We start from the raw sequence: 62,443 nt of genomic DNA on the forward strand, positions 1-62,443 counted from the left end.
AAACGGTGATCAGATGACCGTGGGACGCCACAACCACCATAAATACTTGCTGGTTGCCCAGCACCCAAATTTTGATCATGTGATCATGGAGATGCTATGACAGTCGTAAGTGTGGGGACCACTCATTAAGTCACTTTTTTCAGTGCTGTTGTTACTTCAAACGGTTGCTAAAGAAACAGTTGTAGGTCAAGGACTCCTCTCTGCACGTGTGTGTGTGTGTGTGTGTGTGTGTGTGTGTGTGTGTGTGTTATAATAATTTAACTAGTTAATCCTCGATTTATGACCACAATTGAGCCCAAAATTTCTGTTGGTAAGTGAGACATTTGTTAAATGAATTTTGCCCCATTTTACGCCCTTTCTTGCCACAACTGTTAAATGAATCACTGCAGCTGTTACACTAGTAACACAATTGTTAAGTGACTCTGGCTTCCCCATTGATTTTGCTTGTCCGACGGTTACAAAAAGTGATCCCGGGACCCTGCAGCCGTCATAAACATGAACCAGTTGCCAAGCATCTAAGTTTTGATCATGTGACCATGGGGCTGCTGCAATGTTCATGTGAAAAATGGTCATAAGTCACTTTTTTCAGCCCCACTGTAACTTTAAATGGTCACTAAATGAACTGTTGTAAGTCAAGGACCACCTGTAAATGATAATAGGGGCTTATGTAGACACAGGCTAATTTAGAAGTTTTCAGCTTATTCAGTTATCTTTTTTCTGGTTTTTCTTTGATAGCCAGTTACATAAACTAATCTCCTCTTCAATTTATATACTTTTTATCCTGACAAACCATAACGTCTACCTCAGGTAATGTGATTTGAAAGAAGAGTTTGTCATTCAATCCCTTAAGAATTCATTTTTGCTCGAAGTATTCCATAAGGAATTCTGATCAAATCATGACTAGAAAAATAAAATGAGCTTTATCAGAATCCTAGTCAAGCCCTGGAATGCTCTTCCCAATCACGATGCTTTCCAAATGTATGTGGACTTCAATGTGCTGAATTCTTAGCAATGACTACACTGATTGGGAATTCCAAAAATTGAAATTAAATTTCCCATGGCTGGCTGGGGAATTCTGGGAGTTGAAGTCCAGAGATTCTAAAGTCACCCAAGGTTGAAAAACACTGTTCTAAACCAATGATCTTTGCTAACCATACTATTTATTTAGACTAGATTCTGCTCTTGTTTAAAAACAACTCCAGTGCTATTGCAGCATGCATTAAGGCACAGCTTGCCTTTCATTGATTTTGATCAGCTGTGATTTCTTGGGAATTCTGCCTCTGACTGCCCAGGTTCACACATTATGCTAAACCACAATATGATCAGATTCATTTTAATGTAAAATGAAGCATGAATTCATCACTGTATTTCATAAAGCTTAAGTTTATGGTTTAGGGGGAAAATATCCAAGCCTAAGCCTATCCTTTATTTCCCAGCATTTCTGCTTTTGGCGATTTGGGATGTAAGGTCCCAGTCCCTTAGTTAAACTTGAGATATCATATCAATCTAATCAGATAACCCAAGTGGAGACTTCTTGATCAAGCAGCACTTTATTTCATTAAATTAAGCAGCTGGGTGGCCAACAATCTGGAACGCTGGCAGAGTTACGTCCAAAGTGCCACACATTAGAAAGTTGGTAACATTGCTTTATAAACTTTGTTAGCCAATGAAGATCAGACAACAGAGCCATTACATCATAAAGAAGACATCAATCATTCCTGTTCATTCCCTTATTCCCTCCTTCAGTATATCCCATCCATGTACATGTTTCCCACACTTGCATAAAATTTCTCTGGTGCAAAAGCCGATTACAAAAAGCAAGAAGGCAACAGTTAGACCAGGGGTGTCAAACTGCCAGCCCATGGGCCAAATGCATCATCCAGAAGCCGCACCCACTCCATTGCCAGCAATGGCAAAACAATCCCTATATGTCGCGGGTTTGACATATCTAAGTTAGACTAAACAATTTCCCTTTGTTCCAGAACCCTTCAGGGGCAATGATATATGTCCTACATTATAGCATTCCAAACTTTCACAAAAGAAGGGTGCTCCTGAGCATGTTGTGAGCTCTGTTTTGTCTCAAGAATCCCAGTTTGTTTTTAGAGACTAAGGCTCTGTAATGTCTCCCTTTTTATTACATGTTTAATACCCTCCCATAATTAATCCTCAGGTTATGACTATCTTCATTCCTGAGCTCTGTAACTCAAACAGGTCATTTGTCAAATAGTGAGGCAAGTGATCTTCCTTTTTAATTGCACATGATTTTTCTTCCACCCTTATTCCTGCTGGCGCTGCATTAATATTTTAGGAAGTGGTCAGAAGAAATGAGGGTCTGCTTATTCCCCACTGCTTTTATTTTATTTTTTAAAGCCGAGTTGTAGTCCCGTGCAGATTCTCATAGGAGGGTCTATTGGCCTTATTTCTAATAAACTTTTATTGGGTCATCTTAAGTAGAGCATTCTTCAAAAAATGTTTTGGAAGAAACATTTCCAATGTCATGCAAGTGTAGCCCCATTCTGCTATTCGTTAAAGCGATCCAAGTTTTTTTTCCCCATCAGAAGCTTGAAAAAGGGGCCACTACTTTAAAAGAGTCTTTAAAGTTAATGAGTGGATTCCTTAAAGGAACTACCTCTGTCTATAGCAGATCTTTTTCAACAAGATCTGCAGATAGGTTCCTTTTAGAAAATAACAATTGCTCAGCATTCAAGAAAGCTGTTCCACCATCTGTCTTATTAGACAGATCATGTATAATTTTTAAACTAACTCTTTATTTGCATAGAAATGTTTTCCATTTAATTGTTTTATTAACATTTTTAAAGGGCACTATTTGTGAAATTAATTATTATTCTTATCGGATGATGCCTTGCTGTTACTCCAGTAAATGCACCTGCCCATTCAAAACTAATTACAGCAATTAAGGTTTAATGGTTCCACCAAATATGACTGCTCATTAACTTTAATTATTCCTGAAATGCAGCTGCTCGGATACATGTACATAGGCCCATATTTATTAATTCCTCCTTTTAAAAACACTCTTTGAGAACAGGACAGCATTGGATATTTTCCTCTTTAACATTATTATTTATTATTATTCCATGTTTCCTCACTCTTTTCCCCTATCCTCCAGCAAGCAGTGTTCAGATTTTTTGCTTTTAAAACACTCTTGAAGCATAGGAAAATGAAAGGATTTATTGTCTTCATGTTAAATGCATTAGACAATCCAAACTCCAAAATCAAATTAGCTCAGTTTTGATTGAAAAAATAACAATGATGAAATAGTCAGTTTGGTTGATTTTATCAGATATAAAACTAATCGATAATTAGGATAAAAATTATACCAATCCATATGTCATATGATTTTCCTGTCTGAAAAATAAAGGGTAATGCTGCTTTAGCCCTCTTGCTGTTTACGCCTATCTTTGGAAAGGCTGCTGGGTTATCTGATCTTGCCTTCTGCAGAATGCAACAGTCTGTCTGTTCGTCCATCCATCATCCATCTCACTCCCCATCTCAACAAGCGACTCTAGGCAAGTATGTCAAAAAACAATTAAAACAATACAAATAAATGTATATGATTGCCAAGTAAAAGTCTTCCCATGGATGTTAATATAGCCCAGAAATGGGGTCTTTAACACACTGGGAGTCCCAGGCCTAGACATATAGTAACGACTTCATGGCCTTACAAATGGTTAACATGGTCAGGATCATCCTAATCTCTGAAGGGAGAATGTTCCAGAGGCAGGACTACAGCACAGAAGGCAAATCTCCTAGTCCCCTTCAGCCAACATTTCTTGATTGATAGGACCCATAAATGCCCAACCTGCTGGACCAAATTGGATGGGGGAAGACATCACTGGGAGAAGACGGTTCCTCAGGTAATCTGATCCCAAGCTATGAAGGTCTTTAAAAGTGATAATTGTTTCATGTGGAATAACACCCATAACAATAACCAGCAGCGGTTGACAAAGAAACTACTTTAATGTTGAATTTATTAACTGCAGCAAGGTTATTAGTAGGCTCCTATTGGAAGAAGGACTCGCTGCCTACTTTAGAAGAATGGATATTTAAAGTTTCTAACTTTGCAGAAATGGCAAAAATTTCTGCTTATTTGAAGGATCATACACAAGAAAGATATATTATTGTATGGAGAAGATGGATAGATTATATTCAGAAAAAATATGGTACTATAAAGTTTCATTTATTTTATGAGTAAATTTTATAGTAATTGTTGTAGAGATTTGTTTATATGTCTTAATTTAAGGGGAGTTAAAGGTTAAGTATGATGTTTTTTTCTTTTTTCTTTCTTTTTTTTCCTTTTTTTATTATTGTTAACCTTCTTATTAATAACCCTGTATTCTGCTCTGGGAAGCGAGGGGGGGAGGGTTGAGGGTGGGTGGGTGGGTGAGTGGTGGGTAATGATAATATAGTCATGGTAAATGCTTGGGCATTTCCCCTATGCTGCGTTCATGTGTGTGAGAGGGATGAGAGGGGAGGAAGGAGTAGGGAGGAAGTAGGCTGGTTAGAGGAGATGGGGAGGGGAAGAGAGTAGGAGGGGAGGAGAGAAAGAGGAGGGAAGTAGGGAAGGTTTAGAGAGGGTGGATGCAGCCTGGGGAGAATGGGCAGGCGATACCAATGGTTAATTGTATTTTGTATGAATATTTATTTATTTATTTATGAGACTTATATACCGCTTTAAGTGCAAGCACACTCTAAGCAGTGTACACCAGTAAGCAATGTATATATATATATATATATATATATATATATATATATATATATATATATATTTACATTGCCCCCAACAATCTGGGTCCTCATTTTACCTACCTCGGAAGGATGGAAGGCTGAGTCAACCTTGAGCCGGTGAGAATGGAAAATAAAAACTTTTTTAATAATAAAAAATAAAAAATAACCAGCAGCGGGAATTTCACCCACTGGCAGCCATTGCAGTTCATGTAGCAATAATGTTACACGTGTTGAATAACCAGCACCATTTATTACCCGTGCAGCTGCATTCTGCATCAGTTGAAGTTTCTGAACATTCTTCAAGAGCAGCCCCATGTAGAGTCCACTGCAGTAATTCAGATTATTACTTTACACCAAGATTGCATTTCTTATAGATTCCCTGTTGTCTGTGCATTTTATGTATTACTTACTTTGGTTTTTAATATTCACTGTAAGCTGACCAAATATTTTTTATAAACCTTTGATTTTAAAATAATAGGTTTTCCACAGCAACAAAAAGAAAAATTCTATTCAAGTGAGTCTGCATCAGATTTCCACATATTATCTTTACTCCACATATATTATTAAGAATAGTCCATGCTAATTTTTCTACTAATTTGCATATGCATTTTATTGCCTTATCAGCTACAGATGTTTATATACTGCATAGCCTTTATATTATTCAGTATAACAACTTTTACTATCACTCTGTGAACAGCCCTATCACTAATTGAATATCCTACCAAAAATATGCAAGCGTTAATTTCAGTTCTTTATTAGCCATGTTTCACCTTAGCCTGTCAAAGCAGATGATTCAAATAAAATATAGAGCAATAAAAATAAAACAGAAATAGCAGATAATATGCCAGAATGACAAAGACTAATAGTGCAATCCTTCCTTTTCTATTCCAGTATTTAAAGATCTGATGAATAAAAAATAAGGCTGCTCTTCTATTTTCTTGAGCTATGGGTAAGTTATATAGAAGATTCCAATATGAACAATATCTGCCTGTATGAAGGGATTGAAAATAAGAGTACAGTGTGCTACATTTCTGCTATCTCACGTGCCTTGACCCTTGTAGAATCAGGTCCAAGGTGGCATGGGTAATAGGAAGGATAATAAATGACCACATTTGTTTGATGATCAGGAATCTAGTAACATCTTTTTCAATGTTTAATTGTGTGATGCCGTTACTGTACCAATGCTGTCACTTGGATACCTACATGAGATGCTCTGACATGAGTATGTACATCTGCATCATTTTGGCAACATCATGGTTTGCTGCAGATGCCACTGGTTATGAGAGCTTCATCCTTTCCTTGCATCGACCTGACTTGATTATGCATGATTATGGTCAGTCAGCAATTCTCCTCTACACCAAGATTTTTCTTAAAGCTGTAGGCTAGAAAGGGGAAATACCAGTCATCTCTTTCAAAAAAAGCATTATGAGATTTGCCTTTCCCCTACTATCTTTGTTCCTCCACTCAGACATAGTGGCCTCACCTAAGTTGTATGAGGAGTGAGGGTTTAATTAATCTTTCACCTTCCGGGCTCATTTCCTGTATTAGCTAGTCCTGCGGTCAAAAAATACATGTGAAAGCACGTTTTAGTTATGCATCTCTTATGCCCCCAGAGTTTTGAAGGCTGTGGTTTATGGCTTAGAAAAACTGCAAACTTGCTGCCCCCACCCGTTGTTCACTCCTGCAGGATCCTTTGAAATGCTCTTTTGTGTACCATGAAAGCATACAGAAACCCTATCCCCAATTCCATCCAGATCCACTCCCCTTTTGAAGTTGGGTCAGCAGGCATGTATCTAAATATTGCTATATTTAAGCCCTGGTACAATGAGAGCAAAAAAGAGTATTCAATAATCTGACTTTTGAATAGGTATGGCAAGGATGAGTTTGTTATGATGAGAATCTTTTTTTTGAGATTAGATATACAACAGGTCTCGTCACACAACTCAGTGAACTAACAACCACATTTATCTAGTGCAGGAGTCTTCAAACTTTGGCCCTTTTATGACTTGTGGACTTCAACTCTCAGAATTGCTCAGCCAGCATGCCTGGCTTAGGAATTCTGGGAGTTGAAATCCACAAGTCATAAAAGGGCCAAGTTTGAAGACCCCTGAACTAGTGTCTTGTGTGAACCCCAGCTGTATGCTAAATTCATGGTTGTGTCCTGCAAACTCAGAAAATGTAGTTAACTGAATACACCAGGTTAAGTTAACTATCAATAACTACATCATACAAATCTAGAAAATGTATTCTTATGAATATTGCTTGCTTTTATAATGCTTCTTAAAGGCAAAAATATTTTCTTTGGCATTATACAACAAGCTAGGCTAAAAAGGAAATAATTACTTACTTCAATTTCTTCAATATTTATTCCATGCGTAGCTGATCTTTCTTCTCTAAATCAGAATGCAAAGCCCTAGCAAAAATGAGTCCATGATATGCTGTGAATCTATCATCTCAAACAAGCAGCAGATTCTTTTGTAGAGCCTGACAGTAGAGAAGACAACACTACTTCCTGTAGGAACAATTCTCTCATACAAGAGACAACTATGAGATGTATGGGCTGGCTACCACAGATGGAATTAAACAGCGTTAACTGCTTTGATTTGTTCTTGGTTTTAATAAGAATAGTGCTGATGATCCTAAGCTGGACAAGGTGACAGTGTTACACAGCTGAAGGGCCATTGGTTTAAGAGGAGACCAAAGATGCTTTTTCACAAGGCAACTGGACTTTTTTTTTTTGAAGATGTTTCACTTCTCATCCAAGAAGCTTCTTCAGCTCTGACTGGATGGCCCTTCCATTCCTCCACCATCCAGTCATAGCTGATAGAAGCTTCTTGGATGAGAAGTGAAACATCTTCAAAGAAAAACAAGAAAGTCCAGTTGCCTTGTGAAAAAGCATCTTTGGGATAACTATGACCTGAATGACTGAGAATCTCCATAGACATTTAAGAAGAGCCTAAAGTCTACTGATGTGGACCTGGATCAGATCCAAAGGTGGATGCCAAGGAAAAATAGGAACCGATAAAGGAGAATATTTGTAGGTGAGGGTTGAAATGAGAGGTCCTTGGTGCTCTCTGAGCTTTTTTTCTTGAAGATGTTTCATCACTTAAACTAGGTAACAGCCTCAGTGCTAGTAAGGCGTGGGGTTTGCTCTCAATTTACATTCCAGTTTGCCCAACCAAACTCAGAGAGCACCAAGATCGCCTCAAAAAGAGGCACATTGTGGGCCTGTAGGGAATTAGGAAGCCTTTGTCAGTCCTTCACTTTTCTCTTAAAAGAAAACAAGGAGAGTATTGACAAACCATGGGGTGTACTGTACCTGGCCTGCTTGCTGTTTTATTCAACAGGAAAATCCACATCTTCAAAAAGTCTTGGCAGATCTTAAAAACCAGGGGGGATTCTAAGCAAGATGCCGTGGTTCCCTAGATAGGCACATCTTAAGGTTCATGTCAATACACTGAATTGCTCAGTGTTTTCAAGACACCCTCTGCCACATATGATAGTTTGCTCAACTCATTGGCTGAGTCCTCAAAACATATTAAAACCCACTTGCAGCTTGACGTGTGAAAGTCAAGTAGCTTTCCCAATAAAACAGGGGTTCTCAACCTTGGCAACTTTAAGACTTGTGGAATTCAACTCCTAGAATTCCTCAGCCAGCAAAGCTGGCTGAGGAATTCTGGGAGTTGAAGTCCACAAGTCCACTGGCTGAGGAATTCTGGGAGTTGAAGTCCACAAGTCCACTGGTTGAGGAATTCTGGGAGTTGAAGTCCACAAGTCTTAAAGTTGCCAAGGTTGAGAACCCCTGCAATAAAACTTCAGACCCAGCGGTGGTTTCCATGAGGTTTTCTTAGCCACTGTACGGAGGTTGCTTTTCTTTCCTGAGAGGTTTTTTTTTTCCAGCAATCTCAGTCTATAGCCTGGGATTTCCTAATGGCCCCCAACCCTGTTTAGGCTCCATGCCGTGCAAGCAAGGTCGCCTTAGGTGTGGGGCTTTGAACGCGGCTCACAAAAACGCACGCTGTGGGCAGAGACCGATTACCGAACAAGTCATTTCCCTTTTTCACCGCCAGAGAGCAGCACGAGGCGCCCCGAAGCGATACCGCAACAACGACGGGTTATCACCAGTTTAGAGCCTCACGGGCCTCCGTTGAACCACTTACGAGGCAGGTCACACGTTTATGTTGATTCTCCTTCCGTCTTTTCCCTATATATCCCAGAAGGCACTGCGAGCAAGGGTGGGGAGGCGGGGAAATAATTTTCCTGAGCGTCCTCGCAGCACGCATGCGCCGCAGCGCTTTCGACCGGCTCGCCCTTTCGCTCATGTTCCTTGGGTCCAGCAGGCGGCGCTGTCGGGGAGCTGCTGCCGCCACGGAATCCTGCGTATCCCAGCGTCCTGCGCAGCGAGCGTCCCGGCCCGAGCGAGTGCCACGTCTTTGGTGCGGCGGCAACGGCGGCTGGCTGGCGCGGGAGGGGCGGGTGCGCCGCGCGTCCGTTTGCGCGCCCCGGAGAAGCCGCTGCCACCGTCCGGCGCCCTGGTCGTCCGCCGCTGGGCCTGAGCCATGGGCTTGTCGCAGAGCGTGGAGATACCTGGCGGGGGCACCGAAGGCTACCACGTCTTGAGAGTAAGAGGAGAGGGCGACTCGGGGAAGGGGGGCGAGTGCACGTGGGAAGGCCGTGCACGGAGGAGGGAAAGGCATTCCGCGGCTGCGGTTGGGCCCCCGGCAAGCGAAGCGTGCAGGAATGCGCGAATGCCGGGACTGAGCTTTGCCTGGCGCCCCACGGCTACGTCCCACGGGTGACTTCCAAGATTGCTGGAGTATATGAGCCCTGCCGTGGGGGAGGGAGGGTGGGCGATGACTTGGAGGATTAATTCAGCCTTTCTCGGGTCGCCACTTGGGAAATACCTAGTCATGGGGATCTCTGCTCTTCCTTTTCCCTTTCCCCCCGCCAAAAAAAGATCCATGCCAGAAATTAGTTTTGCTACTTAGCGCTTCTCTTGAGCAGAGAAGGTAGAAAGCGAGAAGGAAGTGCCCGTTTTTGTTCGTTAAGAAGGAGATGGGATGGCCGAGGAGTCGCGTCCGCGTTCCCAATAATAACTCTGGGCTGAGTGACTTCGGAGAATGTTTCAGCCAGTAAATCTTGCTTAAAATCCAGTGGCAACTATCATCAGTTCGTGCACGATCTGTTTCACGAGCTTATTATCTCGTGATGCTCTTCCTGACCTTGGTTTTTGGAGTACGTCATTGATTTTATATGCTAGAACAAGCCATCCTGGGTGACAGTTATATTACTACTTTTCGATCAAGCTGCTCGTTAAAAAGCTGATAAGTCAAAAGATGTGCTGATGTAGAATATCTGAATCTCTTCTGGGGAGAATCGGGGATCTTGTCAGTTCTGCACTATGAAATCTAGCTCTGTCTTTCCCGTTTCTGGAGAAGTAATTGTTTAATTTAAAAACAAGATGAACTTTCAAAACATAATCAGCTAATAAACTAACCCCATAGAATGGTGAAATAAGCCATGTTGGCAGTTAAGATAAATGATATGTGTTAACCCATTAGGGTACTGAAGCGTGTTAGCAGATGCAAGTGGAGAATTGATCTCCACTGTCTTAATTTTACATACCCTAAATAAAACTTATAATTTCTGTGATCTTTCCTACACTCGGGTTCATATTATTTCTGTTATATGTTAGTGGAAGTATTTTTATTTTGAGTAATATACCTGATGTTTTTAAAAGCAAGTGTATGATGCAGTTTGAGCAATTTTGTTGCACTTTCTTCAAGAGAATTCCACAAAAATACAGTAAATGGCAGCTTGTCAGGATATCAAAACTTTTCACATTAGTGAGATTTGTTCATTTCTTTCATCATCATCTGATTCCAGAGTTATTACAACTTTAGTTGGTTCAAATTTTTTTTTCAATATAAATAGGCATCAAGAGACAAAGATTTTCAGTAATTTGCTATTTGAAGGATTTCTAGGCAAGAGATATGGAATACTTCGTTCAAGATCTGATAAATACCAGAAAGACTAATCATGTTGTCAATTGCAAGTTCGATTAATTCCAAACTAACAGTAGCCCTAGAGGAAATTTGTGTCAGCTTCATAATTGGAAATTGAATTTGTGTAGTAGTGCTTCCTTAACATTTTATTCTACATTTCTACATTGATATACAGCTCTCTCTCTCTCTTTTTTTCTTTCATTCAGTCATGTCCAATTCTTGGAGACTGCTGAACAGGTCCCTTCAGTTTTCTTGGCAGGGTTTTTCAGACGTGCCATTGCCTCCTTCCTAGGGCTAAGAGGAAATCAATGATGCAAAGTTGCCCAGCTGGCTTTGTGCCTAAAGTGGGACTCGATCTCACAGTCTCCCTTAATCACTACGCCAGATGACTCCAAGATAGAAAATAATTTATGCTCTTGGTATTTTAACTGTTGAAGAAGAAATAAAAGGTGACACAAATGAAAAGTAATTCCTCTGTGTCATAGAAACTGTATTCGTTGTATTTTTTTAGGCCATTTATATATCACCCTTTTTCTGATACCCTCAAAACATTAAGTATATAGAAAGTAATGAAAAAAATGCTAAACAGCATAGTAAAATACATTAAAACAACAAAGTATTGTATTTAATATATAGAATATTTATTTAGGTGGTGAAAAAGGTAAATTTTTTAGGTGGGATGGGGAGCATATACGGTAAATTGAATAATAAATTTTCAATATGGTCAAGCGTGAGTTTATCTTTTACATGCTGGTTTGAAAATTTATGTTTCTCAAAGCCTGTAATTTGTCAACTTTGTTCAACACTCCTAATTTTGAAAGCAGCTGTTTATTTCAGGGAGGACAAATTTTTGATGATCAAGGAATTTAACACTGAGGAGTTATGAAGAGTGCATGTACAGTATGTTGTATATCCATTGATTAGGAAGTTAGCTATTGATATAGACTCCTCAGGCAGATATAAGGCAGTTCTTACTGAATAAAGACATTAGATATGTATTAAGGTCTCTCATATATAAAGGCATTGGATTTATGGCAATTTGACTTGTCTTCTTCCCCCTCTTCCTCCTGTCTCTGTGATTTCTTTTCCTTAGTCATTCATTTTTCACCGAAATTGATAGTAATGGAAGATACTTTTCCTAGGTTTCTCCAGCATGAAATGTTGTAATACAGACATGTCAAACACAAGGCCATGTGGTTCCGTCTGGCCTGGGGACCTGCTCTGAAAACAGCGAAGGACCAGCCCACGGCACCTCGGCCTGGCCCAGGCCAACCAGGCACTGATATCCAACCTAGTGCCAGCCATCAAAGTCAGAACATGCTCAACCTTAGATCCATAGGGCAGCCCTGGAACCAGCAACAGGTTCTCCCGCCCCACCCCCTGGGTGCGTGCGCAAGAGGCAGTGAGCAGGTGGAATCCAGCATCCCTGCTGGCTGTCTTGCCCTGCAGGCTGACTTCACCTAGGATGCCGGCGCTGGTTATCTCCTATGCGTACACCCAGGGGGCGGGGCTGAGGCGGCAGGGCAACTCCTCACTGATTCCAGGGCTGCCCTGTGGATTTAAGGCTGAACGTGTTCTGGCTTTGATGGATGCAACCAGGTTGTAGATCAGTGCCGCCACCCCCCCACCAGCACTTCCATTGCCTGCTTGCTGACCTAACCTCGCAGCCACGAGGCTTCTCTTTCACCGTGATCGGCCCCACCCGTGTGGGAGGGAGGGAGGGAGATGGATTGTAATGAGATGGAGGAAGGGTCTGAGGGAAGACCTGCCTTAGCACTTGACCATGAGCAGCCCTGCTGCCCTTTCACCATCCCCCTGTCCCCTCCTCTTGACCTCTCCTGTGGTCTCCCATCCTATCACTGAGGATGCTTTGGTTACAAAACTGGGTCTCCTCGTAGGTTGAGAGAGTGGGCCTCCCTCTGACCCACACATTTTACCCTCCTATACACACCATGAGCAACTTGGCCAAGAAGAGCGAGCCAATCAGCAGCAGCCTTGAGGTAAGCGCAGCTGAGTGTCCCCTTGGGAAAGGCTGGACCGGGTGCTTGCCCTCCACTGCCCAGGGCTCCGGCATCCTGCATCATTGGGGGTCCTCTGCATGGCCTGAGAGGGACAGCAAGGCTCCTCTGGTGGACAAGAGTATAGTGCTCACCCTGGTCTCGCCTTCCTCAGCTGGAGAATGGATCCCCCCCCCCCAGAGTCACCCGGGCCACTATAGGCGTCCCCTGATATGAGTGACGTTGAGCTGGCCATGCCTGTCCTGGCCACGCCCACCCCCACTTTGCCCACCCCAGCCCCCCAAGGTCAGCTACAACCCTGATGTGACACCCCTGTTATATCATAATTAAAAGGTACTTTTCTACCAGGCAGTAAAATCTTACGATATAGTAAAAGAGCATTTATAATTTCTTTCTTGGTTAAATTGTTGTACTGCTGAGTGAGATAGTGGCTAAATGGGGTATGAGTTGCCATCAGTTTGCTGCATTCTCATTTATCGCATTTTTCTCCAACTTAGTTCAATAGCTTCAAGTCTTATACATTGACCCTCCTAGGGGAAACAGCAAATTGCTATTATAAATTGGAGACATAAATCTGACAGACATCACAGTTCTTCACATGAGGGCCAGAACCAAATAGAATTGGCCACGTCTTCCATCCAGTATAATCTTTCTTTCCCAATCTATTTAGGTCTTGCAAGGGAAGTTGTATTTATGCTTATTTGAAGGCAGGTTTAAAAGTGTTCATACAACCTGATTGCCATGGATAGAAGCCATCTGGTTCAGGTAAACTCAGATACAGTACAGCTTCCCTTTGGGCCTCTTGAGTCAGTCCAAGGAGATCGGGAAAAGCAAAGAGGAAGTACTGCATGCAGCCCCATCAAATATCCAGCTTAAGTGCTTTGCTTTCAAGCAAATGCCTGAATATGACTTACGACATTCTTGCTATCACTAAGAAGGCATGTGACAGAAGAAGCACCATCTGCACAGTTTACTTTGTATCAGAATATTAGGGAATTAAATATTTTTTAAAAATCAGGAAAAATTCTTACTGGCCAATGAAACAAAAGGGATAGTAGAATGAAGTTAATAACTAGTGGAATATGAAACATTTGACATTACTTATCCTAAATCTGACTCTGGATCTAGTGACTTCAGATCAGTGGAACTTGTAGCCAGGAAGGACCCATAAAAAGAGGAATGTCAGACTCATACATTCCTTATTTGACATATAGAAATGCAGATCTCCAGAATGTGACAGAAAAATTCAAAAAGCAGATACTTCAAAAATCTGAAATATCTGTCAGTGTTTCACCTATGTAGATTTATTGAGGAAAATATACATGAATAAATACATTGGATATAAGAATATACTACAATATGCTAGAGAAAACAGCATTATATCAGGTTTATACATAAAACAGTATTATCAGGTGTATATATAAGTATCTGTCGGAGAGGAGATATGAATTAAGTAAATGTTAGATTAAAAATATAAAAGGGAAAAATCATGCTAAAGATAATCAGCTAAATAAAATAAATGTAATTCCTTCCCACATATATTTTGAAAAAGTCTGCTAACTAATCTATGACCAAAATAAAAATGCGAGATTGGTTAAATCAGTGGTTCTCAACCTTTTTAATGCCGCGACCCCCAACCGGTCGTAAGTCGAGGACTACTCAACTGGTGCAGCACCGTTTGCAGAATGGGACTTTTGGCGGGCTCAGCAGGGCAGAGACAGCCTGGACAATTCCTATTGGCTTTTGAAAGCCAATAGAATTAGACTCTATTCAAGAGAGTCTATTCTATTGGCTTTCAAAAGCCAATAGAATAAAAGGGAGTAGCACAGCTAAGGAAAAGGGGGGGAAAATGGCGGACTGCGTTGTTTGGCGACCCCCGTGAAATGGTCGTTCGACCCCAAATGGGGTCCCGACCCACAGGTTGAAAACCACTGGGTTAAATAATTTACTTTACAAGCTTTTATATAGAATCTACTAGTTCTTTGCCTGTGTGCCTGTTAAACTAATTTTTGTTAACATTTTTGTCTGTTTTAATTTTTTCCAATATAACTTGCATATTAGTGTTTTTTAAAGATACTTTTTGCCTCAGGCAGTGATTTAGAATAAATTTTGTGTGTTTACCCCAAAGAGACACATAACCTCAGGGAAATTTGAGCTCTTTAGTATATCTAATAGTTATGTTAATGGGAAACTAAACCAGAGACATACATACAAGGGATTTAAAAAAAAAAATGTAAGCATTTGCTGTCCTTGTTAAGGTCCTTGGTAGCACATTCCATCTCCCTTGTTTCCTTCTGAACAAAGTGATGAAACTTACCTTTCTTCTCATGGATAACTAGAGGTTGTCTAAGGCATGAACTTGGATATTGCAAGGTGTTTTTATTGTGTAAAGTAAAAGCAGAAAACAGATGTATTTGCATTACTGTATGGCTTTATGTGACATTTAACTACAGAATAGACTAATTATACACATTTCTGCTAATATAATTGGAAAGCAAACTGAGATTGTCATGGTTCATGTAGTAATAATAATTATGCACTCTGTTTTGAATTTACCATATTACAGTAGGAAAGTATTGTTACCTAAAATTATGCATGTTAAGTAACTTTTTTAATATTGAATTTTGGCAGTAAGACCATCAAGATTATTGTTTTTTGCTTTCGTATGGCTTGTTTGGTTATAACTCTGGTAGAATGAGTGGTAGTGCAGTACCCTAAAACAATCAATTATATGTAGCTGTGAGACTCCTCAGTATAGGTGATTTATTTTCTTGTAACAGTTGGATCAATTTACTTAGAGCTTTTTCTCTGAAAAAGAAAGTTGTTTCTGAATAGTTCAATGGAATCTCGTGGTAGCCAATTAAAAAGAAAAGAAGCTCAGTCGATTTTAATGGAGGGAACTGAAGCATAGCCTTTAATGCAGACTATATGTTGAAATGTTTTATTACATTGTCTCTCTGCTGAACTACCAAAAAAATTCTGCCTTCAGCATTTTGTAGTTGATAAACTGGCTGCCACTTTTGCAGGCCTTTTTATCAAAAGCTCTTCTTAAATGTTTTGGATTGAAGATGATATCCACAATAGTTTTAAATGTTAGGTGCTTAGAGAATTTTAAAATTTCTAAAATAAGAAAATAATTTTAGAACTGACTTGCAAATAAATCAGACGAGTCTATTCGAATCAGTCTGTAAGTTATTAGTGGCATCTATGAAATTACATTTGTAAAACTTTCCTATCACTTCTTATAGATCCAAATCAGTTCTTGCATCACTATTCTGCCAACTAGAATTTATCAGATGAAGACTAAATATGTCCAGATTCCTGCCTCTCATGCATTCTTATAATTACAGACCCTCAGATGACATATTTGTGGTTGAAGTAATGCTAGAAATTGTATATTAAATCAAATTTTATTTAATACATGCTATACAAGACAGCAGTTTTAGAAGACGAGAAAGTTAACTTTTCTTCCAAAACTTTGAGTGGAGCAGGATGATAGTCCTGCTGTTCAGTACAGATAATCCTCAACCTATGTATAATTGACCCCAAGGTTTGCTCTGTGTACGACCTTTCTTGCCACAGTTGTTAAGTGAATCACTGCAGTTATTAAATTAGAAGCACCATTGTTAAATTTCCCCATGGAATTTGCTTGTCAGAGGGCTGCAACAGATGATCACATGATTCCAGGACACCGCAACCGTTATAAACATGAATTGGTTGCCAAGTGTCTGAATTTTGATTATGTGACCATAGGAATGCTGCAACAGTTTCACTTCTTTCAGTGCCATTGTAACTTTGAATGGCCACTAAACAAACTGTTGCAAGTTGAGGACCTCAAAAAAAATTATGAACAACAATAATAAATAAAAATATAATATTTTAAAACAAATTTAAAAATACATGGCCCTTCCCAGAGTTTAATAGATTGCATGGTGCTAGAATGCAGCTGAGCAGTCTTGTTTAATCCTTCCTTCCTTCCTTCCTTCCTTCCTTCCTTCCTTCCTTCCTTCCTTCCTTCCTTCCTTCCTTCCTTCCTTCCTTCCTTCCTTTTCCCTGAGAGATTCTTTCCACAAGACAGTTGGTGGTCAGACCAGTTTGTCGTCAGATAGAAAACAGAACATGAAGACTTTCCTTTGTTTCCAAATATATCTGTAAATTAGAACAGTCACTAATAAGGAATGTAGGAAATTTTCTGAATGCTAATACCACTTTTACCAAACTCTAAAATAGATGATTTGCACATGTTATTGTAAAGTATTATGCAGCATTTACATAGATAGACAGACAGACAGACAGACATTTACATAGACAGACAGACAGACAGACAGATTTTATATACAGATTTAATATAAAGGTAGTCTTCAGCTTACGACCACAATTGAGCCCAAAATTTCTGTTAAGTGAGACATTTCTTAAGTGAGTTTTGCCCCATTTTACGACCTTTTTGCCACAGTTGTTAAGTGAATTACTGCAGTTGATGAATTAGTAACCCGGTTGTTAAATGAATCTGGCTTCCCCATTGATTTTGCTTGCCAGAAGGTTGCAAAAGGTGATCGCATGACCTTGGGACACAGCAGTGGTCATATGCATGAACCAATTGCCAAGCTTCTGAATTTTGATCATGTGATCATGGGGATGCTACAAAGATGGTAACTGTGACAAATAGTCGTAAGTCATTTTTTCAGTATCATTGTAACTCTGAAAGATCACTAAATGAGCTGTTGTAAGTCAAGGACTACATGTATAATTTGTCTGTCTATCTATCCATCCATCCAGACCTAACAACATAGCCAGGTCTTGAGGGACTTGGAGAATGTTGAGAAGGATGGAACTAATTTCCCAGAAGGAGAAGATACCACAAGGTGGGTGATGTGGCAAAGAAGGCCCGCCTCTTGGGACTTCATCCACCAGATGAAGTTCCCTGGCAGACGGGACTTGCAGCACGGCCTCTTTGCCAGACCTGATAGGACAGGCAGATGTCATCTGGGAAAGGCAGTCTCTCAGATAAGCTGATTTCATGCCATGAAGGGCTTTAAAGATCAAAGCCAGCACCTGGAATTGGTCCCAGAAGCAGACCTGCAACCAATGCGGCTTGCAGAGTAGAGGTATACATTAGTCCTTGACTTATGGTGACAATTGAGCCCAAAATTTCCGTTGCTAAGCAAGACAGTGGTTAAGTGAGTTTTGCCCCATTTTCTGACCTTTCTTGCCACAGTTGTTAAGCAAATGACTTAAGTTGTTACGCTAGTAACACAATTGTTAAGTGAAACGGGCTTCCCCTACATACCAGTTATCAAATGTCCGAATTTTGATCATGTGACTATGGGGATACTGCAACAGTTGTATATGTGGGGAAAGAAATTCAGTACCATTGTAACATTGAACAGTCACTAAACCAATGACTGTAAATCAAGGACTACCTGTAATGTGTACAGGTAAAAGATCATAAAATGGGCTCTATTACTTAACAGCAACAGAAATTTTGGGGTCCATTATAGTCATAAGCCATTATACTGCTTGTAGTTCAATTGTGTTGGGTTCTATGGCTTTATGATTGTGATGAAATACTGTTCCAGCAAAATAACCACAAAAGAGACTAAATGATATCCCCAGTATCAGTAGACAGCTGTATGTAGATATTATTAATTAATAACCTAAAAACATTTTAGTTATCAGAGGTCTCAAGCTTTCCTGTGATTAGCCGAAAAGAAAGAAAGCAGTCATTTGTTTTTCTGAACAGTTTTTTTTAACTATAGTCTTCTGATGATTGTAGTGTAGCTATGCAAGGCAGTCATACAATCTTGATGCAAGATGGGACCAATTTAATGAGTCACAGAAAGATCCTCCCTTCTCATCTGTATGCTCTGGAACACATTTTTGCCTCAAATCCAAAAACTGCAGTCCTAATGTCTGTAAATTTGTTTTTGTTCTGTCAATCTTGGTTTGGTTTTAAACTGTTTAGCCAGCCTGTTAATAGAATTTCCTTTTGAGCTATTATTACTCTAATTGTGGTATTTAAAATATGATCTACATCTTTAACATTTATCTTTCTTTTTATTACATTTTACTATTTTATTAGGAACTCTAGCTTTCTGTACTATAATAGTTGTTTATTTCATAGCCAACTGTAATGCTTCTTACCATGTGTAATATAGCTGTGTTCAAAACAAATTCGTAGATGGGCAGAAATTGGTTTGTATAGTTTGAGAAAAGGCTCGCACAATCAGAAACTTTGGAAAGTTATTGAAATCTAATTTCAAAGGCTGCAGCCCTTAAATTGCAATTGCCTATGTGACAACTGGATTTCCTAAGATATGTCCATAGTTATTGTCCACAGTTGATAACAGGGCTTGTTATCTGTTATTTCCAAGAGGTGACATATATTTGTCTTTTTAAATTGGTTTGACTCCCTAAAAGTTCTTAGTGTACTGTTGGCTTTAATTAATGACAGCATTTATGTACTGTTGGCTTTAATTAATGACAGAATTTGTGTTTTTATTAAGGTTTTCCATGCTGGGAATCATATTGTTGCTGCTTTTGATTATTACCAAACCTATTACATCATCTCTATGATTTTCCATGTAATGTTTATGTTCTAGGTGCAAGAAAATTCACCAGGACATAGAGCTGGATTGGAGCCATTTTTTGATTTTATTGTTTCTATTAATGGTTCCAGGCTGGTAAGTGAATCCCCAAATTAAAAGTTATGGGTGGGTACCTGAAAACATAAATCCAGATTTATAACTTCACAATCCAATGTTATGGAGTTATGCCTGGAGAGGCGGGGGTAATAATCTTTTCCCAGTTGAAAAGAGCTTTTGACTCATAAAAAATAATTTGAGACCTGTTTGTACAAGTAAATCTGTTTCCTCTGGAAAGTTTAGTTGGCAAAAGGAAACAGACTGTTCCAGGCATAGATTCCTGAGATATAAAATTCCTGCTGATGGATTGTTAATGAAAGAAGAAATAGGCTGTTTCTTTAAGTTTGGTTTAGTTCCTACCTTGGTATCCGTTATATAGATTGAATATATGATGAATGAAGGCAAATATATGTGTCCCAGGAAAATGTTGCAGGCTCCAGTCTGGACCAGAGATTTAGTCTTCCAAGCTTTTGGACTCGTGCTGGAGCCCATCCTCAGGGAACGTCTCTCTCACTAGAACAGTGTTTCTCAACCTTGACAATTTTAAGGCATGTGGACTTCAACTCCCAGAATTCCACAGCCAGCAATGCTGGCTGTGGAATTCTGGGAGTTGAAGCCCACATGCCTTAAAATTGTCAAGGTTGAGAAACACTGCACTAGAATATGTGTCAGGTTCCCTGAGGATGGAAAGCTCAGAAGACTAAACCTCTGGTCTTGGTGACTGACCAGATTAGATCCTGCAACGTTATCCTGGTTATATGAGTCCAAAGGGGGCAAGATTATGATATATAGGTTTTTCATGTCTTTTGAAATACTGTATGAAATCCCTGGCTTCTCCATCTGTGAAATGTATATGGGTAGTTGAGGTACATATTAAATGTAACTGGCAAAAAAAACCCCACCCTGTTTTTTTCAGAAAGTTTAAAAAAACTGGCTGATTTTCTGGGTCTGGGGGTCAGGAGGTTAGTTGGGGTAATGTTAATTTATTGTTGATTGGTGCTGTCTAGTCAATATGCAAATGCTGAGGGAAAATTAGTACATGGTATATGGTTTGTTATGAGGAACAAATAATTGTTAGAAGAAGAGAGAATGATTAAAATTACAAGAGCATGCTTCTGCCTGTTTTGTTGTAAGAAAGTGAAAATTGGGCACATTAGGAAAGGCATAGGTTTAATGCTAGGAATGCCCAAAATGTCCTATCCAAAATGTTCTTCTATCGAGTATTTGGAAATACTGATACATTGCTATGGTGTGAGCATAACTGCAAATGAATTGAGTGAATTTCTATCTTTATACCTTTCTTAGAATAAAGACAATGACACGTTGAAGGATCTGTTGAAAGCCAACGTGGAAAAGCCTGTTAAGATGCTGGTCTATAGCAGCAAAACCCTGGAGCTCCGAGAGACATCCGTAACCCCCAGCAACATGTGGGGAGGGCAGGGTTTGCTGGGCGTGAGCATTCGGTTTTGCAGCTTTGATGGCGCCAATGAGAACGTGTGGCACGTGCTGGTAAGTAGAAGCTCCATTTTTTTTTTAAGAGAAGAAAATTATTCTGTGTGTAGAATCTTCTGGCTTTAACTGCCTTTTAGCTAGGAGTATGCTTATGCTTCCCATAGGAATTCACCACTTATTTTTACCAAGCGGCACAGAAAAAATTCAATTAGTTGCATATATTTCCTTTACTGCACTTTCTTCATTAAATTAAAATCTGTATCAATATAAACAATGTGATGGCTATTACAGAGTTTGTTGCATATCTAGAAATAAAGCTTTTCTATATGTTTGTGGTGGGTATTTTTTAAAAACAAGGAAGAGATAACATTTGCCAACACAGTAATGCGTTTAATGCATTATTACTTATCTGGGATTTTCCTCTTTCCCTCGAAAACAACAATCATTGTGCAAATATTTTTTGGTACATATCTGTATATACACAGTTTCAACAACTTCTCTATCTTGAAGTCAGTGTATTTTTTCCCCCTGAAGTTAAGGTGACTAACTTTTTTACAATGAGAAGGAGGACACAAATAAATTGAAGAAAAAAATATCGTAAATAAAACATTTTATTCATTGCGACAATACAGAATACACTATAATATGATAAATGCATAATAAAAAAACTTTTAACAATAACATTTTGTATTGTAATTATGCTTACATTACTATAAATTATTATTTAAATGAGTACAAAAGAAGGACTGTCCTCCCTAAAGGAGGACGATTGGTCACCTTACTGAAGTGCACATTTCGTTTGTTAAGGAAACTGAAGGGTGTTTTAGTGGTTATGTGGCAAAAGCATGGAGCAAATCTTAACCATATGGGCTCCTGGGATTTCATTTTCTCTCTTTTTCTCCTCACTCCCCCCCCCATTCCTTTTCTTCCCTCCCTTCAAATAAAAAAATAATAACAGAATAACAGTATTGGAAGGGACTTCTAGTCCAACCCCCTCTCAAATGGAGATCTGTACCATTTCAGACAAATGGCTGTCCAATCTCTTCTTACAGTTTGCATGTGGCCATGTAGTTATCAGTAGTTGAACTTGATTTGAGAGAGTTTTTAATTTTTTTATCTGTCTTTTGTACTTTTCTTGATCTGATTAAGATATTCACTTTTTAAAAAAACCTTATGTCTTGTAATTAGGAAGTTGAACCAAATTCTCCTGCTGCACTTGCAGGTCTTAGACCTCATAGTGACTACATCATTGGGGCAGATACTGTCATGAATGAGGTAAATATGTTATTTCATTTATTTGTTTAAAAAAATCAAGATGCTGACCATTTTAGACTCAAATCAGGTTGCTCACAATTATTTATAATTGGCTTTCTGAAAAGCCTTGTTGAATTTTATTTTTGAGTAGACATATATAACTTAGAAGTTAATATTTATTATTATTACCGTAAATGCTGGTGTATAAGGCGACTTCCGCGAGCGCTGAAATCGGCGCCAAAGACGGGGGTCGTCTTATACGCCGGAAATACTGGTAGTTTCCGGCGTATAAGACGACGTTCTAGGAATGCGGCCCGGCTATAAAGACTGGGGTCGTCTTATACGCCGGGTCGCCTTGTACGCCGGCATTTACGGTAATTGTATTAATAATTTAAAGGTGAGGAGAAAGAACAAGTGAAAACAGTAAAGAAAGGTTATTTTACACTTTGTGCGTATGCATATTTTTTATGTTTACTTATCGATAGAAATAAACTAATGAACGTTCTCATCTGCTAAAGTAAGAAATTCAGTTCATTCTGAATTTCAGAACATTAAAATAAAACAAATAAAATACAGTTGATTAAAATTAATTGAAGTGTCAACTCAATATGTTTTTTCCTTAGTCTGAAGATTTATTCTCTCTTATTGAAACACACGAAGGCAAGCCATTAAAACTTTATGTATACAACACTGATACCGATAATTGTCGAGAAGTCGTTATTACCCCAAATACCGCATGGGGTGGAGAGGGAAGGTAAGCTGTTTTTTGTTTAAAGGGATATGAAATGTGATTAACTCATCATTTTGATACTGTTTCTGGGTAGTTCCCCACAATTAGATTTGTACCAGACTGGGCAGATACAATGACAGTTAGATTAATAATAATAATAATAATAATAATAATAATAATAATAATAATAATAATAATAATAATAGTAAAGTTGGAAGGGACCTTGGAGGTCATCTAGTCCAACCCCCTGCTCGGGCAGGAAACCCTACACCATTTCGGACAAATGGCTGTCCAGTCTCTTCTTAAAAACTTCCAGTGTTGGAGCATTTACTGCTTCTGGAGGCAAGCTGTTCCACTGATTATTTGTTCTCACTGTCAGGAAGTTTCTCCTTAGTTCTAGGTTGCTTCTCTCCTTGATGAGTTTCCACCCGTTGCTTCTTGTCCTGCCTTCAGGTGCTTTGGAAAATAGCTTAATTCCCTCTTCTTTATGGCAGCCCCTGAGATATTGGAATACTGCTATCATGTCCCCCCTTGTCTTTCTCTTCGTTAAACTAGACATACCCAATTCTAGCAACAGTTCCTTATATGTTTTAGCCTCCAGTCCCCTAATCATCTTTGTTGCTCTTCTCTGTACTCTTTCTAGAGTCTCAACATCTTTTTTACATCGTGGTGACCAAAACTGGATGCAGTATTCCAAGTGTGGCCTTACCAAGGCATTGTAAAGTAGTATTAACACTTCACGTGATCTTGATTCTATCCCTCTGTTAATGCAGCCTAGCACTGTGTTGGCCTTTTTGGCAGCTGCAGCACACTGCTGGCTTATATTTAAGTGATTGTCTACTAGGACTCCGAGGTCCCTCTCACAGTTACTACTATTGAGCATGGTGCCACCTATGCTAAACTTGTGCATTTGGTTTTTCTTGCCTAAATGTAGAACCTTGCTTTTTTCACCATTGAATTTCATTTTGCTAGTTAGTGCCCAGTGTTCAAGTCTGTCCAGATCCTTCTGTATCTGAAGCCTGTCTTCTGGAGTGTTGGCTATTCCTGCCAGCTTGGTGTCGTCTGCAAATTTGATGAGTTCCCCATCTATCCCTTCATCCAAGTCATTGATGAAGATGTTTAAGAGTACTGGGCCCAGAACAGAGCCCTGGGGCACCCCACTACACACTTCCCTCCATATAGATGCAGTTCCATTGAGGACCACTCGCTGAGTACGGCCGGTCAGACAGCTACGGATCCATCTGGTGGTGGTTCTGTCTACCCCACATTTTTCTATCTTGTCAAGTAGTAGGTTGTGATCTACTTTATCAAATGCCTTACTGAAGTCCAAGTAAATTATGTCCACAGCATTCCTCTGATCCACTAATTTTGTCACTTGGTCAAAGAATGCAATAAGATTTGTCTGGCATTATCTATTTTTGACAAACCCATGTTGGCTTTTAGTAATGACTTTGTTTGCCTCTAGGTGTTCGTTGATTCGTTGTTTGATTATCTTTTCCAGGATCTTCCCAGGTATTGAGGTCAGGGAAGATCCTGGAAAAGATAATCAAACAACGAATCAACGAACACCTAGAGGCAAACAGATTAGATTAAATCTTTTTCATAGTATTTTAAGATATTGCTTAGCCATGAACTCCATTTGCATTTTGAACAGACAGAATATATGAGGAATAATTTGCTAGTGTTTCTGTTTTACAGTAAATCTTAGGGTAAAACTCACATCAAAATTCAATTCCTATACTGCAAAATTTTATTTGTTCCCTTTTACTGAACACAAGCACTTAAATTATGTAAAGTACTTTAAATTTTCAGTGTGTTGCGTAAATATTATAATTCTATATATCATGAATACTATAATTCAGGTAGGTTTCCATTAATTTAGAAAATAAATGTCCATTCTATATGGCTACAGGTTTCTTTTGGCTGTATAATTTTCTGTGTGACCTTGTAGGTTTTTAATTATGTTTTTAATGACCCCTCTTCAAGCTCATAATGTATTAATATACCCCTATATCATGAAAAATAAAGTTCTGCATTTTATTCCTTTTTAGCTGAACAGAGAGTAGTATACAGGTGATCCTTCACTTAGAAACCATGATGGACCCCAAAATACCGTATATTCTGGCATATAAGACGACTTTTGAGAGCGTCGAAATAGCCTCCGAACTCGGGGGTCGTCTTATACGCCGAGTCGTCTTATACACCGGAAATAAGGTAGTTTCTGGCATATAAGATGACTTTCTAGGCATGCGACTCGGCGTCGATCGTCTTATACGCCAGAAATAACGTAGTTTTCGGCGTATAAGACGACTTTCTAGGCATGCGACTCAGCGTCGATCGTCTTATACGCCAGAAATACCGGTAGTTTCTGGCGTATAAGACGACTTTCTAGGCATGCGACTCGGCGTCGATCGTCTTGCGACCCGGCGTCGAACTAGGGGATCGTCTTATACGCCGGGTCGCCCTATACGTCAGAATATACAGTAGTATTTATGATCTGGATTTGAAGTTTCAACAGCTTGCCCCCCCCCCCCCACACACACACCCATGGTCATGGGATCACATTTTGAGTGCTTGTCAGTCAATCTACATTTATGGCCATTTGAAGTGTCCCACAATCCCATGACTGATTTATTCCGTTTTACAATATTTACTTCTGGTTTCAGCAAACAATGGGTTCATTTAATGAATGAGGCATTTGTTTAACAAAAACACACTTAACAACTGGCACAACTTACACCTGTAATTCCAGACTCAATTACAGTAATAAGTCAAGGACTGTCTGTAAAGGCAAATTGAAAAATAAAAGCAGAAGGATCCCTCTATATTCCCATGATGCTTGGGATTTCTTTATAATTGTTAACCGTATCTGGTGTCCCTGAAAGGCTTTATTTGGAGGGAAGGAAGGCTATAGAGTTGTTCATTAGATACTTTAGGTCAGTGATGGCGAACCTTTTTGAGACTGCCCAAACTGCAACCCAAAACCCACTTAGGCATTGTCGAGTGCCAGGTGGGTGTGGCCCATTGGCTGGGTGTGGCCAATTGGGTGGGTGTGGCTGCAGTGGTAACGGAAGACTGGGTGAGACTAAAAAGTTCAATCAATCAATTCCAACTTTGCAAGATCTTTTTTTTCCCCACGAGAAGTTGAAATTCACTAATTGAACCTTTTTTTTTTTTTTTTTTTGCACATGGTGGAGGCCTAAAGCGAAAAGGTTTTATAAAACCCAGCTGAAGGCCTAGGACTGGGATGACAGTGCGCGTGCCCACAGAGAGGGCTCTGAGTGCCACTTCTGGCACCTGTGCTATAGGTTCGCCACCACTGCTTTAGGTCGTGGGATTTTATATGCTGAGCCTTTCAGACGTCTCTAGTTAATTTTTTACAGCCTTACTTTAATGCTGTCTTTATGGCGACGGTTTTGAATTGCTCTAAAGTTGTGTAATATCTTTGGAAAGAGGATAATCTTAAAAATCAATTAAAGTTGATTGCTATTTTCAATACTTTACACATGCTGCTATTACATTCATAAATGAAATATACCTGTTTAAGAATATTATTTAAATTCTGCCCATACAATTCCTCAAAGGCAATCCATTGGCATGGGGTAAGTGTGAACATATTTAGGAGTTAACTTCATTTCTTTCTTTCTTTATATTTAAAGCCTAGGTTGTGGCATTGGCTACGGATACCTGCATCGAATACCTACTCGTCCTTTCGAAGAGGGAAAGAAAATTTCTCTTCCCGGGCAATTGTCTAGTACACCTATTAGTCCACTCAAAGATGGCTTCACGGAAGTAAGTTGTCATCCTTTTGCAGCCTGCGCTGTGACTCTCCCAACCGCTTCTGGTGGAATAAGACTCCTTCTATTGTAACATATTATTCCCATATGTATGGTATTTCCTTGTAACATCTTACGAAGCAGCAGATCTTTGATAAAACAGTGTTCTTTTTAATTAGGTGCAGCTTTCTTCAGTTAATCCCCCTCCTTCATTGCCACCTGGAACTACAGGAGTAGAACAAGGCTTGGCTGGGCTTGCCATTAATACAACTCCTGCTGTCCCTAACATTCTCAGTACAGGTTTGTCTTTTGTGTAATCCTAATACCAGTGTTCTGCTTTCTAAATGTAATTATATCAGGGGTGAATGGCAGTCTATTTAAATTACATGCCATGTGATATATAGCTATAAAATGGAACATTACTGGAGAGCTGGGTGGAGAAAGGTTTGGTTCTTGAAGAAGAGGCCAGATGTTAAAATCTTAGTTTCTATAGAATTCTGCCAACTTGATTCTTTTTTTTTTTTTTTTTTTTGCTAGTCATGTGAACCTGCTGTAATTTTATTCTGAGGCTGGGATATATTCTAGAACTCCATGTAGTGCGGCATAAGGGTTTTCGTTAAGAATGAATGAGCAAATATTAAGAGTTCTCTAATGCATCCAAAACAGTATTATGCTTTGTTTCCCGTCCAATATTTCAAGGTAGACAGGTCAGGCTAGCTTAGAGATTTTTCTGGATATGTTCAAAATAGTATTTGAAAGATAACATGGCTTGATTTTTCATTAGGTGTTCCTACAGTACCATTATTGCCTCCCCAAGCAAATCAACCTCTTCCTCCAATTAACTCAGCAGCTCCGTTACCAGGTATGTGATATAAATGTGAATGAACTTTCATTAAAAGTTCACATTAAAAACAGTGTTTTTAAATACAGTGGATATAGAAAATCTACATCCTTCTGTAAAACATCAGGTTTTTGAGATGCAAAAATAAATAAATAAATAAATAAGACCAAGATAAATCACTTCACAACTTGTTCCACTTTAATATTCTGAAGTGATTTTTCTTGATTTGACTTTTTTTTTTTTTACATCTGGCATTTTAACGGGTGTGTGTATAGACTTTCTATATCCACTCTAAAAATACACTGTGAAATTTCTTTCTTCATTCAGATCACTACAAGTAGAAGTTTTCAAATATTTGAATTGTGTTGTATCACTGATTAATTTTAGATGTAGTCAATGTTTATTTGCTTATACCGAAGATAGGAGGTGCTGTAAGAATATCCTAAGAACTACTGTATTTTCCGGCGTATAAGACGACTTTCTAAACCATGAAAATCTTCTCAAAAGTCGGGGGTCGTCTTATACGCCAGAAAATACGGGTATTCTATTTTATTCCTTTACACATGTGGTTAGGCATACCGCCTCCTTCTCTCTTCTTCCCTCTCCTTCGCCATCCCAATCCCTTCCCACCCCTCCTGAACTGCGGATTGGTAGTGGCTGTCCCGTGATTAATTCATTTGAAGGAAGTAGAAAGGGATGGCCCGTGTAATGGGGAAGGGCGGAAAAGAGTTGTAGGGTGGTTTTTTTTATAATGAAAACAAACTTAAGCATCTGTGTCCATTCGAGGCACTTCTCAGCGCTTCTTCCACCATCATCTGGGGCTTTTTCGGCGTTGACCTCTCACCCACGGTGAGAGTAGCTTGGGGGAGGCAGAGCTTGAAAGGAGGCGTGGCAGTAGGAGATGCTCATGGGGGATGCAGGGGTGGCTCATACTGAGTGTGCGACCAGTGGCTGCAGGGGTGGGCAGGCAGGCGGCGCAAGGCGTTCTCTCTTTCCTCGCACCCCATACGATAGGGAGGAAGGAGGAGCAGGCTATTTATTTTATTTATTTATTTATTTATTTATTTATGAGACTTATATACCGCTTTAAGTGCAAGCACTCTCTAAGCGGTGTACACCAGTAAGCAATGTATATATATATTTACATTGCCCCCAAAAATCTGGGTCCTCATTTTACCTACCCCGGAAGGATGGAAGGCTGAGTCAACCTTGAGCCGGTGAGATTTGAACCGCTGACCTGCTGAACACAGTCAGCTAAAGTGGCCTGCAGTACTGCACTCTTAACTGCTGCACCACCTCGGCTCTGGGTCTGGAAGGGGAGGGAGGGGTGTCAGCTAAATTCCTCTCAGATTTACGAAGCAGGAATGGAGGGGGGACAGAAAACACCTACATGGTCCTTTCACCCATCGACTTCCACCAAGCTTATGCCAGCGGTTTCCCCCTGCCTAAATAAACTTGCATGGTGCATTTGTGGTGTTATTTATGACAGATCCTGGCTGGTCAATCTGGCTCCAGTCAATAAGTACTGTAGTGCACTGAGTTTTAATAACAAATTTAATTTTTATTTGGTGTGCACTGGAAGAGGGATAGTCTTATACGGCGAGTATAGCCCAAATTCTATATTTTAACTGGAAAAGTTGAGGGTCGTCTTATACGCCCAGTCGTCTTATATGCTGGAAAATACGGTATATGTGCTAGCCAAATAAATGATGTTAATTTTGTTTCATTTAATATATGTGTGGCTAAATATACAATTTAAATTAATTGAAAACCATCTTTTTATAAATATAAATCAAAATGTAAAAAAAGATACATTTTCATTCCGTATTATATGAATATAGAGAGCCAGTTTGGTGTAATGGTTAAGGCACCAGGCTAGAAACTGGGAGATTGAATTCTAGTCCCACCTTAACTTGTCATTCTCCAGCATGATGGATGAAGAATCCATCAATGGGTTATTTCAGTCCTTCTGCCCAATCAGACTAGGTTGTCAAAGTTGTGACACCCATCCTTGCCTGGTACCTTCCAGTTTCAACTTAGTCTGTTCGCCCATGAGGACGTGACAATTTTGACTCCCCAAAAATTTGACTTCTAACAGGTTTATCTTAAGGGAAATATTTTCCTGCTAACCCATTAGTGGATTCTTCTTGGAGGGGAAAGAAATAGAAGCTACACAGCTTCTCTCCTACTTTCTCTTAAACTCCTTAGGTTTCTACCACCTGAAACCATCCCCCCCTCCCCCCCCTTAGAAATCCATTAGAGTTTGTTCTCTGACAGGGCAGCCAGCAGCTATCTAGCTTCTGTCCGGCTCTCTTCCAGGAGCTCTGTTCCCTGAAGCCTCCCTTAGCTGTCAGCTCTGTAATTTGAGCTGCGGCTGCCATTTTGTTGGCCGTTAATCTATCAGGAGGAGGATTAGTCTTGCTTCAGGAACTCTTAATTGCCTTTGAAAGCAGATAGGCACCTACTTACAGTGCAAGGGTTAAAACTCGCTGCTGTTCTCCAGGAGGAGAGGGAGACTCGATTTGGCATTTTTCTTTCAATTTCGACTCTGGACTTGCAGCAGCTGCCGAGAGGCGTAGCGGCTGCTGCGCCTCGCAGCTGTTCAGTGCGGATCACCGAATTCTCTCAAAATCTTAATTATATCAAGGGGAGAGGGAGGCTGCTCTCTGCGCATCTCCCAGACCCTTGTCTAGAGCAGCAATTGGCCAGTCCAAGCCCAAAGCCTCAAGACCTTGCCTTTTTTTCTGTTCGCGGAGCTCAGCCACCATTTTGGCGCGCCATGAGGCGACCGTTACTGGCACTGACAAGCCTTACCCTTGAGGCCTGATATTGGAGGGGGAATAGTCCATGATTCTTAGAGCCCATCATCCCTACCAATACAGACTCCGAGCTAGCTCATCAAGCATCTGTGTGGGCAGCGAAGGCGGAAACCTCCACTTCCTTTTTCGCTAGAATTTCCCTCACTTGGCTTAGACATCTTCAGGAGAGGATTCCCCTGGAGGAGGTCAGAGTCCACCAGGACCTGACCAAACTGATAGCAACCTCTGAGTGCATGGTGGATGTGTCCTTATACACCGCCAGGCACTCGGCCCGAGCAACGGCTTCCAGCATCATTGCTCGGTGGCTGCTTTGGTTTAAGAAATGGAGGGCCGAGAGTAAACATAAATAGCGGGTAACCGCGGCTCTGTTCAAGGGAGGCCGATTATTTGGAGAGGCATTAACACCCTACCTGGTGGAGAACAAACAAAAGCAGAAGGTGATCTCTTATCTGGCTAAGAGAGCAAACAGGCGTTTCTTTCCCTATGGCCACCATCAGTCCTTTCGGACTGGTGCAACAGCAGAGGCTGGACAAGCATACCGTCCCTCTACTCCCAAGGCAGACCGTCCATTTGACAGGACGAATTATAGGGACCGGCCCCGAAACCAGAATCAGAATAAGTCTTCCTTTCGAGGCAGAGGGGGTCGCCCCTTCAGTTGCTCAAAGTGACTTAGCGGGGACTCCCCCATTGGCGGCAGACTCACTCTCTTCATCCGCCAATGGGAAAACACAACCACAGACTCTTGAGTACTTCAGACCATAAGAGAGAGTCTATCCCTAGAGTTCATAACCAGACCCATAGACCATTTTGTCTCTTGTCCAACCTTGAGAAACCCAATAAAAAGAGGTCTCATGGCAGATGCCAATCAGCATTTATTAGGCATCAAGGCATAGAGGAGGTCCCAGCGGACCAGGTAGGAAAGGGATACTACTCCATCCTATTTGTAGTCCCAAAATCCTCAGGGGGATGGAGGGCAATCCTCGACCTCAAGGGCCTGAACTTCTATCTACACAGTATCAGAAGTTCAAGATGCAGATGCTCCACTCCATCTTGAGCAGCGTCAGGCGAGGGTATTTCGTGACCTCAATCGATCTCACAGAGACATATCTACACATCCCCATCCTCCCAGATCATCGCCAATTTCTGTGGTTCTGCCATCTCAACCGCCACTTCCAATACAGGGCCCTACCATTCGGTCTTACCTCTGCCCCCAGGGTCTTCACCAAGATCCTGGCGGTTCTGGCAGCACCCTTAAGATTGGCCCTGGTACGCATCCAGTGTTACCTGGACGACATCCTGATCCAATCAACCTCAGCCCTAACCGCCCAGTCGGATCTGGCCCTTACGATCAGAACTCTTCAGGACCATGGCTTCTCAATAAATTTCAAGAAAAGCCAGACGGTCCCCTCAACCCGCCTCTTACACCTGGGCACAGTGATAGACACAGACTCCTGTCATGTGTTCTTATCAGAAGACCGTCGAAACAGCATCCGAGACCTGGTCCTCAGGGTCCGCAGGAGCGGTTAGTGACACTGGCCTTGTTTTCCCAGTTACTGGGGAAATTAATATCTTGCATGGCGATAGTGCCTTGGGCCAGATTACATGCCCGGACCCTCCAATGGTTCCTGCTCCCGTACCAGAGACTGCGCACCAGTTCTTCCAACCAACTGATAAGGGTTCCCCATCAGGTCCTTCGCTCCCTCGACTAGTGGACATCCGCGGCCATGCGCAAGGGGAATCTCTTCAAGGAGCCTCACAGAATTCTTCTGACCACAGACGCAAGTCTTTTTGGCTGGGGGGGGGGGCGCACCTCCAATCTCAGATGGCTCAGGGTCAATGGTCGCTGTTGGACCTGAAGCACAACATCAATTGGTTGGAGCTCAGGGCAATCCATCTGGCTCTCCAACACTTCTGCATCGAGATTGGGGGGAAACATGTGCTGGTCCTCACGGACAGTGTAGCTGCAAAGGCTCACGTGAACCGGCAAGGGGACACTCGTTCCAGATTCCTCATGACAGAGGCTCAGGCGTTGGGCTCCTGGGCAGAGACCAACCCTGCTTTCCATCAGGGCCGAGCACATTTTGGGAGAAGCGAATTGGCAGGTGGACTTCCTCAGCAGGTCAATAGCGGACCACTCGGAATGGCAGTTACACCCGGATCTCTTCAAGGAGATCACAGACAGGTTTGGCCCTCCGATCATGGACCTGTTTGCCTCACTGGAAAACACCCAGCTTCCCAGGTTCTTTTAATGCTTCCCCTCTCAGGGAGCGGAAGGGACGGACACTCTACGCAGCCCATGACCACAGAGCCTATTGTATGCCTTTCCTCTCCTCCTCTCTCTCTCTCCTTCCAGCTGTTGTCAGGAAGATCCTAGAGGAATAGGCAGAGCTAATCTTCATTGCACCTCACTGGCCGAGACGACCGTGGTTCATAGACCTAGGAGCCTCTCCACAACTTCTCTGTGGAGGATTCCTGACAGTTGCATATGGTTAACGCAGGGGGTTCTACAACATCCAGACCCCCAATGGCTCCAATTGGCCGCCTGGCGCTTGAACACCGCACCCTGACTCAAGAGTCATACTCGTCGGGTGATTGACATGATTCAGGCTGCCAGAAGGCCAGCGACTAACCGCATTTACGATCACACTTTGCGAAATTTCTGCCACTGGTGTGACAGGAACCACTTGAGCCTCTCCAAAGTGACCATCCCAAAGGTCTTAGGTTACTTGTTGGAGGGCATCAATAAGGGGTTGTCACCCAACATCATTCGAAGGCAGGTAGCAGCTTTTTCCACGATGCTTTCCTGGGACAGATCAGAATCCTTGTCTCAGCATCCCATGGTCTGCTCCTTTCTCAAAGGAGTTACGAATAGCAGACCACCCGTGGTTCACAGGTATCCCTCCTGGGAGCTACCCCGGGTTCTGCAGGCCCTAACTGCCTCACCTTTTGAACCCATTAGAACCTGTTCCATGCGGTACTTGTCACTCAAAGTTTCCTTCCTGATTGCCATTACCTCCGCCAAACGTATGTTGGAGCTGGCCACTTTATCTATCAGGAAAGACCTGTGCACGTTTCACCAGGACAAGGTGGTTCTCAAGTGATCCTTCCTTCATCCCTAAGATAAACACAGTGTTTCATAGGGCACAGGAGGTTATTCTTCCAAACTTTTGTCCCTTTCCGTCACATGACCTGGAACGCCAATGGCACACATTGGACATACGTAGAGCCTTGTGCTGTTACATCAAGCGCACGGCATCCTTTCATAAATCGGAAGCCCTGTTTGTCTCATTTCAACCTTCTTCCATGGGGCAGAAGTATCCACCTCTCCCATAGGCAGGTGGATCAGAGCGTGCATAGCAGGGGCGTATGTTGTCGCTTTCCCTGCCAGTTCCAAGTCATGTGAAGGCACATTCCATCTGCAGTGCTGCCACATCTGCAGCATGGGCAACATAAGCATCGATAGAGGATATTTGCAGGGCGGCGACATGGTCTTCGCCTTCTCCTTTCATTAGGCATTACCGACTGGACAAATTTGCCTCAGCTGAGGCTTTCTTTGATAGGCAAATACTGTAACAGGTAGTGCCAGGACTAGGGACACAGGCCCCAACTGACTCTCTCCCATAGGGACAGTGGGGGCTTTGGTAAGTCCCATTGGTGGATTCTTCATCCATCATCCTGGAGAAGGAGCATTGGCTTACCTGAACGCCTCTTCTCAGCATGATGATGAAGAATCCACGCCCACCCTTCAGTTAGGTCCCGTGTCGGGGTGGCTTCATTTTCCTTCTCATGGGAGTCATCATATCGGACTATCGTCATTGGCTCCGCCGTCGTTGAAACTGGGAGGTACCAGGCAAGGACAGATGTGACAACTTTGACAACCTAGTCTGATTGGGCAGGAGGACTGAAATAACCCATTGGTGGATTCTTCATCATCATGCTGAGAAGAGGCGTTCAGGTAAGCCAACGCTCCTTCTCTGTCGTCCTTAGGAAGGAGGCAGTGGCAAATCACTTGCAAAAAATATTGCCAGGAAAATTGCAGGGACTAATCCATGCAGTTGTCAGGAGTCAACACTTACCTGAAGGCATAAATACATGCACACACATAATACATTTACACAAAAACGATATGAATATACCAGAACCAAAATAATCTTAATTTAAGAATTCTTTCAATAAAACTTCCATGGTCTATATTCAGTGGACAATTCAGTTGATGTTTTGTTATGTGAGCCCTAATGAGAATCTGACATGAAATGAATTTTGCAATAGCAGCTCTCTTTTTCAGCTCAAGCTCTTTGTAAAGTTAATATGTTTAAAACATGAGTTCATACAAGACAAAAACAATTTAAAAAATAAGTATAATGACTCTTACATTAAGGTTAGCACTAAAGACTTTGCATGATTGGATTACCTCCACAGTGATCCAAACTAGATGAGAATGTTTTAACAGTTTTTGACTGAGTATCTTTGTGCAGTTGTAATACATACCATAGTGTCTGCCTTTGAAATCAAATGTATGATCTCAGCAAATTAGTGCAGGTTAGTATTTACAATTTGAAGGAAAAATAGGTATGAAAAATATGTATAACTGAAAAGCCTTCTTATATGAGGGCTATTCCAAATATACAAAAAAGACAGGGGTGGCCTTGTACCCTAACATGACAAAAGTAAATAAAAATGGGAACTGGGAACTCTGAATGCCTATACGGAAAGAACTGCATTGGTGTAGCAATTAAAACTATAAGACTATTAGAAATATTTTGCAGTTTATGAGTAAGAAGACCTTTGCTCCTCGTCTATCTGTAATATTTGGAACAGTATTCATATACATTTCTGAAAATCATAGAAGAACTGTTCTCTGAAAATATTACTTAAAGGTATATAATTCAAAGCATTATAGAAAAATGGCACTCTATAGCTGTCTGTCTTGTAAATAGATAACGTCATATTACATTATGTGAGGGAAGGAAGTATAATATAGATGTATGTGAGGGAATGGGCATAATATAGATGTATTTCCATACATCTATATTATGCCCATTCCTTGAAGTGATACACATGACCAAAGATGATACCTTCTGGATATCTATGTGTCTGATGTTCTCTCTTCAGCATACTGTGATTGTTAGGAAAGAAGTGGTTCCTGCAATAAATGTCTTTGTCGCTTTTCTTTTTTCTGCTTCTGTAAGTAATATGAATTTTTGAAATTTAGCATCTTATTTTTATTAGGACTGATGACTTTACCAGCTGGACTTCCCAACCTGGGGAACATCCCCAACCTGGGGAACATAAACTTGAATTTATCTGGTCCGCACTTAATTCCTGGTCCTGGATTAACAGACATTGGGCAGCCTGGTATGTTTTGAAAAATTTCTGAACTGACACCTGATAACCCAGTCTAATGATTTGAGTTCAGTCCTGTTGCACATGACTCTATGTAACCACTAAATGGTCTTAATCTTGTAATAAGTAAGGCTTTCCTATGTTTGCCTGTAGCCCTGTTTAATTCAGTGTCATAACATTTGGACCCCATTCTCAAGTGAAGAAAAGCCCCTGAAATCCTATAGAGCAGTGGTTCTCAACCTGTGGGTCGGGACCCCATTTGGGGTCGAACGACCATTTCACGGGGGTCGCCAAACCACCCTGTCTGCCATTTTTTTCCCTTTTCCCTAGCTGTCCTACTCCCTCTTATTGGTGGCCACACCCACTTGGGGGTCACCACAACATGGGGAACTGTATTATGGGGTCACGGCATTAGAAAGGTTGAGAACCACTGCTATAGAGAATCCTGCAAAAGGAGGATGCTTTTTCCTTATTTTTCTTGCATTCCCAACACTACTGTGCATTGTTACACAATTTATATTCCTAGCTTCTTCCATAAGTTGCTTCCACAATATAATTGATAAAGAGAAGGGAAATAAATAGATGGAGATTAACTGTTTCTTTAATTTAATGTTAATTAGATTAAAGTTTAAATTGTTTAAAGTTAAATTTAGTTTCCGTCCTTGTTCTTTGGAGTGCCACCTCAGGATACTGTTGTGTGCCAAAAATTAAAATTAGATTTGACATCAACTAAACAACTATCATGTCATATTTTATTGACATACTTGAGAATAGAAAGTAATGTTAACTCTTTTTGATGGATTGTTATCGGTGGTACAATATTACTGTGAAATAAAAGTCTCCTATGTAAATGTAAAGTACAGTACTATCTTTATGGCATAAAAATGCAAAAAGCACTATGAATCCTGGTATATAAATTGATTTTTTTATATTCAAGTCATTTTCCTGAAATCTTCATGAATAGATATTGGATGGGACAGGATTCAGAGGACTGTGAAAACAGAACCATATGCCTTTTAGTTTGTCTGCATGCTTTTGGCTAATGGTTGTTTATTCATTTGGACTCTATAAGCTGCATAAAGGAATGTGATTTTTCTGAAGCGGGAAAGGATTCTTATACAAGATACCTTGTGCCATAAGAAGTTAACAGCAGTCTTAAAGCTTTGTTGTGCTCTGAATAATATGAGACTTGGCCATCTCTATAGGCAACAAGGAGTCCTTAAGTGATGAGCTATGATTCTTCAAGGGTTATGAGGAACTTTTAATAAAGTAATACATTTTTGCTTCTTGCTCACACAGAGCAAATTGATGCCAGAAAATTATTTTACTGCTTGTTTCAATGAAATGTTTTTTTGTTTTTTTTTAAATAAAGTTGGAAGATCTTCTCAGGATTTTACATCATAGATTGATTAAATGACAAAAAGTTTATTTCTTGCTCAATCTTAACCCTAATGAAATAATTAGTATATTAGTTATCACACATTCATTTATTATTTTAGAGGAAATGGAACTGCAAAATTTGAAAACCTCCAGGAAATTAATCTCTGTCGTAGAAAGATCTTGCTCAGAGTACATGTCTGTAGGGACCCTTATGGAAAGCCTCTTCTCTTTGGTTCTCTCTCTCTCTCTCTCTCTCTCTCTCTCTCTCTCTCTGTGTGTGTGTGTGTATCTCCTCACCATCTTCTTTGTAATACACACATGCAGTGTAAAATTGCTATTTACAAATAACATAGCTCTGTAGGCTGATGACTTACACGTGTAGACTGCAAGCTTGTTTTTGTCTTCTGATGTTCTTAGGATTGCCACCACTCCCTACCTTGCCTCCAGTCAACCTCTCTGGAATTGCTCCTCTGTCACCGGAATTCCTTGCCAAGTTCCCATTGGTCAGTGAGATACCCACCCTGCCTACAGATCTGTTGTCTTCTGCTCCCGTCACATCAAGCTTCCCGGTGAATCCTGGCACGACTGTAAATGTGGAACAAACCTCTGCACTCAATCTGGATATGGCTGTTCCTCCCCCCATGGTTACTACTGCTGCTTCTAGTGCTCCTGCTGCCAAGGCATTGTCTTCTGAAGACAGAGGAGATAGGATAACTGCCTTCAGTGAAAAGCCAGCACCCTTGGTCACAGATACAGCTGTGTCTGAATCATCATAACTTCAACTGATTGATTGGATTGGTATATTTATTCAACAACAGTATATGCAAACTACCATTCCCTTCATGCTAGTTTGTATTTTGTTGTCAGAGTTTTTGTAAATATACAGAAGGTGATTTAAGAGTCCAGATTTTTACAGTGGGCTTGGTGTAGGGTAAGAGAAAGGGAAGGAACTGCTCATATTTAAAAAAGAATAAGGAAAAGGAAATATCGAGGTAGGACATGCAGGTGTCAGCTGCCAAAATTGAGGATTTTTTTATTATTAAAAAACACGTAATCTGACTTCAGTAGGCTACCTTGCTTACTTTCCCTCCCCACAAATTCGCTTCTCTTAGAAATGAAAAAGTAATTCACGCTTGTGGTATCTGAACACTTTTTTTCTGGTACTTTGCAAGAATTAGAATTTTGGTAATACATTGTGAGGGATAAAAATATTTACTTTTGTCCAAGTTGTACATTTTAGCAGTATAAAGATCTTCAAACTACAGCTCTTTTATTAAAAACTTCAGAACATGACTTGTAAATTCAGCCTCATTTTTAAATCTGCCCTTTATGCAGATCTTTCTGTTGAGCTACTGCTCTTGCCTAAACTTAGCCACTGCTGATTTGCTTTATAAACCCCACTGTCAAAAGCATTGTGAAGAAATCAAAAGGAAACCTCATAATATTGGGCATGGCTCAAAAACAGGAAGATGAAACTTTTGACCTTTTTTTTGTAAAACGGGTTGTATTGAAAGAGCTTACATAATGGCAATAAATTCTGAGGATTTTCTCTTGTAGCATTCAGTGAGCATATTATTAAAACTGAACAGGAGTAAATAAACGATTGCAACACAGTTTTGGAATGAAAAACAATTCACAGGGACATATATTTCCCCCCAAAAATTTCTTATTGTTGGCCTTGCTGGGCTATTGGGAGCTGTACACCAGGAATTTCTGGAAGGCCACAAATTCTCCAATTCTACAGAAAATAATAATTTTATTAAAAACTTAATTATTAATTGTGGCCCAGCTAGTAGACAATGAGATGTTATAGCATTCAGCTTCAAATCTGTGATCATTCAGTATGGGCCTGAGCAAGGAGCCTTAGATTAATTGAATGCAGATAATTAATACAACTCTTTTAAAAATAAATATAGTTGAACAAATAGCTTTCCTTTTCATGTAATCTTGGTGTTCTAAAGCAAATATTAAACACGTCAGCTCATATAATGTATATGATTTCCTAGTTGTTACCGTCCCTCCAGAAGTTTAATTTTAAAGCCTCGCACGAATGGAAGGCTAAATTAAGATTCTGTAGGCAAGCAGTTTGTTCAATGAATCTGCTTCTGCTCTCATGCATAATTGTATGTATAACACTTGACAGCTTAGTCTCTTTAAAGCATTACTTAGACGGCCTTTGTTTCCTATCATGGTGGGAGAAGGAAGAAGAGTAGTCTGCCTTTCTATTACTCCTGATATTTTCAAAAGAATTAATTATAGTGTTAGTGCACTCTTACATCTGAGAGCAGAGATCGTGGCCAAGATCATGATTAGCTCTGAAAAGCAGAAAATGGAGTACAGTGTGTTCTCCCAAAAAACAGGTAAATGGCTAACTAATGCTAACAGATATAGTATGCTTCCATTTTAAGTGAGCTGTTTCCTGCCTACTAACAAAATGATGATATTTGTGTTTCCTCAAAAGACCTCCAGGTTCAAACAGCTTTATGTCCAGATTATTTGTGGAATTGCGATCTTGAACTGGCATTGCAGGAGGGTTGATAAATTTTCTATGTCCCTTCTGACTGTCTCTAAGTAACTGTTCTGAGTTCCTCTACTTATAGAGTAACTATCATTTTGCCTCACAGAAGGTTTCAAACATCCCCGTGCAACTGTGACACCCTGTTTCAAGAATGGAAAGGGGAAAATCGTGGTCCCATTTCTGCATCTATATGGAAATTTCTCTGGAAATTGAGCAAGTTTTCAGAACATTGGTTAATCTTTCATAAATGATATCCAGCAAACAGGAATGTGTTACTATTGGTTTCACTTACACAGAGATGTAGATCAAATTAATGACTCAGAAACCATGCCAGAAGAGCATTCACATTGGTGAAAGGAGAAGTGTTACACAATTAAACCTGGATATGAGTCAGCTTGTAGAAAATAACTGAGGCCATTTTTCAGCCAGTCTCAAAGACTTGAAATGAAGACTAACTACACTGGTAGATGAATCCTTGCCATTTTGGAGGTAATCACAATCGTAATACTTTTGTCTTACAGTACTTCAAGCTTGGAAGAAAAAAAAATTGAATATGCTCTGGCCACAACTCGTAATATATTACATCTAAAAAGTGTACTGTGTACTGATAAAAAATGCAACAGCATCCCTTGATAGTATTCCACAAGATGGCTTTTCTGACAAAATGGGAAGAAGCTTTTGTGGATTCTCTCCTTTTGCTACAGTTGCTTCTGCTTTGTCATCTACTCCAAAGAAATTGGAGATAACTCAGGTGTACATTTCTGGAGAATACCAGTTGCAGCAAAAATTCACTTCCTGCCAGTAGGAATCTCTACTGCAGTTTGTCAAAGTTCAAAGCTCACATTGACTTCAAATGCAAGTGACATAAAACATATCAATTTCTCAGTGACAATCCAATTAGAAATGTCATCCTGTCCTGAAACCACAACTTTCAGTGTACGTCTAACACTCACGCAGGAACGCCATGAATGTCCTATCAAATGCTTCATTTGCCTATGTAAAACAGCTAGAAAACGTACTCTGATTCTGCTTGGCATTACAAATGTGATGCTGTTTCTTCCAGAATTCTTACTGTCTATGCTGTTTCTAAAATATCAGAAACGTCCTCAGAAATGGCTAGCAAGATATTTCTTCCTCTACCATCACTAGATATGCTATTGCAGTTTCTACCTGTATAAAAGGCTCTACGTTTAGTGAAATAGCAACTGCTGTCCCTCTTTAGCAGAACTGAGTTGAAGCTGTAAAGTCTGCAAATATCTGTTTGCAAGTAATGGGATGTTTGCCTTGGAGAGTGTGAAAGATCAAACATTGTCTTTTTTTCCAAGATCTATTTTTATCCCAGGGTTCCTTGCAGTTTTTTATGTGTAAATGAACTCCTAGAATACAGCAGCTTCTCTATATGAAATTAAATAAGATTATCACTGGTGCAGCACATAGAAAACATAGTGATACTGATCCCTTTATCAAATGAATACAACATAATTCAGAATAAATATATATGGACCAGAACTAATAAGATCAATAGTTCTGACAAGATGACCCTAACGACTACAAGAAGAGAAACTTTGTTTCTTGTGAAAAGGACAGTCAGATCCAGATTTTGTCATAAAAAAAATCTTTTCTTGAAAAAATAAAGCATGGCTGCAAGTAATTAAAAAATAATTGTTCTGTCAGGAAATTTCTCCTTAGTTCTAGTCTGTTTCTCTCCTTGATTAGTTTCCATCCATTGCTTCTTGTCCTGCTTTCAGGTGCTTTGGAGAATAGCTTGACCCCCCTCTTCTTTATGGTAGCCCCTCAAATACTGGAACATTGTAATCATGTCACCCCTACTCCTTCTTTTGATTAAATTAGACACACCCAATTCCTGCATCTCTTCTTCATATGTTTTAGCCTCCAGTCCTCTAATCATCTTTGTTGCTCTTCTCTGCGCTCTTTCCAGAGTCTCAACATCTTTTTATATACATCTTTTTTAAACCAGTGCTTTAATTCCTGGGTTAGTGAATTAACGTACCAGTGCTGGAAATTAATCCTATATGAAAAGATTCTACATAAATAGAACATCCACCACTGATTTTCCATTTCTTCTCCAGGAATTGCCTAATTTCACAAAGAGTAAGAGGGTGGCAATTTTCCGTATGCTGTCACTCCAGAAACTGACTTGGCACCAGTTTTCCTTCCTTGAGTTAAACCTCAAGAATAAACAGACATGATTGAAAACAAGAATATGGATTTTTTTTTCAAACCACAGAGGTCTAGAAACAGCTGCACAGTTATTACAATATATTATAATAAGAGTCTATCCACAAAGTTCTATAATAGAAAGTCTGCATTTATTTACTTAAAACTCCCAATAGACAAAGCTCTCCGGCAGGTTACAATAAAACTCAATAAAAATACAGTCGGAATAAAAACATGCACTACGAAATGCAAAGTAGAAATACCCTATAATTTGGTGGCCACAAGGGGGTCAGCCAAAGACTAAAACAATATAAATTAAAATGCCGTTGAAGCATGATGAAAGCCGCTTTAAAAGCTGGGGAAAGTAGAAGGGTCTTCACGTGTCCCAAAACAATGCTGGTGTGGATGTCAGTTAAGCTTCTTGGGGGAGGGAATTTCATAAATAGGGTGCCAGGCCAGGAAAAGTTCTTTCCCTGATAGATGTTTACATTCATCATTACCCAGTAGAATTTACACTAGCATTTCTCAGGAAGGGGGAAATGAAGTTGCTTTTCTTAAAAAAAAAAAAAATACCGTATATTCCGGCGTATAAGGTGACCCAGCGTATAAGACGACCCCCGACTTCGGCACCGAGTCACATGCCTAGAAAGTTGTCTTATATGCCGGAAACTACCATTATTTCCGGCATATAAGACGACTCGGCGTATAAGACGACCCCTGACTTCAGCGCCGATTTTAACACTTGCGAAAGTCGTCTTATACGCCGGAAAGTACGGTAATAATACAGATGGTCCTCAACGACCACAACTGTATTATTGTGTTGCTAAGAAAGACATTTGTTAAGTGAATTTTGCCCCAATGTTACGATCTTTCTTGCCACAGCTGTTAAATGAATCACTGCAGTTGTTAAACATAGTAACAAGGTTGTTAAATGAATACGACTTCCCCATTGACTTTGCTTGTCAGAAGGTCACAAAAGGGGATCACATGACCCTGGGACACTGCAACCGTCATAAATAGGAGTCAGTTGCCAAGCATCTGAATTTTGATCATAGGACCATGAGGGATGCTGCAATGATCATAAGCGTGAAAAATGGTCCTCAGTCACTTTTTTCAGTGCCGTTGTAACTTTGAACGATCACTAAATGAACTGTTGTAAGTTGAGGACTCCCTGTAATTGCTTTTCTGCAGACTTTTGAAGTCCTGAATTATTTACCTTTTGGGGGGGGGTCCTCCTAAGCTTAGAAAACTCCATACAGTATTCAGTTTTGGCTATTTTAGCCAGAAACCTCTGTTTCACAGAGCCAAAGATTCTTCCTGTGGTTGATTCAGTTCCCTCACTGGCATTAAATGCACTTTTTTTTCCCCTTTCGATTTCTTCAACTTGGGGAAAATAATGTTGCTCCACTAGATGGAACCACATCACTTGCTTTATTTTGTTTGGTAGCGGCTTGAGTTTTGTTTTGTTTTTTCTTCTTCTCAGAAAGCTATGCTTATTTAAACCTTTATCAGTTGAGCCTTTCACACAAAAGAATAGGGAGCAAGCTCTGGCATATTTTTTTTTTTTTTTAAGGCAAGTGTGCTTGAATTCAGGCCTACAAGGACAAAGGTTGCTGCTTCATTAATAGGCAGTTGAGGCCTTCTGCAATCTGTGAGGTGCTCAGAACTGCTCCATTTAATTAATTCTTAAAGGAAATTCTGTATTGTTGCATTAAGTGACATTACATGAATGTTAGTTTTTTATTAGAGGAAAATTAATACCCAAAAGGAGAACATTAAATTGCTTGCCTGCTGTAATTTTTAAATAAGTATAAGCAGACACTGAATAAGAATGAAGAAAGTATACTAATGAGTTTGGCAGGAGTCCCTCTTGCTGTATCGTATTAATGAATTAATTTCTCTTCAGATTTAATAGACTGTGCTTTATAGGGTTCTTCCATGGGGTTGAATAGCATTTATTACTTCGGTGTAGGGACTTGAAGAGGCTGCTTTCCCAGGCCTGTTCTACTCAGCAAATAAGATAGCAAATATTTGCTTCCTACCTTTAAACATCCATAACCAAAAAAAATATAAAACATTCTTTAACAGAACTGAGTCTAAGGCTGGTCCTTGCTTGCATCTGACCATGGTATATAAGTATTTAGGGGGTATCCTTTTTATTTGTTTGACCCTATAGCATTGCTTTCATTTTATGAAGTTGCTTTCAGCCCACCAGAGAGATGGAAGGAAGCCATCAGAGGCTGAGCTACTATTGAAGTAATATTTCCTTCGTTACAATTAAAATAGAATATAGCTGGAAGGGACCTTGGAGGTCTTCTAGTCCAGCCCTCTGCTCAAGCAGGAGAACCTATCTCAGGCAAATGACTGTCCAGTCTCTTCTTAAAAACCTCCAGTGATGGAGCGCCCATGATTTCTGAAGGCAAGCTGTTCCACTGGTCAATTGTTCTCCTCACTGTTAGGAAGTTGCTCCTTAATTCCAGGTTGCTTCTCTCTTTGGTCAGTTTCCAACCATTGTTTCTTCTCCTGCCCTCTGGTGCTTTGGAGAATAGTTTGAGCCCCTCTTCTTTGTGGCAGCCCCTCAAATACTAGAATGCTGCTCTCATGTCTCCTCTATTTTTTTTCTGTAGACTAGCCAAACCCAATTTCTGCAGCCATTCTTCATATGTTTTAATCTCCAGGCTTTTGATCATCTTAGTTGCTTTTCTCTGAACTTTTTTGAAGGTCTCGACATCTTTTTTGTAATATGGTGACCAAAATTGGTTGTAGTATTCCAGGTGTAATCTCACTAGGGTTTTATAAAGCGGTACTAATACTTTGCATGATCTGTTTATACAACCCAGGATTGTATTAACTTTTTTGGCTGCTGCTGCACACTGCTGGCTCATGGTCAAGTGATCATCCACTAGGTCTCTCTCACAATTACTCTTGTTGAGCCAGGTCTTATCTAATCTGTACTTATAACTTTGATTTTTCCTGCCTAAATGTAAAATTTTGTTTTTCTCCACATTAAAACTCCTTTTGTTGGCCCATTGTTCACATTTGCCTTCTGGGGTGTTGGCTATTCCTGCCAGTTTAGTGTCATCTGCAAATCTGATGAGTTCCCCTTCTATTCCCTCATCCAAATCATTAATGAAGATATTGAAGAGTACTGGGCCTAAGACGGAGCCTTGTGGTACACCATTGCTTACTTCTCTCCATGTGGATGTAGTACCATTGAGGACTACTTGCTGAGTACGGTTTGTCAGCCAGCTACAAATCCAACTGGTGGTGATGTTGTCTATTCCACCTTTTTCTAGCTTACCAAGCAGTAGATTGTGGTCTACTTTGTCGAATGCCTTCCTGAAATCTAAGTATACTATGTCCACAGTGTTTCACTGGTCTACAAATTTGGTCATTTTATCAAAGAATGAAATAAGGTTGGTTTGGTATGATTTGTTTTTAACAAACCCATGCTGGCTACCAATTATAACTTTGTTTGCTTCTAGTTGTTCACAGATCTGTTTTTTTTATTATCTTTTCCAGGATCCATTTGAAAGCAATAACTCACTTGTCAGGCACGAAGACCAATGCTTTTAATAGTAATATGCAATCTGCAAAAAGTTAGCACTGGAGAACAGCTCTCCTCAGTACCTTTTATAACAACTACTCGTACCACACCCAATACCACACCCATCCGTCTCCACACATGTGCTCCTACCCCACCCGATTCTGCAATAAGTCACCATCCAGTTCTTGAGGCCTCCAGGTGCTGTACGTTCTTCGCACGCTCGGTTTCGTCAATCATTCCGAAACTGTGTCCACGCATGCCCAGTTAGTCAGTCCATCGGCCAGGGCCGTCTGTGCATGTGTCGCTCTGCGCATGCGTCGCTCTTGGACTACGCCGTCCCAGCTGGCTGCGCGTATATGCGCGCAATGACTGCACTGCGCCTGCGCGACGATCGAACTGCGCATGCTCGGAGGTCCTCGTTCAGACCACCACCAGTAAGTATATGAGTGATTCAGTGGTAAGAAGTCCAGCAAAGGCCCTGCGATGTCTGGGAGGCCATATCAGGGTGCCGGTGGTAGCGTCTGTTACCGCAACCCCCACAGGGCCCGACAGTACTGATGTTAGACAGATTGGTTTGTGGTTTCCTGGATCTGTCTTTTTTCCTTTCTTGAATATGGGAACCACATCAGCCCTTTTCTAATCCTTAGATACTTCCCCGGTGGTCCAGGATTTTTGAAAGATATGGTGCAATGCTTGTGAGATAACAACTGTCAGCTCCTTCAGAACTCTGGGATATAATCTGTCAGGTCCCAGTGATTTATATTCATCAAGGTTGGATAGGTGTTCTCTTACCATTTTCTTGCTTATTTTAATTTTTGTTTCTAATTTGTCTTTTGCAGTATTTTTTTTGGTATAATTTTTTTTTGTGTGAAGATTGATGCAAAGAATGTTCGTTCTGAGCCTTTGCTTTTCTGACTTTGCTTTGCATGTTCTGGCTGTCTGCTGATAATCAGCCTTAGTTATGTGTCCCTCTTTCCATTTTTCGTACTTGTCCTTTTTGTCTTTCAGTTTGTCTGAGAGATCTTTGTGCAGCCTTGCTGATTTCTTCTTGCCTTTCTTGTTTTTCTTTTTCAGTGGTATTGTGCTGGACTGGACTTTTATGATAGCATTTTTCAGAGTTTTCCATGCTTCTTGAGTTGCTTTCCCTTTTAGGATTTTCATCCATGGAATCTTTCCTAGGTTCTCTCTGAGTTTGTTAAAATCAGCTCTTTTGAAATGTAAGACATTGATTGAATTATTTCTATTGCTTGTGTTTGCATTACATTGAATTCCAGTATGACATGGTCACTTTCCCCCAAGGTTCTGGCAACTTCAACTCCCTTGACCACTTCTTCTCTATTAGTAAGAATTAGGTCCAGTATAGCTTTACTTCTAGTTCCCTCCTCTACCTTTTGGATGACAAAGTTGTTGGCTAGGTTGGTTAGGAATCTGTTTGATCTCCCGCTCGCTGCAGAGTTTGTCTCCCAGCTGATATCTGGGTAGTTGAAGTCTCCCATTACTACTGTGGTATGCTTCCTACATACAGTTGTTAACTGGTTGGCAAAGAGTCCATTTATTTCTTCTGATTGGATGGGTGGCCTGTAGTATACCCCTATGAAAATGTCATTTCCTTTTCCTTTTATATTGACCCATATAGATTCTGGAAGGCTTTTATCTTTGATCATGTGCATTTCTGTAGATATGTAGTATTCTCTTACATATAGTGCAACTCCCCCTCCCTTTTTGTAGTTCTGCTTCTTTTGAACAATTTGTATCCATCCATCAGTCCATTCCAGTCATGGGTTTCGTCCCACCAGGTTTTTGTAACGCCAACTATGTCATAATCACCCTCATGTACTATTGCTTCTAGTTCACCCTGTTTGTTCCCCAAGCTTTGAGCATTAGTATATAAACATTTAAGATTTTTATGTCTGTCCGTGGATGTGTTTTCTGTATCTCCTGATTGTTGTTTGATATTTTTTTTCTTTTTTTTTCATCACTCCTACCTCTTTGTTTGATTTGTTTTCTTGGGATTATTCCAACGCCATCTAAGGTGGAACTCAACATGTAAAAAAAAATGTCAGACTTCAGTATCCATCACTTCAGAAGCAAAGTCTGGTGTTTAGTAGTATTGTAGATAGAAACCAAGAGGCACTGATTGGCTGTTTCAGGCTGTCACACACCCATTCCTTACTATCACTGACCAGCTCCTTTTGCCATATTCTGCTCTTGTCTCCCTAAAACGTTGCACCAAACAGGACCACTATCTTGGTATATATGGTAGCTTTGCATACCAGTGCTAGCTTTACTGGTTTTGTGCACAATTAAAAGAATTTAACAGTAAAATGCAATAGAATTATCTAGGGAGTAAGGAGGTAAAATCCCTCTTCCTTCCTTCCTTCCTTCCTTCCTTCCTTCCTTCCTTCCTTCCTTCCTTCCTTCCTTCCTTCCTTCCTTCCTTCCTCAGATAATTTAGTGCAGGAGTGAGGATTCCTCTGCATGGCTCTAATCATACTTTCCCTCATTTGAAAGAAAGCTGTGAAAGCCCCTATGGAAATGTAGCAATTTACTGCAGATAATATAACATAGATAATTTGCTTCTACCGAAATAACTGAGATGTAAAAGTATTTAAACTAGACCTTAGATCAAGCCTGAAAACTAATTAAAAACTCCATCATTTCAATTTCAAACTAATAAATGATTGTTAAGCATATTTCTGATGTTTTCTGAAAAGGGGTATCACTTTTTTCCCCAAAGAGTACAGAAAAGGCTTGTAAAAATATTTATTTTTGTTTCTCCTGGTTGGTTGGTTGGTTGGTTGGTTGGTTGGTTGGTTGGTTGGTTGGTTGGTTGGTTGGCTGGCTGGCTGGAGGTTGTTCTTCTTATTGAAAGTTACAATATGACTTAATGACACATAATCACTCAATCAACTTTCTTGGAGAGGATTTCTCAGCCATGACGTGTGAAGAATAAAGCACATTCAATCAACATACAGAACCTAATTACTGGATTAATTACTTTCTGGGTTTGTACAATACCTTTGATCATGAACCAATGAACCATGATGGGATCTAACATCAGATTAAGCAACCAAGGAAGGATACTTAGCATGCTGTGCAAATGCAGCTACTAAATTTGTAGCTGTTCTGGTTTGTTCTGGCCCCAGCCTTTGTAGCCACTGAAGATAATGTCTGTGTGCCACACCTAGGGTTCATTGACCACCATTTTTTTTCTTTTATCTAAATGAATTAGAGGCGGGCATAAATAATCATTTGTCTTCCAAGACCACCCTTCCCCGGGCATTTGGTGACCTCTCATTGTTGCTACTAAATTATATATATTTTAATTGCAATATTATTAAATATATAGTAACTAGTCATGTTAATGGAACCTAAACAAGTTAGTTTGATTTTAGTGTTTGTACCACTATCACCCATTTGTTCCCCTCTCTGGGTTTAGAGAATTGGCAGCAAAGAACCTGTTGTCCCCCACTTTTCTCCTTCCTCTGTTCTCCTGGCAGCAACAGATGGCCACAGCAGCAGCAGCAGCAGCAGGAAGGGAAGCTGAGGGTAAGCTCCCGTTCCTGCCCCTGCTACTGCCATCCTAGCAGTTTGAAAGCATGCAAATGCAAGTAGATAAATAGGCACCACTTTGGTGGGAAGATAACACCGATCCATATATTGGTGTTGAACTCGCTGTGTCACGTGACGTGTCATGACGTATCGCGATTATTTTTGCATTGCTGGAGCTGGGGTGGGCACAGCCTCTATATGATGCAACTGGCCTATGGGCCGGGAGTTTGACACCCCTAGCTTATAGTCATGCTGGCCCTATGTCCATGGAAGCATCTTCAGACAACATTGGTTCCCTCAGCTAGGAAATGGAGATGAGCATGGGCCCCCTCTCCCCCTGAGTCAAACATGACTGGCAAGGGAAACCTTTACCTTTACCTTGTCTTATGTCAGGCCAGCTTTCCCCTGCTCCTTGAGAAGAGCCATTTTCACTGCTTCCTCTCCCACAGAGAAAGGATGTAGGGTGGAAGTGGCAGCCCCCCCCCCCATAAAGCTGCCTAGAATGCCACAGGGGTTTCTCTGCCAGCTCCATGGTAAAGTGACCAGGCAAGGCAGAAGATGAAGAAACATTGGCTACAACCTTGTGAGAAAACCACAGGTGGCTTCCCCATGGGGTGCTCTGTGGAGACTGTTCGTGACTTCCTTGCTGGCAGAATCGGAAACATTGTGAAGGAGGGACAGGCCGCCAACAGTCACCTAATGAAACTGTTGGGAGTTACTTGGAGCAATTCCCTCCCTCCAAATCTTCAGTGGCCTATCCTTCGCAAAGTTGGGTGAAATTAACACTGGGTATCCATCAATGAAAAGAGGGACAGGGCTGCTGTAACTTGTCCAGTGGTGGAGAACATTAAATTGCAACCTTTTATTTCCTTGATAAGCTTTCTGTTTATCAGGCTTGCCCACCCAAATACCATACAAATGTGTTGCAACTGGAATGCTCAGAATTCAGTCAGTTGGCAACTAACTCATTTTTATGAGGGTTGCAGTGTCCTGGAGTCATGTGATTACCTTTTGCAAAATTGTAAAATCAGTCCCTTTCTGACAAGCACAGTCAATGGAGAAGCCAGATTCACTTAACAACCATGTTACTAATTCAACAACTCATACAGATGTGTAAGATGGGTCATTCTTACCTAGCTGTATAATGTTTAACAGTACAGGAAGTGAGTTTCTCTGTATCCTAATCATCTCTCCTCCTTCAGTGCCGCCAGTACAAGGTACACCCAGCATTTTAAGACATTCTAGCTTCTCCATTGTTTCTCCTTGAAGGAAGTGGAAGCTGCAAATTAATAATTTATTTATTTATTTATTTATTTATGAGACTTATATACCGCTTTAAGTGCAAGCACTCTCCAAGCGGTGTACACCAGTAAGCAATGTATATATATATTTACATTGCCCCCAACAATCTGGGTCCTCATTTTACCTACCCCGGAAGGATGGAAGGCTGAGTCAACCTTGAGCCAGTGAGATTTGAACCGCTGACCTGCTGAACACAGTCAGCTAAAGTGGCCTGCAGTACTGCACTCTAACTGCTGCGCCACCTCGTGACGTGAGATAGGCAATTACAGGTAAGCCTTGACTTATCTCCCCAGGGTTAATTATGATCCAGATTCAAAGTTCTGACAATTGCCCCCCCATGTCATGTGACCATGTTTCAGCACTCAGCAACTGGACCACATGAACAACTATCACAAGTTATGACTGTAATAAGCAGGCTCCATTACGGTCATAACTCAGGGGAGACTATCTGTAAATATTTAAGCAGCCAACCTAACTCAAGCCCAAGGTTTTCCCTCCATTACAGGTAGTCCTCGACTTAAAATAGTTCATTTAGTGATCGTTCAAAGTTATAGTGGCACTGAAAAAAGTGACTTGGGACCATTTTTCACACTTAGGATCACTGCAGTATCCCCATGGCCCTGTGATCAAAATTTGGCCGCTTGGCAACTGGCATGTGTGCACGACGGCTGCATTGACCCAGGGTCATGTGATCCCCTTTTGCTACTGTCTGACGAGCAAAGCCAATGGGGAAGCCAGATTCATTTAACAACTGTGTTATTAACTTTACAACTTCACTTAACACCTGTGGCAAGAAAGGTCATAAAATGGGGCAAAAATCACTTAACAAATGTTTTATTGGGCAACAGAAATTTTGGTCTCAATTGGGGTCGTAAGTGGAGGACTACCTGTATGCCCAACCCAAAAGGCACTGAAAGTATTGTGGCTGATGCCCAGTTTTCTTTGGGGTGGGGGCAGTTCCTTCCCTTAAACCAGGAATTAGCGATAACATGGCCCTCTAAAATGAGGGGTGTCAAACTCGCAACATCACGTGATGTGTCGCGATGTATCGCGACTCTTTTGCCATTGCCAGCAATGGGGTGGGCGCGGTTTCGCTATGATGCATCTGGCCCGCGGGCCAGCAGTTTGACACCCCTGCTCTAAAATGATAAATGAATTGGTGTGAGATCTCTCCACGGCTAATCGGTCAATGGTTTCATTAAGGTTAGGAATCAGGAAGAAATAAATACACCAAGTTTTAACGTAACATTTTGTTTCAATAAAGCAAGGATAGAACTACCCAGTTTGATGAAATAAAACCACTTCAGTCTACATAAACAAGGAAAGAATTAAATTTAATATTTATGGTGGGAAGGATGGGCTTGCTTGGTTTGATATAATTCCTTATTTCTTGTTCCACATTGATCTGTATTTTCTCTTTATAGCACCAACTGTGGGAAAAGCTGGTTTTGTTGTCAGCTTGTTCAGGCAGAATATGCTTCTGGTTGTACAAACTCAAAACAATTTTTGCTGCCCCCTTCCCTTCGAGAAAGCCTTGATCACATCCCTTTTCAATAAAATTATAGTAGTTTGCAAACTTCCCTATAGCCCACTTTATGCGCAGACAGCATTGCTTTCGCCACCTATGGATTCACACCTAGGGATTGATTTTGCAATTAAGACAAACCCAGGATTCCATTTTCCTGAGATTCTCTTCCAATTTCCTGCTTATGCCAAGATTTGTGAATGAGAACCAGTGTGGTATAATGATTAAGTTGTTGGGGTGGCCCTGGAAAGACCCAGGTTCAAGCACACGCTCAGTCCCAGGAAAAAGAAAAGGAAGAAGGGATTTCCAGTCACTAACATAGGTGGGTGCCCAGGGTCATTCGATAGTGAGATAGGCAGCATATAAATAAATAAAATAATCTTTTCCCCTAATCAAGCAAGTCAATTTTGCTATCTCTTCAAATTCTGTCATTTGAATATGCAAAAAAAATCTTGCAGAAGTCCTTTTTATATATCTATGAGTCCCAACAAGAAAAGTTCTCTTTTCAGCTGAATATTAATCTTTAGAATTCTTTGTACCGCTATATGTATTTGAACTCAAAATTTTACCTTTAGCTTTTTTTAACCAAGCTTCAGCAAGCATAATAAAAATAAAATTACCCTTCATGTTTTACACATTTTCAACATAAATTTGAAATACCTTTATATATTCTAGATAGTTTTTCTAGTATCACATACAAAGGGTACATCATTTATAAAAATTATTTTTATAGCATAATATGAACATCGGTCCTTTCAGACATATATTTTCTATTGTTCCCTCTGTGCTTACAATGTAAGCATTATTTGCATATTGCCCCCAACAGTCTGGGTCCTCATTTTACTAATCTTGGAAGGATGGAAGGCTGAGTCAATGTTCAGCCCTGTCCAGATCGAATTCCAGGCTGTGAGCAGAGTTTGCCCGCAATATTGCACTTTAACCACTGTGCCACTAGGGGTCCCCTGGTATATACATACTATTTTAATAAATAATGAATCTCGGAAGTACTAAGAGCTAAAGAAGATTTCAAATAGTTGGATGAAAAGATGGTGGAGAAATAGGAAAGAAAGATGTGCTTGGGATGGGCCTCAACTTTTGTACTTTTTGTGCTGTGCCAGTGTCCCTACTACCACCACAAGGCCTCACTCCGAAGTGTTGATAATATATAGGCAATTGCCATTTGTTCACCTAAGCAGGAAGGCCCCCCGCAGTTTTCTCACCTCAAAAAGCAACTGTTACTGTTTGAGGGCCCCCAAAAGGAAGCAGAAAGAACTGATTTAGTCCCTCCCCCCAATGGCACAAAAGAAGATGCTTTAACAAAGAGTTGGGGAATTGCGGTGGAGAACAGGGACTCTTCACCTGCTGCTTTGTGCCGTCACTAATGCACTGTTTTCCCCGGAATTTCATGTCAAGCGCAGCTGCTGCACAAACAAATAATGGATTAAAATGCCTCACGCAATGCAACAAAAGGACTAAAAGCGTCAAAGCTGCTAATTAGAATAATTTAACAGGTTTGCCATGCCGCGGTATTTATATAAACAGGCAGTTTAAATCTTCTCTGTCTTACGGAATGATTAGTTCCTAAGCATCGGAAAGACGTTTCCTTCATCCCAGCTGTGCAATTGGTATAAAAATAAAGAGGGCAGGAGGCTGACTAGTTTACCAGGTAAATTAATTCTCCCCTTCCCCATTTTAGATACAGGTATTTTTCTTAAAAATTCAAAGCTATCTTGACAGCCATTCAGGAAAGATCTAGTATAGGGGAATGAGTGCAAAAGGACTCCACAGGACTGCTCCTTCCCTTCTGCAGAGTCCTCCAGGCAAACTGCTAACTAGGGAGTGGAAGGTGCCACAATAATATATTTCAAGAACATAAAGGGATGGCATTACCTTCCACTTGACTCTAATCTTTTTGCATATTTGTGCCAGTTCTAAAATAGGTTTGCCAGCTTCTTCCAGTACAAGCCCTGCTGGAGAGTCTGCCTCTGGTCCTTAATATCTGTGGTAATTTTAGGGTCAGGAACCAATCCTGCTCCACAAGTTTCCATTTGAGTTGCTGGTTTTGGAGAGATGCTACCTAGGAAACAATCAATTAAAAGAGGATGGGAAGCCTGTAGCTCATAACACACAGAGAAAGAAACTCAGAAAGGATCATTCCTAACTTCTCAGGCTTTCAGACATGCAAGATTCTGTTAATGTAGCCTTACAATAAAGTAGAAGTAGTTCATCTGGTCTAGTTTCCTGTCTACCTTACCTAACACAGCCTGGAGAGAGAAGTGGTAGGGAGCTGCCAGTTCTCCTCTCCCATTGAGAGGTTCCTTGGAAAATGATTATGAAATCAAGGAAATAACAAATAGTTTAAAACTTTGTTAAAGCTGTGAAGGTTATCAAAGGTTAAGACAATAAATTGTAACCACAGCCCTGATTCTAGATTTGCTTCTCCACAATTTTCAGAAAGCTGATGTTTACTTATAAAGATTCACATAATTTGTTACAGAAGAATCAGGTGGGATTTTCAACCTTGGGTATTGGATTTAATGATTCTGAAACAATATCTGTAGCATTCTTTTGGTGTGATAGAGCTATGTAGGAGATGACCAGGCTGAGCCTGAGGGAGGGGTCGAATGTGTCATCAGTCTTGAGTCCCTTCACGCCCATAAGAGATCTAAGTCCAGGTCACCTTGAGATCCATTGATTTTTATCTTACCATCAGTTTACTTTGACCATTAGTAGTTCAGATTCTTGTAGAGAGCATAAGCCTTTATATTCATTTGAACTGCTTGGACTTCTGATTTTCCCACACCTGACAGCTGGGATTGGAATCATAGGAACTATGGCCTGCTAACCTCCCCAACACTCAGACCCAGAAACTGTCTCAGTCTGGAGATTTTAAAAAAGGCTTAAGCTCCCCTTAGTTGATTTGTACATTTTCTATACTTGATTTCTTCTGATTTATTCCAAACTATTATTTCTAAAGTTTAATTTTGTCTCCTCTTCATCACAACTTTTCCACAGCTTGATGGAAACCCTGTTTTATACTTCTTTGTGATAAGACGAAGTCCCTTGATTTATTTCTTTGCTATCCTCCAAATGACTGTTTAACATGTCTTCCACAGTTAGATGCCATCAAATCAGCTCTTGGAATGGAATATTACTGACTACCTCAGACTGCCTTTAAAATAGTAATAATTTGTAGCTATTCCAGGGACAGTTCTGTAATTTCCTGTTCACACACTTTATTTGCTTTATTTTTTCCCTTCTAGTTCCCTTAACCATGCCAAGGTTTTTTGAATCCATATCCACTCACATTTGTATGTGACTTCCTGCTTGTTGATCATCACCTCAAGAAAGCAATCAGTCTTTATTCAGTACAATCTTTACTAACTCATTCTTTTATAGAAGATGGTATTCTTAGTAACTGTCTTCAGATCCATAATTAGAAGATACAGCTCTTAATTTTGTTACTCTTTTGTATTCAAGCTTTCCCTAAATCTTTTGCGCATAGCAATATGTCCCTTGTGTTCTTATCTATTTCTCAATGCCTTCTTCTTTAGGATTCATCTCCTATTTATTTTTTCAGCAGAGTGTCAGTATTTATTTTGAATCCTAGAGAATACAATTACTTCAATTCTTCAACATTAGCACTAATGTTCATAATGCTCTAATGTAATTAAGTATGCTGGTTCAAAATTTTCCTTAATATTTAACATAAATCCAGCATTTTAAGTTTCCATTTTTATTTTTATTTTCATAATGAGCTTCTCTAGGTCTTGTTTACTTCTGGCTAACAAAGTGATGTTGTTTATTTATCTCAAGGAGTTTTATTCCAACTGTCATCTCTTCCAGTCTTGCCAATTTTATAATATATTCACTATAGATTAAGCAGACTATGGGGAAAATATGCATTTTTATCTCCTTCCCTTTCATATTTTGAATTGCTCTGTTTCTTAAATCTTTCTTCTTAACAGAGTTTCTTTTATGGAAAAGATGCCATAAAATAATTATCAATTTTATGGCGTATCTATTAACCTTAATAGATTCCACATTCTGGAGTTATCTAACCAATCTAATGCCTTACTGAGCTAGAAAAGCAAAGATAAAACTTCCTTGTTACATCATTTCTGCTCTGCTTTATCCATATTATGTTAACTATCTGATCTTGTGTCTGCTTGTTATGTGGCATTTCTCTTTCCGTGAATGGCTCTATTCTTTGTGAGATCTTAAACAAAAATGTCCTTGTCTGAGCAATTAATGTCTTGATTCAAAAATTACATCTCCTTTCTGATGTTGATGCTATGTAGCTTACATAAGAGGTGATTTAAATTTGACTATGGGATTTTTATTTTATTTATTTATTTTTGCATAAAGGACAACAGCTTGGGAAGAGGATAGATATTTGGTGTTTTAGATGAGGTGGGCAGCATCTTAGAAGAGTGAAGGGATAGCAGAACAGACTTGACAATGGCAAAGGGAAATTTCAGTCCAAAACTGTGTTTCCCCAGCATGGCTGGCTGGGAACAGAGGTTGACAAGCATTGATTTAGATTGTGACTTACATAAAAAAAACAACTTTCTAGCTTTTGGACCGGGAAAGACTTTCTGGGACAGGGAATAAAGGATTTGTTTACATTAATCTTTTCCAATCTCCAAGTCACACAGATCTTTTTTATATTTGTTGAGACGGAGCCGTTCACGCTTCTTTTTTCCTGCAGTTTTAAATAGTTCACTGGATATTTTATTTGCCCTTTTCTTATTATACAATTCTTATTCGATTACAGTATTATTATTCTGATGTCTATGTAGAATATGCATTTATATTGCTTGAGATAATATTGTTGGCAATAAACAAAGAATATTCTTTGCAAAAAAAAAAATCAATAAACCTGTTATAATATTGTGTTCACCCAACCCAAATCCCCCCACTTTTACTTTATCAGCAAGGGACACTCTTCCTTTCTTGTTGGGCTGACATTTCTTTCTGTTGGTATCCAGATTTGTTTGGGTAATTGATTGTTATTTTGTTATTTTCTCCTATTCTTTCTCTTCCATTCTGCTGTTTCCAAGTACAGCCACATCCACTATCCAGATTTTTTTTTTTAATCTTTCTTATCAACAGCTGCTATTTCTGGGGAGTTACATGACAGATTTGAATTTTAAAGTCTGAGAGCACTTTAGCTTCTTCATTTTCTATTACTGTATCTATTTGTGGCCCCACCTGTTTTTGCTTGCAGGCAAGTGGTTTTTCTTGCAGATATTCCACTTTCCATTATTGCTAGTTTGCCCTCCTATTGTTTGCAATTGGTCTGTGCAACCTTCTTGCGGCAGCTAACTAAGAGATTCACTGTCTATGGAGATTCTCAGTTATCCAGGTCATGGTTGTCCCAAAGATGCTTTTTCAAAAGGCAAATGGAGTTTCTTGTTATTCTTTGAAAACATTTCACTTCTCATCCAAGAAGCTTCTTCAGCTCTGACTGTATGGTGGGGAATGGAAGGATTTGTATTCCTTGCAAACAACTGGTCATTTGCATTGTTTTAGAGCGTCGTTGAGGCCACTTGGGGGTTTGTCTTTATCCCCAGAGTCAAGAATGCAGCTTGTATCAAGGAGGTGACTAAAAGAGAAACTGAAATGGGAAAACTCATAGTAACAGTAGAAATGGTGAATTGAGCCAAAAAATATTCAGATTCTGGTAAGAATTTAAACTTATCCTTTCTCAAGCAGACCTTCATAAAACAAATGATCTTGGTAGCTATTGCCCACAAGTAGTATGCCAAATATGGAGAAAAAGTGCTCTAAATTTATTCCATACATTTCTCCTTTAACTCCATTGACAACATATCCAGATTTCAGCAAAGGTTAAAAACATAGAATTGAAGCCATAGGGGGAAAATGATAGATCTTCACAGAATAAAATATTTTTTTAATAAAAAATCAGTATCTTGCAAATTAGAGTAAGTTGAATAAAAAGCGCCGTGGTTATTGTGGTGTCAGAGCAATATTACAAAATCAAAAGTAATAGGGATCACAAATAGACCTCTCTCTCTCTTTGAAAAATTAATGACTTCAGTAATATAGGTATACTTCCCCAAAACCATACTATTTGCAATACATTATGATGAATCTACCTCAGAGCTAAAAGAGGTCCTGAATTAGATTCAGAGAAAGAATACTTAATAATATTTATGGCAGCAGGAACATTCTTATATATATATTCTAAACATTAAATAATTGTCTGGCAAGCCATCAAATTGAAGGGAACTTTCATCTCTAATGGGAATGCGATAAAGCAAGGGTGTCAAACTCAATTTCATTGAGGGCCAGATCAGCATTGTGGTTGCCCTCGGGGGGGGTGGCCAGGGTGGGTGCAGCCTATTGGGTGGGTGTGGATGGAGTGGGTGTGGTCTACTGGGTGAGCGTGGCCAGCTCTACATCATTCGCGTCAAGGGTGCCTGTGGGGGCCTGGCAGAAGGGGGTGGGACCAGGGCAAGTGCCATGGCATGGTCCACTGGAGGAGCCTCACTGTTCCTCTCAGGCTATGTGGGGGGGGGGCTGGATGGTGGTGTCAGCTGCTGGGAGCCCTGGACAGCGGAGGTCAAATGCCCAGCCTGGCCCTTGAGCACCCGCAGCACCAATCCCAGCCCCACTTCCCCAAGGGGGCACCCATTTGCACTTACCTCCTCCTCAAGGCTGCTGTTGCTGTGCTTACTCTCCTTACCCAGGTTGCTTATGATGGGTACAAGAGCAAAGTCAGAGGAAGGCCCATTCCCTCTCCATGGGAGGAGACCCAGCTTTGTATCCAAAGCTTCCTTAGCAATAGGATGGAGACCCCCAGGATAGGCCAGGAGGAGGGGGCAAGGGGATGGTTAAAGGGCAACAGGGCAGGACTAAGGCAGGACTTCCCTCAGACCTTCCCTCTCCTTTTTTCCTTCTTTCCTTCCTAAGTACAGAGTGGTGGGAAAATATTTGAGATGAGGGAGGGAGAAAAACGGGCAAAAAATGCAGCTGGGGAGGTGTCACCCTTCGTGAGGAATGAAGAAATGCACCATTGCCTGGAAGTGGCCAGCACATGGCCCTCATCTACTTCACATATCTGGCTTGGTGGGCTCAGCGGGAGGGAATGCCATGAGCAGCATGAGAGTCAATGTTACCTGCGCAATGCCACCCAGCCCCCAGCCTTCCTGGTTTTGGCAGGCAGATGGGTGTTTTCCTCATAGCGCCAAGAGGCTGAACCGGGCGGTGCAAATCCAAAAAGAAGTGCAATGCCGCCCAGCCCCCAGCCTGCCCAGTTTTGGCAGGCAGTGGGGTGCTTTCCTCACAATGCCGAGAGGTTGAGCTGGGCGGTGCGAAGCTCACAAGCTTTGCACCTTGCTGCCTGCTGAAATTGGGCAGGCTGGGGGCTGGGCAATATTGCACTTCTCATCAGATTCGCACCAACCGGTTCAGCTCTTGGCGCTGTGAGGAGAGTGCCCCGCTGCCTGCTGAAACCAGGCAGGCTGGGAGCTGGGCGGCCTTGCATTTCTTTTTGGATTTGCGCTGCCTGGCTCAGCCTCTCAGCGCTGTGAGGAGAGTGCCCCGCTGCCTGCCGAAACCCCTCCCCCATAGCCCTTTAAATAGGCAAGGGCCATTTGCTGGCCATTTCCAGGCGATGGTGCATTTCTTCATTCCTCACAAAGGGTGACACCTCCCCAATATGCACCCAGGGGGTGGGGCCGACGCAGGAGGGGCTGGTTCCTCGCTGTTTCCAGATGGCCTTGTGGAGCTAAGACTGAATGCATTTCAGCACAGATGGCTACCACAAAATTGTACATTGGCTCCCGGCTGGCCTCGGCCAGGGCCAAGGCAGCGGGGGCCATTCCCTCACTGTTTCCAGGATGGCTTCGCAGGCCACATGAAACCACTTCACGGGCCGCATCCGGCCCCCGGGCCTTGTGTTTGACATGTCTGCGATAAAGTTTTAGATTCTTAGAAGAAGGTATTAATGAAATGCCATATAAAACTAGACAGAAGATTGAACTATCTTCAGAATTAGACTTTCTGTACATATCTTCCAGTTAGAACAATTGATTGCAAAATAATAAAAATAATAAACTTATACTTTTTGCACTCAAGTTAATTATTACTTAATGGAAATAATTCAATAAAATCTCACTAGAGAGATGACATGGTAAGAGCAGGCTTACAGCTCTGCTTGGAAAAGTCTCAGAAAAATCCACTAGAATATAGACCAAGGAAGTGAATTTTTGTTCTACAAGGAATGGTAAGATTCCATTATTTATATATGAGGTAAGCATCATGGTAAGAGCTTGTATTAATAATTATGGTTAAGTTAAAATGTAGCTGCACTAAATAAATATTTGGATTAAAAATATACATTTTAAAAAAGCAAACATCCATAATTAAACTCTCTAGTAACCGTGTCCACCTCAATAACTATCATAACAGCAAATATTTCACAATGAAAATGTCATACAATATAACCCAGTCTGATCCCTGACATTGCTTTCAAAGGACATTTTGTTGGATTTGCCACATCCTTTAACTATTTTTAGCAACAATGATTTTTTTGAAAAACATGAACAAGAATATTTCCTTTTGTAACTGATGATGTGCTCCACAACATTTAATATTATTAATTTTCAAAAAGCAATAAGCCCCCTTAGTAATGAATTAGAAAAGCTTAGAAATAAAATTAATTGTAAAATAAATATATGCCAAGCCAAATGCTTTACATAAATTAATAGCTTAATTAATTTATTCCTAAGACACAATTAATAAGTCTGCTTGTTGAACATTTTATTAGAAATGTGAAACATTTTCCTGCAGATCTACAATAACAGGAAGGGATAGAATCTACTGTTAAAAGAAACCACACATTCTATTTTAAAATATTTTTGTGCTTAGTTAATAATGATATATTACAGAGATCTGATTGGCAAGGGTGGCAGTGTTACCCTCTCTGAAGTATATGGATCTGAGGAAATAGATGGGAACTTCTCTATTATATATACAGATAGTTCTAACTTGGATTTCTTCTGATCCTGGCTTCTTTATGGGGAGAGTATTGTTTGCTATAGTGGTGAACAATGGTGGGATTCAAATATGTGAACAACCTGTTCTCGTGGTGGATGCTTCTCCTGGAAGTCCATTCTGGGCCTCAGCAACAAAAAATTAGCTACCAGTTCTGCCAAAGTGGTGCAAACTGGCTGAATCCCACCACTGGTGGCGAATATCTGTACCTCAGGTGTAGGATGATGGTGGAGGTTCATTCTCTGAGCTTCTGGTTGTTTCCAAACATTTAATTAATGGGATGCCTTCACCCAGCTCTATCTAGTACACTAGTTGTGATTTTACCTGGAGTGGTAGGATCCCACAATAGTAGCTCATGTCCTTACATATTGTGGCTGTATCTGTCCTAGAGGGCTACCTGGAAATGATAATTAATCTAAAATATAATGGCTCCTATATAGTGGTAGCTGGCACTTGTCGCCATAAAAATATATCAGCGTTCTGAACCCTGCAGTGATTTTCAGTTAGCTTCTGAGTGTAATTTGGGGTGTAGGTTGTTAAACTCTCTATGGCTTAATACCAAAGTATCTTCAGAGCCATGTGCTCCAATAAAATTAATCTGACATGTTTATTTTAGGAGAAACTGCTACCAGTCACCATTTCCATAAGGTCCTACTGCACTTCTGTGGCAGTGTCCATACTTTGGAGTTTCTGGAAGAGACATTTTCCCTGTTGTTTTAGCATTCCAGAAACTACTGAAAACAGAACTGTTCTTGGAGTTTATGGTGATGAAAAGCATCAACAACAGATAATTGTTAACTATGGTTTTATGATTTTACAAATCTGTAACATTTATCTGTACCATGAGTGTTTTATTTTGTTATATTCTTCTTACGAGAAACTGCCAAGAGTCTTGAAAACGCAGTGGGTAATCAATCCAATAAATAAATAATAGATATTAATTTTTAAAATGCCATTGCTGTGCTATTACTATGGCTATGTCTACAAAAACGTACACAAAGGCAATTCTTATCTAGCATTCTGCTATATTAAAAAAAACAAGTGGAATCATTGAAATGGCTTTATGGACACATGGGTCTAATTTTCCATTAGAATGAAATTAGGAAAGGAAAAAAGAAAATAGGTACACATGTGTACACCAGACATAATGCACTCAGGATCTCACAGAAGTTTTTCTTGATTGTTCAGAACTAGGATTTGTATTGATCGGATTTCTGAATCAGAGAAACTTGAATCTAAAGGATAGATGTTTAAAAGTGGGGACTATCCCTGTTTTCTGTGTGCAGTTCCTAACTGCTAATACGTTTTTAAGTAGTTTTTGCTTTTTCTGCCTTAACCCTCTGGAGTTCTGATTATTTATTGTCTTCAGCTTATGCTTCTCAAATGGTTTTTATAATCACTGGTAAATTTGTTTTACAAACCGAAAAGCTACACATCTACAACTCTGAAAAATACATTACCCAAAGAAATAGTACAGTGGTACCTTGGTACTCAACCACTTTGAAACTCATCAAAAAATTTTTTGTTGTTGTTAGTTGCAAAGTCATGTCCGACCCATCACAACCCCATGGACAATGTTCCTCCAGGTCTTCCTGTCCTCTACCATCTTCTGGAGTCCATTTAAGTTCACGCCTACCGCTTCAGTGACTCCATCCAACCACCTCTTCTTTGTCGTCCCCTTCTTCTATTGCCCTCAATCTTTCCCAGCATCAGGCTCTTCTCCAGTGAGTCCTTCCTTCTCATTAGATGGCAAAGTATTTGAGTTTCAATATCAGGATCTGGCCTTCTAAAG

The 62,443-nt window shown here is 40.3% G+C and overlaps 1 protein-coding gene across 1 annotated transcript; it reads left to right on the forward strand.

Moving 5' to 3' along the window:
- The first annotated feature begins 9,093 nt into the window (after nt 1-9,093).
- On the forward strand, nt 9,094-38,933 carry GORASP2 (golgi reassembly stacking protein 2). The gene is made up of 10 exons (XM_039361795.1): nt 9,094-9,368; nt 19,369-19,449; nt 20,716-20,919; nt 22,051-22,137; nt 22,740-22,870; nt 26,506-26,638; nt 26,802-26,922; nt 27,407-27,484; nt 35,512-35,637; nt 37,423-38,933. The coding sequence occupies exons 1-10, from the start codon at nt 9,306-9,308 to the stop codon at nt 37,779-37,781; spliced, it is 1,383 nt and encodes a 460-aa protein (XP_039217729.1). The 5' UTR covers nt 9,094-9,305; the 3' UTR covers nt 37,782-38,933.
- The last annotated feature ends 23,510 nt before the right edge of the window (nt 38,934-62,443 follow it).

This window comes from Crotalus tigris, unplaced genomic scaffold (assembly GCF_016545835.1).
Source record: "Crotalus tigris isolate CLP2741 ecotype Arizona unplaced genomic scaffold, ASM1654583v1 scf7180000019363.1367679, whole genome shotgun sequence".
NCBI classification, from domain to species: Eukaryota; Metazoa; Chordata; class Lepidosauria; order Squamata; family Viperidae; genus Crotalus; species Crotalus tigris.

What these genes read in the sequence shown, in the direction of transcription:
- GORASP2 (XM_039361795.1), top strand. Translation starts at nt 9,306, where the DNA reads ATGGGCTTGTCGCAGAGCGTGGAGATACCTGGCGGGGGCACCGAAGGC. An exon ending in CTATTAATGGTTCCAGGCTG is followed by an intron (nt 19,450 to 20,715) that starts GTAAGTGAATCC and finishes TACCTTTCTTAG; the next exon opens with AATAAAGACAATGACACGTT. An exon ending in AACAGACATTGGGCAGCCTG is followed by an intron (nt 35,638 to 37,422) that starts GTATGTTTTGAA and finishes TGATGTTCTTAG; the next exon opens with GATTGCCACCACTCCCTACC.